The 72,089-nt window shown below is 44.6% G+C and overlaps 1 pseudogene; it reads left to right on the top strand.

The window, feature by feature from the left end:
* Positions 1 to 42,192: 42,192 nt before the first annotated feature.
* Positions 42,193 to 63,718, top strand: LOC138452907 (exostosin-1b-like; annotated as a pseudogene).
* The last annotated feature ends 8,371 nt before the right edge of the window (positions 63,719 to 72,089 follow it).

The following is a 72,089-nucleotide window of genomic DNA, read 5'->3' as shown; positions in this document are numbered from 1 at the left end:
CAAGAAGGATGGTGAAGGATGGTGTCAACAATACATGAGGAATAAGGACCTGGGTTGACACCAAGCACCTCCTAACACTTGCTTGACCACAGCCCCTCCAACCAAGATACCTGAGACCCAAACTGCTCTTGTGAGAGAGGTTGTGAGGAACCATGGAGGCCCCTCTAGATCTAAGGGATTCCTTTCTATGGACCCCTTGAAAAAGCCAATTGTAGGTTCAGAGATTGGTACAACTTCTGAGGGACTGTTAGATCAGATCCCCTATACCTTAAATAAAAAGATGTACCAAAAAAGGTTTGCAGGTCATTTAGCTTGCAAATGAAACACCTGATAAAAAGTGTCATAGCAAGGGTTACAAAAGGTTGCTGGTCTACTCAGCAGGCCATTTAACCGACTTGCAACAGGTGATCCATCCTGGTGGGGATTAGATCCTCCTGTCCCTTATTCTTGGGGGGGAGGGGGGAGTGTTTGGGAGAATTCTCACCCATGTGCTAAATTCCCTCTACCTTAGAGCCCTCCAGTACTTTTGCTATATTTTGGGACTTTGAACTTTTCATTTTCAATGTGTTTTACTTTTGTGTTCTTTGCATATGGAGTTTTAAACAACTCCATACGCATCATCTTTTTCTTATGTGTCACACAGCATCTTCTGTGCAGTGGCACAGGGGTGTCTTTCAGACTCCCCAAGGTTTAAATACCTTCTCTGGGACTGACTACCGTCTCCCAGAGCATGTAAAGTTAAATTGACTTTGTTGTCTTTTTAAATTAATAGACCAAGCACACAATATCATCCTATAGAGTGCTGGAGGGGTTGCCTAGCATCCCCTGTGTCTAAACACTCGTGTAACAGTCAAATGTTACCCTTTCCTCTTGAAATGGCTGGTGGCAGTGGTTTTAGAACAAACTACCATGATTTTTCCCGACCGCGAACACCAGTAGCTAAAAATCGTGTCAGCCATGTTTTTCAATATGGCGCCCAAGACCCCTCTGTAAAAACCGACTGTGTCATCTTTTTTTGCCGTTTCTTTTAGGAAAGGTCCTTCTTGTGTTTATCTCTGCGTGCCAAACCCGGTTTGGTCCCTTTGTTCGATGCCCTTGGGTGGGCTTCAGTGCTGAAGCCCTACTTTGGTGCCTCAGTGTTTGGGGTGGACAGGATGGAAGCAGGATGTGAGGGAGGTGCCCGAAAATCCCTGTGCTTAGTCTCCTAGGAGTCCTGAATGCATTCTGGTGTGATTGGCTGGCTGACTGTCCGGCAAGGACAGCCACCCTGCTAGGTGAGTTACAGCTAGGCTGGAATGAATGGGAGAAAACTGTTTAAAAGCAGGTCTCTGGGACTTGAAAGGCAGAGTCGACCACTGGAACGAAAGAACCAAAGACGAGCTGAAGGAAGACGACTGCTGCAACTCTTGGACCATTGGTTCACCGGTGAAGCCATGCTGCAGGTCCGAATTGCCTGAAACTCCATCGACAGAGAAGCTCCTTCAAGGACGACTTCTTCCCTTGAGCTGGTGGGAACAACCAACTCGTAAGCCATCTGGACACTGTCTCCATACTGGTCGAATTCTCATCAGAGGGCTGTTGAAAACTGCATAGCCAGCGAGAAGGATCCCAGTTTGTGGATTTTAAGGCACTCACACCTTAAACCAACGCTTAGCCAAGCTTGTGGCTTCTTCCCTGGGCAGTGCAGGAACCTCCCGACGTCCTCCTTCTTGTCCCCACCAATAAAGCTCAGGAACAGTGAGATCTGTAGGAACTGCCAGGAACAACTGCCTCAGCTACAGCTTTTCTTCATCAAGAAGGTACTGTGCAAACGCGGCGTGAAAATCCTTTCTGCCGCGGTGAAAGTTTGTGAAACTTTCCCCACTTTGGAGCCTTGTTCTCTCCTAACCCGACATATAACTCTTTTTCTGGCAAACTACTTCCTCGAACATTGGCAAAGACTTAACCGTTTACTACCAGAACTGTGCTATCCTATCCAAGATTCTGAACCATTGACTTTAGCCTAGGCCTATTGAATTGAATTGCCAGTTGTAGTGAACTGAAACTATTTGCCCTGCCTATGAAAGTAATTGTGCTTAATTCTTTTAACCTTTGTCTTTCTATCCCTTTAAAAGGTTACTGAAGTGCCATTTTGCTCTCACTTCTGTTACGCTCACCTTAAGTATTGCAGCTTACGGTGATCTGTGATAACTGTAACCGTGTGTCTTGCCCCTAGAAGGTAGTGTCTCCAAGTTTTGAGGCTTCCTTTAATTGCTAGTAGCTCCTTGTCAGTGATTGCATAATTCATTTCCGGTGCAGAAAACTTACGGGACCAAAATGCTATGTATCCGGGTCCTTTGTGATAATACTGCTCCCATGGCCACGCTGGAGGCGTCTGTTTCAACCACATAAGGCAGGTCAGGTCGGGGGTGCCGAAGAACAGGTGTTGAGGTGAAGGCCTGTTTCAACTCCTGAAAGGCGTTTTCAGCTTCGAGGGACCAAAATAATGTTTTATTCTTTTTCAGCAGAGAGGTGATCAGGTGGACGATCAGTGAAAACCTTGGGATAAACCGTCTGTAAATATTTGCCAATCCGAGCACACTTTGCACTCCCTTGGTGGTTGTTGGGGATGGCCACTGGAGGATAGCATCCACTTTGCGTGTGTCCATATGAACTCCTCGTGGGGTAAGCATGAAGCCCAAAAACTCCACTTCCATGACATGGAAAGAGCATTTTTCCATTTTGGTGAACAGCCGATGCTGACAAAGCTTTTCCAAAACTGCCCTTACATGACCCACATGGTCTTCCTTGGACGTTGAGTATATAAGAATGTCGTCGATATAAACAAGGACGCAGACATCCAACAATTCGTGAAGTACATCGTTCCTGAAGAATTGGAATGCCGCTGGTGCATTACCTGATACTTGAAAAGCCCATATTTGGTTCGGAATGCCGTCTTCCACTCGTCGCTCTTTTTAACTCTCACAAGGTGATAAGATGCTTGTAGGTCCAATTTTGTGTAGATTTTAGCATTCTTTGCCTGATCAAGCAACTCGGGGATGAGTGGAAGAGGATATCTGTTCTTAATTGTGATTTGGTTCAATGCCCTATAATCTATACAAGTTCTGAGGTCGCCCTCCTTCTGGGGTACGAAGAAGAGAGCCGAGGAGGCAGGAGACTTAGACGGGCGGATGAATCCGTTAGCTAGGTACTGATCTAGGTAAGTCCTCAGATGCTGAGTTTCTTGCTCAGTTAGAGCGTAAATTGGACTGAAAAGAATTTGTGCTCTGGGGACCAGATCAAAGGCCTATGTGGAGGCAGGGTGTTTGCTTGCTCCTTTTGGAACACATCCAGATAGTCCAGATATTCAGTGGGTAGGGAACCAGAGAGTCCCAGGATAGGTTTCGCCTTGAGTTTCGGGCTCTTCACGTTTTTGTGGTAGCAACTCTTGCCGCATTCTTGAGGAAAGGTCAGCACTCTTGTTCGCCAGTCAATCCTGGTGTTATGGGTTTCTAGCCACGGCATTCCTAGGATCATCTGGAACTGGGGGGCCCCAATAAGATCAAAAGAAATGTCTTCCCGATGACCATCCTGACACATCAGCATCACCTTGTCGGTATGTTGCGTCAATGGGTCGGATGACAACTGAGAGCCATCCAATGCGGTGACGTTTTCCGATTGTAGCTTCTGCTGGAGGGGAAGGCCTATCCGTGAGGCCAGATCCTGGTCGATATAATTTCCCACTGTTCCACTATCAATATATGCTTCTAAGGCATGTACCTTTGATGGTTGTTGGTGGTGGACCAAGAGTACCTGGATAACCAGGTGTGAGATCTGTAACTCTTTCTTCTTTTTGCTCAACAAGTGGACCCCTATGCTTGTAGGGCGTTGGAGTGTTCCGGGTTTTGTTCTTTCTCTTGGTTGCTGTTTTCCGTTTCACCTACTATTTTCTTGGGTGGTTATATCAGGCAATCCCAGAGAAAATGTCCTGCTTTTCCGCAGTATAAACAGAGTTGTTGTTGTTGTCTCCTTTTTTCTCTCTCAGCTTTGGAAATAGGGGCCCGTAATCCCCCAATCTGCATGGGCTCAGTTGGTTCATGAGCTTTGACTTGGTTGCCCCGGGGTTGCATAAAAACCGACCTCCCTTCAGTTCTTGTGCGGTCCATCTTTCGGTCCTGCAACCTATGGTCCAGTTGTACAGTCAGATTGATGTACTCCATACAAAACTCAGGAGGGTTGACCACTTGAGCAAGCACATCCTTTAGTTATCCACGCAATCCCCGATAGAACAGTGTTTTTTTTCTTTTTTTTTCGGGCCATTTGGTCTGGGCTACGAGATGATTAAAGGTGGCAATATAGGGCAGCTCTTGTCTGAGGGACAATACTTTGTTATCTAGGGCTTGTCCTTGGGTGTGCCTAGCAAACAGTTTTTCCAATTCCCGTTGGAAGTCTCCAAAATTTTGAAGTAATGGATCATCTTGAAGTAATGGATCATCCTGATTTACTAATGGTATGGACCAGTCTGCTGCGCTGCCTCCCAAGTATGAAAGTACAAAGGCAGCTCTTGCACTATCGTTAGGGAAGGCCCCATGGCGACACAAAAATTGAAGACGACATTGGTTCATGAATATGGCATATTTGTTAGGAACGCCAGTGAAACGTTCTGGCGGTGCCAGTGGACCTGCCCCCGGGAGCAAAACTTGAACTGGTGGTGATGTTGCGGCAAAGGAGTTGGTGCAATTCTGGGTAACGAAACCTGCCCTGCGTGTGTCTGAAGCATCTGTCTTGCCAGGCCATCCGTCTGCTCACGGGCTACAATAAGATCTCTCCTGAAGGCATTGGTCTCTTGTCTGTAGGCATGTACTTCAGCCTGCAGTTCCTCCAACAATTGGGCCAACTGGTCAGTTTCCAAGGTGTGCATAACGCCCAGGCAGAGATTCAGAGAGGCTTTGCGTTCTCTTACACTCACCTGATCTCTGTGGGGACGTTTGGGCACGGTTGGAGCCCTCCCTGGACTTGGCTCCCCTGGAATAGACTCCTTCCCCAGCTGCTGTAGTATGGGCTGCTCTGTTCACTGGCACTGCCCCTGTGAGAATACGAGAGGCAGTGAGAATGCTGTGGTTGGAGTGTGATTTCCCTCAAACCCTTCGTTCCAGAATGAAGTGAGCATGCGCTTAACCATATAGTCTCACCTGTTTCCTTGTGAGGATTAGTTCGCCGTCCTGCTTCTCTTAAGCAGGGGCGCCTCTGATGGACCTAGTTGCTTCACTGGTCCGTGCGTGTGGCGGTCCAGACCGGCTGTGACCGTACCACTTTGAAGGTAAGTGCTCTAAACAATTATTATTGTACGTATCCTTATGCGATGTTTGTTCGTAACCTTTTGCAATGTCTTTTTCCCGTGATTATTGTCGGTAACCCTTGTAATGTCTTTTCTCTCCCCAATAGGTGTGAAGATGGCCATGCGGAGTCGCGCTGTTGGAAGCGAGGTCAAATGGTGCCAGAGGGAATTGCGGAGCTCCCAAATAGGAGGTAAATTGGTTTTTGAAGGTCAAACGCAAGGCTTAGGTGTTGCGCGGCCAAGTGTAAGATATTTATACTGTTTCTAACCTTATGTGTCTTTCTCTCTTGCAGGACTGGCCTGGCGGCGTCAGACGGGAAGCAGCTATCCGAAGACCTACCAGCGACTACTGGATGGATTGATCCGTGAGGATGCTGGGCAAGAAGAAGAGCTCCCGTGTAGCTAAACGTCCGGAACAGGTGAGGATGCGCTCCGACTCTGATGACAATGGAAATCAGGTAAGATGTGATGCGCTGCCAGTGATGGGATTGCAGGAGACAGATAAGATGCGCGTCCGGCGATGGTGTTTCTGGAGTCAGGTAGGCTGCGCGAGCAGTGGTATTGCTGGAAGCACGTAAGGTGTGTGCCTTAGATGAAGTGTTGGAGTCAGGTCAGCTGCGCTTCAATCGGTGGTGTGGCTGGAGACAGGTAATGTGCGCGCTAAAAATGATGTACTGGAACCTGGTGAGATGCGCGTTGAGATGATGAGCTGGAAACAGATAAGAGCGCTTCAGGCGGCGGTAAGCGTTACGCTGCAGAAAGCAGACTAACGCAAAGCGCTTGCATGTGGGTGGGTCTGGCTTAAATAGCCTGGTCCTAGCCACTCCCCTTTGTCCCCGCCTAGCGGCTCCACCTTGCCACTCACTGGGACTGCTGCACATGCTCCCCAATGTTCTCTAATGGCCACGCCCGGCCTGGATGCACGTGCTCCAGCTACAAAGTGTACAAACCGCACTTTCTTATGAGCCTGGCGCCAAAGGCGCCAGGACTGGGAGCATTTGCACCCTTTAGATGAAAAAGGCCCTTGCCTTGTGGCCATGACAACTTCAGGGGAGCCTAACTTGTTCAGAAACGTATTGGTTGTGTACTGTGATGTATTAAGATTGTGATATTGAGCTGCTTTTGCTAGTGGAATGTTTTCCAACTGACTGTGTAAATAACTGTATATATTCTTTTACCAAGAAACCTTGAATAGTGTTTGTTTGAACTACTGTGATTGCAAGTCCTTTGTGTAACTTCTTGTACTGCTCACAGTACTCTTGAGATAAGTCTGGCTGCTGAGCCCCTGCTACCACATAACTATGTAGTACAGGCTTGTACCAAAGGTGAGATTGCGCCTAAACCTGTGAGCTTAATTGTGTGTAGTGTTCCCAAAGGGTACTGCATGTAATTCTGCCTAACAATGCTCCCAATCATTCTCATCCACGTCACTTTGATTATTCTTTTCCGAACACCCACTCTCCCTTGACTAAACACTATTGTTCCCACAATACCCTCTTCTGTTCCTTTTATGATGATAATCCTGGTCATTCATATTTGTCTAACAAAATGTACCAATCTCATCCTTCTGACTTTAACAAACACCCTGGTATGGGGGTTATAATTCCATATAACATCTTTTGCCCTTCCAACTCTGTAGGATACTTGAAAACTCTACCACCCTCCTTTTCCAACACATATACCTTCCCGCAGAGTGAAAAACTACAGACTAATACGAGAACTGTTTACCTGACATGTCCCAATCCAAGGGTCAGGAAAGTGTCAGGCAATTAACCAGAATCACACATACATGGCAGCCCTTTCTTTTCCCCACAGGGATAAAAGGTGGCGCACAAGAGCAGAAGACGAGCAAAGCAAACGGCTCAACCACACAGTTATCCAAGCATGGCAATTCAAGAGGAGGAGAAAAGCGGTGAGAACTGAAGGGGTGACAAGGAGACAAGGAGAGAAGTGGCCTTGCCCTTTCCAAGCAAGAACTGCGAAACCTCCCTGGAAGGAGTCCTAAGACCACGAAGAATAGACCTTGTGTGTTGCACAAAGAAGCAACTTAAGGGATGTTCAAAGAACTGTTAATAATAAGGGAAAACCAGCTGCAGAAGGATCCGGCACCACGTGGGTGTTCATTCAAGAGACTCTGATTGGTCCTGCGCTTTGTTGAAACCACTGATACTAGAAGGCTTTGGCAGAGCTGCAAACTCAAGGGTCAAAGTGGTCATAAATGGGTCTAGCAAAATCCTCTGTACAGTCAAAAGTCTTTGACCGACAAACCATTGAAGCTATGGGAGACGAATCCCATTCTATGAGGAAAGTTCAAAGAACCCGCAACAGGAGACAGTGTTCTCTGAAAAGCCGTAGTGAACCCGACAGAGGGGGGCAAACCACCGAGAAGGGTCTGAGCACGGCAGAGGGGAATCCAGGGTTGAAAAGCTAACACCCACCAACACGTGAAGGGAAAAACCAAGTTGTATGAACCAGTCATAGTAAATTCGATGGAGGGAGAGTGAAATACGAGAGCGGTCTGCGCCCGCAAGAGGGGGAACCAGGGGTGAAGTATCATCATCCTAAGTACGATCGGAAAGGAACTTTTGTTAATTATTTTTGCAACATATCAGGCCCTCGGAGGCAAGAGACTTTTTGATAGAAAAGAGACTTGGCCATCGTGGCTGCTCATAGCTGAGAATGGAACTGTTGTCTCGTGCTGGGAAAGCTTGACAGTGTGCTGTGCTCAAAGGTCCCACCTTGTGCCATGCTTACGTGGGGAAGGGAGGCTCCAGCTACTGCATTCTGACATATTATTTGTGAACACTTCTTTCTCTTATTTGAATTCGATCCCACATGTTTTTGGGTATTTAGTTGTGAGGTTTGGCAACATTTTTTTTTTAGTATTTTAGTATGGGCACTTTTTGATTTGACAAGACCCCACAAGGACTGCCTTATTTTTTTCATTTGATGGTCAAAGCTTGCTCCCATCTTAGATTAGGTGTTTTCCAACCCGCATATTCAGTTTAATAAACACCTTTGAACTGTGATCACTTGTGTCTGTCTTTACTGTTGCCACCATGAGTTCCTCACAGCGCATACACTAGATACTTCAAAAGAAATATGATTGCCAAATGAAGCATAACAAAAATCAAATCATTCATTCATTGTGATACTAAATGTGTTATTTACAGAATTATATCTATGTGCAATAAAATGTATATTGGGAGGACAATTTAAAAACTTAAAGGTCAAAGACAACCATTAAGTGTGCACTGGGAAAAAGAACACCAAAATATCAGTGTATAGACAATTAGAATAATTGGCCTTGAACCTATTACACCGTTAGATAGAAAAGGCAACAAAGAAATAATTCTCAGACAAGAGAGGTAAATTGGATTCATAATATGAGAAGCCTTAAAGAAGGTCTTAACCAAGACCTTCAACAGCATGTCTTTTTTTTATGAATAAATAGAATCAAAGTATCTAAATATTATCAGTACAATTAATCAAAATTTTCATGATCATTAAGTGCACACATCATTAATAAATAGATATCAGAGATAACCGTTTTAATAAGCAGATAGTGTGCAAATATAGAATTGTGAATTATTTGTATTTATGATTTGGAAGAAGCATTAACATTACAGTGATGTTTCATGTAATGGTTAGGTTGAAAATATATGTTTTAAGATATCTAACTATATTGAGTAGTGTGATGAATCTGGCAATGTCATCACTGCTTACATATGAGAAACTTTCCCTAATGCGGTCAGGGTGAGGCAGACGCTCTCTGATCCAAACCCTGGGGGTGGATCTTTGTGGGAGGATCACAGAGGGAGTATGGGAGGGATTGTTTTCATGGAAGTAAGGTTGACTTGCCAGACGAGATATTATACAATATTATTCCCCTTACCAATCCCAGGTTATTAACCAAGCCTCAACTCTCCAATAATCCATGGTCTATTGTAAGGTGGGAGAAAACCACCCGTGTATTTACTTTAGCAGAGATCTACAACCTTCCTCATCAAACCCTTACAATTCATCTTCCCCCATAAGGAATAATACAAACAACCCAGAACCAATATCCTTCCCCTCTAGATTATGTGGTAATATAAGGACATAGTATTTTTTTGAAAATCATAACACCCCAATAATTCCCCAGTACTATGTGACACATTGTCTTTGGAAGGCTGTCTAGGGCCGGGGACCACACTATCTACAACTGGCTCTCACTAAATACTCTCACTCCAGATCTTTACGTTTCTCAGGCACCAACTATCTGTGTGTGAAGCCCTTCACTAAACATCAAGTTGGTGGCCGATCTCTTTCCTCAGCAGGCTCCCTCGTATGGAATAGCTCCCCTTCCTCTTTGTCTTGCCGGATCTCCTCAAATTCCAGAAGCTCCTCAAGACCTTCGACTTTACCTCCTCCTTCCCTTCCTCCCTCCTCTGCTAAACCCCACAGTGGCTGAGATTGGTGGCCAGGGCCATTATGTGTCCTCCTGAGTCCTGGCATCTCACACCCAATCACCTTCAGCCTCTGCCCACACCCAGCCGTTGCTCTGGCACCCACTGGCTTATGCACCACATGCCTGCACTTATTTATTGGCAGCTGACCACTTTACCTAGTCACTTAACAGCTGCTCACTCCCTAGAACTTTCATCCAATGCTCATAAAGCCTAGTAAGTCTGCCTCTATATTTCATTGTTTATATTTGCTTTTCATTCTCATGTTCCCTTGTGGGTGCGTTGAAACACAATTTACTTGATGTATAATCGCCTTACAAATGCACAATAAATAAATACATTGTAAAGTTATACAGGAACATTCATATATAAACAGCAATGAAATCTCTTTTTGACTAAAAGTACTGGGATGAGGAGGAGGAGAATAATAGAGATTTCCAAACCAAAGAACCAAACTGTGCGCTCTAATGTTTGGACTAAAATCGCAGAGAGCCAGAGAGAACTGAGTCTTCCTCATGGTTTGAGCTGGGAACCCAGAGTTTGGCATACAGAGTGAGGCAGAGACAGCTGTGGTTGGTGGAGTCATGCGGCTCACCACCGGAGGAAGAATGAACTGCTGAACCGAGAGATTCTGCAGGAATGCCAGGAGCTGGTGAAGTACTCCTGAACATTCGCAGACATAAGAAAACTGCATTTCCCTTACCGCAGCAAAGCAGACAGCAGGCATGTCGAGTGAAATCCAGGGAGGACTGGCAATCGAAGGAAAGGAGGAGGCGAGAAGGAAGCAGATGGGAATCGTTCAACGGCAAACCATAAGAGAATATACCAACATCTACAGAACCCGGTGAGTCCTCCCAAAAGCAACAGGAACAATGGAGTGTATCGGCAAACATGCTGAGTGCGAACAATGGAAAGTTACTTACGTGAGAGAGAGAAGAGACCTGGACATATTGAAAAAAGGGAACTTAAGTTACAAACAAACACTTTTCTAATGTGTAAATGTACACAATGACAGTAAATGCTGCGAAAACGTAATTTCTATCAGGAAGATACATCATCCAATACTATATACAAACAACTTTAGGAGCGGGCAAAAAACCTGAATGAACAGAAGTCCTGGCAGGGAGTATACCAGGCAACCTCTAGTGTGTGAATCAGAAGTCCTGGCTGGAGAACACATCAAGCAATTTTAAGAATGTAAAGCAGAAGTCCTGGCAGGGGAGTATGCCAGGCAATTGAAAAGGGTTGTGTTAAACAAAATAGAAGTCAAACAACTGTTGTGTGCAGGTGTTGAACTTGACAAAGAGAGGCCCAAAGAATTGTTCTTGAAAGAAACCACAATTGTGAAACCAAACAATTGTTGTGCAAATGTTGTGTTTGGCCAAGAGAAACCCAAAGAATTGCTGTGTATGAAAACCTCAAGGCGTAAAGAAGAATCCAGGGGAACTACCCTCTGGAACAAAGAACTTTATCTTTGAAGAACATTTTGTTTACATCCTTTTTTCTTCCTTTATGAACACTTTTTCAAACCACTCAATGTTAAAGACACTTCCCTTATTCACCTTAGAGTTAAGTTTATAATGTGAGGATCAGAATAGAACTTTTGACACATGACAGTTTTTTTTTTACATCCTGATATGGGCAGAGCCTTAGTTATTGTTTAGGTATCGAAGTTCTTCTTAGAGCAGGGACAGAGAGGCCTTTTCCCAACCCCTTTTATTTTCAATAAAGGTCTTTAACCAAAAACAAGGCAACCTTGTGCCCCACCTTCATTCCTGACTCCTCACAGTAGATTGTGCGCCTATTAAGGACAACTACAAATCAGTATATTAATATGAAATACTGTGTATTTCTCTGTATTAACAGCAACTGTTAATTTGAATAAGAGGATAAACGCAAAGATATACAGATACAATGTTATTATGGACACTGTGAAACATAAAATTTAAGGAATTCAAATACAAGAATATGACATCTTTAGACTATAAGGTGTATGTAGCCATACAAGTGAATTGATTACAAATTAAATGATCACAACATTGTGAAACGTAACATTGTTATGAAAAATTGTTATTTACCTTACTATACTTAAAATGACAAACACGGATGATATCATTATGCACATACGTGGTGTGACATCATCACGCATTCTCGGGACACAATTTTTCTTACTGCGAGAGTGGGATCTCAATAAGATATGAATAAGGCTCGAACAGAGCCAATTTCTTCCCAAGAGTGGAGTCTGAAAGGCATGCGGATACTCTGCCCAAAGGCAAGAAGTAATGAAATGTTTTAGAAGGTGAAATTATGTCCAATTTTTTTAACCGATCTAAGTGATTCCACAAATATTATTTTCTTTTCTCTTTTTTCTTCACAGCTGAAAAGCTGGAAAACTATATAAAAAAGCATGAAAAACACATTTGAATAAAGTAAAAGGAACCAAGAAAATTGGGACTGGTAATATTATTGAGAACAGGCAACAAAATTGTGACAACTGAAAATACAAAAATAATACGGGATTATGGAAATTCATTATACTTACCACCTTAATGCTAAGAAAATTAAATATACCTATTTTTAAAGAAACATTTTTATGATTTAGGATGACAGAACATGACGATTGAAATGGTTGAAATATAGAATGTAATGAAGTGGCAAGCAGTGCATTGAACATACTATTTGGGACATGGTACTGAACCTCATATGTCTTAATAAAAGTTGAATTTTAACTTTGTTTCATTGTTTAATAAATGTAACCATTCACTCGCCTGGTTTACACTGACTAAGGCAAGAGACTAAGCTAGTCACTGATTTAACGTATTAATAATACATTTTATTATATTAGTTTAATGAATATTTCTAAAACTGTTTTAAAAATCACAGAAACTGTAAATCATTACTTTTTATTATTTTGATAGCCTTGAAGAAGATCTTAAAGATCGAAACACATGTTAGCAATGGCAAAGGCAAACTTACATCTCAAACATTGTTTTGGGGAGAAGTCAAACTGATGGTTTAGAATATATTGTGATTTAATGTACACCATATGAAGTACTCTGAATAATAATAATTGATTGTCCATCAAGTATACGGTTTACAATAAATTCATATTTATTTGAATGCAGTAATTATTGTATGTGGTGAAATAAGAAATATGTTTTTACATGCTTATTCATGTAGACAAATCTAAGGAAAAATATCTTAATAGTAATTGATATAAGATCTTAAAATAATGCAGGGGCACCCTTCTAATTGAGGTATTTATGAGCTATAAGAAAACGTGTCCAGGCTGATTCTGTCAATATATGGCAGTATCTGCATGTAAGGGTATACTATTGTTGGCTTTGCCATTAAAAATGCCATGCCACAATATGAAAACATGTCCAAACTGGTGGCAACAAAATGCAAGTATAACACTTATCATGCTTAATTTATCATAGATGCCCAGAAATAAATGCCATGCGACAGTAAACAATAGCTTTATTTGCTGCACCAAAATACCATTCTAGTCACGTGGTAAGAATTATCATGCTTACTTTATCATATAGGCCTAGAATAATGTGCCATGACACAATAGGAACCAGCTAGACTGGCACATCAAAATGCCATTCTAGCCATGTAATAACACATCATGCTTGCTTTATCATAGATGCCCAGTAGAAAATGGCATGTCGCAATTCAAAATGTCTAGACTGGCTGTCCCAAAATGACAGCCTAGCCAGGTAAAACACTTATCATGCTTGCTATTATAGATGCCTAGAATAATATGCCATGTCACAATCATAACAGCTAGACTGAGGCATTAAAATGCCATTATAGCCACATAATAACACATCATGCTTGCTTTATCATAGACGCCCAGTAGAAAATGGCATGTCGCAATACAAAATGTCTAGACTGGCTGTCCCAAAATGACAGCCTAGCCAGGTAAATCACTTATCATGCTTGCTTTATGATACATGCCCAGTCAGAAATGATATGCCACAATATGAATTGGATAGACTGGCTCCACCAAAATGCCAGTCTAGCCACATACTAAAACATAACATGCTTGCTTTACCATGGGATGCCCATTCAACAATGTCATAGTAGCATTCCCAGCCCCTCGTCTTCTGCCTGCCAAAATCAGCTCCACAATGCCTGTCCCAGTCCCAGTCTTTGTTGTTTATATGCCCTGAGGCCTACGGGCAAGTGGTGCGTAAGAAGAATTAAATAATAATAAGAACAAACACAAGTGCCTACCGATTCACATAACATTCACTCGCTCATTTTCTCACCCATTCACTCACTCGTTCAAACATTTATATCATGCATACATCCACTCATACATCATAAACTCACTCATTCACATTGATACATAATTAACATGCATCATGCACGCACATAAACACACACACGCATGCTTACAGCATTTTCTTTTACTTACTGTGGACCCGAAACTGTCTTCCCCGAAGAAGACATTTGTTCCACTCCGCTCCGGCAGGTGGTTCCCCAGCTCCTTTGCTCCAGCATCTACCATACAGATGAAAACCACGAAGCAGCAAGAGATTCCTTGTTCCTATCACACAGCGGGTCTGGAGCGCCACACCACAACTGTACATTTATTTCTAAAGTCTGAATGCATGCGCTCTGACTTCAGAAAGAAAATATTTCTTTCTGAAGCTTGTTGAGCCCCCCACGTCCTATGGACATGGTAGAGTGAGGTCCTCCGCACAGTGGGGGCCCCCACTATGCCAGCACTTTCAACTGCCTTTGACCCTGTGGATCATACTCAGCAAACTGGACTACTGCTAAAGCTTACTTCTTGGTTTACACCTATACTCCTTTGCTCCCTTCAAGAAAGTCCTGAGATGTGCGACACACATTCTTTTCAACCTACCTAGACCCTCCCCACCTCTACCTAACATCATCCCACAATGTAGCCATGCAGAATTACTCTCTTTAAACTCCTGCTTCTCGACTATATATCAATCAATGGTCTTGCCACCCAGTACCTCAGTAAATGTATCTCACTGTACTCACCCTCTCGAACTGTCTGCTCTTCATCTCTTCATGCCCTATCAATCCCCTTCCCACTTGTGCCTCCTCCCGCTTTCGTTCTTTTCCCTAGTTGCTCTACACTCCGCTGGAATGATCTCCCTCTGGCATCAAAGCCTACTCTTCATTGAAACTCTTAAAAACGTGGGTCAAACTCCACCTGCTAGCAATCGAAGGAGACCCCAACCCTGCCGCAGTCATATTCAAACTAACTGCCCAACCCTTCCCTCCTTCATTCTGCCCCTCTGACTACTCTATGTTATTTGTAAATATGTAAATACTGGCATCAGGCACTTAGTGTTTTAAATGTTGTAACATCCTCCAGCCCCTGACTCCAATTTATGTTATTATTCTTACCCCTTCACCACCCGGTATACGTCATTCAATACAGCAATGCACTTGTGCAAAGGCACCCGACCCTAGGACTACCTCTACTCTCTGCTATTGTCTAGTTTGTAAGTGATTTATGTTGAAAATTACACACTGCTCTTAAATGAATACAAAGTAAAAATATCCAACATAATTCTTTAAATAATGAAGCAAAATCAGTAATGGATCCATTTGTCTGAATGTTCTCAAGTGTTCTTCATCGTTAACTAGGCCCTAAGGAAGGATGACATCTTTCTAGTTGATGTATTAGATGATTTGCTGGAAACGGTAGGCCATGCATTGTCTTCTTTTTTTCAGTAAAAATATAAATATTTGAATAAACTTCATTTAAAAGTGATATTTAGAAATTGGAAACATTCCTGGAATGTGGGTATCTCTATGTTTCAATCTGGCATTACTAGAATATAAATATTTGTACCATTGGTTTGATATTTGCTTTATTGATCTCTATCTCGAGTTCCTAGTAAGTAGCACCTTAATGATGTTTGGAGTCACTGAATTCTTAAATGTATGTAACATGAATGTAACATATGTATGAAACAACCTGTCTCTGATGTTAATTATATGTGATTGATTAATTTTTAAAATAAAAACAATTACTTTTGCTTATTAACCTGATGATCAGATATGTATTACCAGAATTACCAGCTGAATAGTAATAGCAAAAGCTTACATGATTTCCAAGTGACAAGAAACTTTTTCTTGGTCACTAATGTTTTTCTGAGTCCTATTGGGTTTTTTCAATCTGTTATTTGGGGATTTTACCATATTTTGTATTTACATCTGGGTCTCTCAGTGTCTTGGTTTCCTCTTCTTCTTCCACCTTTTTATCCAGTCACATTGCACTGACTACACTAGGTCCTCATCACCAGGCTTTCTTCTACAATACCTAATGCTATCTTCTTCCTTGTGTTTTCCCATTCTTTTAGTGTCAATTCTATTTTATTTAATTTTCTTTTTGGTCCAATGCTGCCTCTACGAAGGTGCAAAAGTTCAACAGGTGGGAGGAGAAAAAGAAGCTACAAACCTTTTCAGGACAGGGGAGGAAAATTAGGATAGATAGGCAATGGCGCAGAAGGATGAGGGAAAAGAGGTATGTATGCAGGCCTTTTCAAAAAGTGGCATCGAAGGGTGTGGTTGTATGTGGAATGGCAGGATGCCCACTAGGTGATTGCTTGTTTTTTTTTGTGGATGTTGGTTAGCAGAGTGGAATGTGTAAGACATGTTGGCTGGCTTGTCTGGTGTTTGTAAGAGTAATGGGGTTCAGTTTGTTGTGAAGGTCTTATGTGGTTTTGAAGTGGATGTCGTTGTATATGATGAAGAGTCATTTGAAAGCAATTATCTGGGGTACGAGGAACCAGTGGGGCTGGGAGAGAGCTGGGGTGATGTATGAACGTTTATGTAGGTGCAAAACTAATCTTGTCACTGTGTTCGTTATGGCTTGTAGAGCGTGTGCGAGTCCGGTGAGGCAAGTGTTTCCATAGTCCAGCATGGATAGAATTAGTGCTTGGACTATTCTGAAGAAGTCATCAAATGAAAGGATATGGCTTATCTTGAATAGTAGGTATAAAATTAGTTATAGGTTGCATATTTTGATTATGGCAGCTTTGTGGTGTCTGAAGGAAAGATGGGAGTCGATGGTGAAGCCTACGGATTTGTGTGGGTTGTCTGTGCTGAGTACTTTGATCCATGTTGTGAGGTTGAGTTTGTCCTCCGGAATATGTGGAGGTATTCCATTTTTGGAAGAGAGGAGTTTGAGGAAGTGGGTGGCACAACCAGGTGACAATGGTGGAGAGAAAGCTTGTGATGCTGTGGTGTTTTGAGGGGGACAAGGTATGGAAGTATGTTTGTGTGCCATCTGTGTATTGGTGAACATTGACTTTGTGGTTGGTAAGGGTCTGTCCGAAGAATTAAACATATAGGGTGAAGAGGACAGGGGACAGGGAGCATACTTGTTGAACCCCCATACTCGACTGGGTTGGGGTTGGATCGAAAAAAGGGGCCTACAGACAAAGTGTGTTCTGTCACTGGGGAAGTAGGTGAACCAGTCGAGAACAGTGTCTGAGAGTTTCATCCAGTGGGATCGGATGTTTAGGAGCATGGTATGGACAATGTTCTCGAAGGCTGCGGAGAGGTCCGGGAGAAGCCGGAGGGCGGTGTGTCATTTGACAGTGATCTTGTGGTGGTTATCCATGATGTGAAGTGTAGCAGTCTCAGCTCTGTGACCAGGTTAAATGCCTGAATGGAAGGGGTGGAAGAGGTTGTTTGAGGTGATATGTTATTGGATTTAGCTCTTAATGAAGTGTTGCATGTTATGGCGAGGTACGGCATGATAGTTTTGGGACAGTAGTTTTCAGGGAGGATGGGGTGGAGGGGTGGTTTTTTGAGGAGGGGTGGTTTGTTCTGTTTTAAGTACAAGGGAGATTGTCGCTGGGGAGAGACAGGAGTTAATGATTTTCATTCAGGTAGATCCAGGGTGTTGATGCTGTTTGAAGTAGCTTGAGATGGGCCTGCATATTCCAGTAAGGGTGCTTAGTGGGTTTCTGCTCTCATCCTTGTTGGTGCTGAGTGGCTACATGTCTGACATTTGTCGACTCCTTATAGCCCACTAGATTGCCCAGATTTTCTATGGTTACGTTGCTCCCGTCTGCACCGCACCTCCTCTGAGACACCTGAGACACTCGCTAATGATGTATCCCTTGTTTCCCTGTGTGCAGAAAGTATTAGCAATGGAGGATCACTTGGTAGCATGTATAAGTTGCTTAAATGACTAGGACGCATTGTTTCATGAACAATTCTGAAAAAGTACCACATGGTCTACAGCATGTCTTGAAAAAGAATATAACCCATTTTTACTGTACCTTTCTCTAGGAGCCAGTACAGGGAAGAATTAGCCTATTTGTGTGATTACTGTTTTTTTTATATCAGGAAATTAAGTGCAGCTTTTCTTTTGTGGTTACTGTTCCTAAACAACTGATAGCTTATATTGGTGGAGTTAAAATTCATACAGCCTCTTTTTAAATGGGACGGAGTGGGAAATTGACCAAAAGTGAGCCTTCACTGGGAAGAAGGACCTGGAATCCTGTGAGATTCATGAGGAGCAGGCCATCAGTCACAGCAGCAGTGGGGTATTAACAGGGAAGAGGAAGAGGTGAAGAACAGCAGAGTTCGGACACCCAGGACACGCAGTCAAGTGCATCAAGTGGGTCACCAAGAGGCAGGGGCTGGGGCAGGCTTGTTGTAGCTTGTTCTACTGTGTTGTAGCTTGTTCTACTTGTAGCTTGTTCTACTGTGCTGACCTCCTCTACCTTGTCAATGAGCTTCGTTTTATGCCTGCGTGAGTTGTTAAGGCTGGCATATAATGAATGGATTCCAATGTAATCCGCCTCAAATTGGGACCTGCTGAAGACCAGGCAGATTCCATCAGAATCCATTAATAAGTGCCACCGGCAAGGCATAAATTGAAGGCAGTATGCATTTTTTAACCAGACGTAGATGAAAAGAAAAGAGTAAAAATGAGTTGGCCTGATTTTACTCTTTCTTTTTTCGCTACCTCCCAAATCTTTAAAATAGCATACAGGGGACTGCACATCACATAAATGCTAACGTTGGTGGTCCCTTGAATGAAATTAACATTTTTTACAAAATGATCCCATATTTTGCTTATGCCGTCAGTTGAACATGAAAACAAAATAGAGTATCAAGTCAGTTGTGTTTTGAAAAGTATAACAACTCTAATAACTGGTTGACTGAGCATGGTGTTTAACTTGCTTTGTGCATTTAGCCCTTTGAAAATTCAGGAGTTTTTTTTTCAAACTCTTTTTACTGGCATTTATAGAAGACAAAAGCTTCAGTATTCTCAATGACATATTACCATATTATCTCATTAATCAAACAAAAGAACTTAGCCTCCTCTGAGGCGAACAAGGGCAGGGGGGATTGAGGGGGAGGAGGATCAGGAGGGAGGGTTCTGCAGTCTCAGATTGTTATTACAGGGGCAGTGTTCAAGGGAGACGGAGGGTTGGGGTGCAAGTGATATCAGTTGAGGGGGGGTTACTCCGTCTTCAGCAACCAGCGGAGGGCGGGTGGCTGTCTTGCCACACCAGGGAATTTCTCCACATAATCTAGGAATGGGGACCTGATGTTGTAGAACTTATTACTGTTTCCAAAGCGGAGGGCCGTGATTTTTTCCGTGGCTGCAATGTCCCAACATTTCACCCACCACACAGGGATTGCCGGACCCTCTGGGAGTTTCCACAGCCTGGCGATGGAGATTTTGGCTGTGGTAAGTAAGTGCATGCAGAGGCCTGCCAGGTTCATTGACATCGGAAGTTGGCCCTCCCTTGTGTCGCCTAGCAGGACGATTCCCGGATCCCACGGGATCGTCAGGCCTGTGATGAGCCTGATCTGTTCCAGGACTTCTCTCCAGAACCTCTCAGCCTTCGGGCAGGTCCAAAGCAGATGGAACAGCGTGCCGGTGTCTCCGCAGCTCTCCAGCACTGTGGCGGGATGGTGGGGTCACACTTGTGCAGGATTTCTGGTGTGATGTACCACCTGTAGCAGACCTCAATGGCCCCCTCTTTATTCGTGATGCATTTTGAGGATTTATGGGTTCTCGCCAGATGCGGCTCCAACTAGCCCTGTCTAGTTCCTTGCCAATTTCTCTCTCCCACCTTTCCATGTAGGGCTCCTTCGAGTACGGGTTTACCCTGTCTAGTAGCCTGTATAGGGATGAGATCTTTCCTTTGGGTGCGTTGGTTGTTAGCGTTTGTTCCAGAGCCGTGAGTTCTCTGTGCCCCCGTGTTCTAATTGGGTTTTGCGAGAGCCAGTGGCGCAGTTGGGTTTATCGGAATCTCTCGACTTCCGTGACCTGGAATTTCCTTTTGCAGTCCTCAAAAGTGAGCAGAACGTCCCCGTTGAAAATTTCTGCGACCCGCATCAAGCCTCCTGCTTTCCAACTGGCGAAGGCACCATGCCCCACCCCCGGGGTGAAGTCCGGGTTGTCCCAGATCGGGAGAGAGGGCCCGCTGAGCCCCTGCAATTCCACCTCTTGGCCGCCTGCCTCCAGCTGTTAACTGTGTTGCAGGTTGAAGTGAGCGGGCCGGTGTTCGGCAGGTTTCTAGGCATTGTGATGTGTGGCAGGGAGTCCTGTGGACAGCAGCTCCAGTCCGCCTCCAACTTGAGCCAGCAGGGTTTGTTTGTTGTCACTTGCCACGTGAATGCTGCAGAGAGCTGGGCGGCCAGGCAGTATCTCTCAACCTCCGGTGCCCCCGAGCCACCTGAGCCGGGGCTCCGTAGCATGATTTTCCTGGCTACTCGCAGCTTTTTGCCCGCCCAAATGAATTTCATCATGCTGGCTTGGAGTTTCTGCTTGGCCTTTTTGGGGATCGGTATTGGGAGAGCTTGACAGTGGTAGAGCAGTCTGGGGATCAAGTTCATTTTTAGTGCTGTGATCCTCCCCATACATGATATCTCTTGTTTTTGCCAGTGGGACATGTCCTCTTGAAGGTCTTTGAATAGGGACAGGAAGTTCAGTTTGTATGTGTGTTCAGCCAGGTGTTGCGAGTGGACAAAGTACAAAGCCCCTTTAAGAGGGGAGCTCAAGACTATGGGAGGGAGCGGGAAGCGGGAGGAAAGGGAGGAGCAAGGGAAGAGGGAAGTCAGTAAGTAAATGGAGGAATAAAGGGAAGGTCCCGAGTAACCATGGCTCGTGTGTCTTCTATCCGGAATGTGTATGCATGGCCAACTCAGCAGTATAACAACTGGCGACGAAGAGAAACGAGCCCCAGCAGTGCCATGACAGAGGTGAGCCCAGCAGAATGAAGGTGCCCAGCAGAAAGGAGGGTGCGGCGGACCCGACTCGGCAGAAAAAACATGAGGACAGGCAGCAGCAGCACAGAGGACGAGGAAAGTGAAAGAGCAGAGCCCTGCAGCAAAGTGAAGTAGAGCCTGTGCGCCCAGCAGCAAAGAAGGAGGGCCTGTGCGCCCAGCAGCATCCTGGGGCCCGTGTGCCTGCAGTGAGGAGGGGCCTGTGTGCCCGCAGTGTGGAAGGGCCCGGGTGCCCGCAACTGGTGAGGACCTGGAGAAGAGCCCAGGAAGAGGGCCTGTGAGCCCTAAGAAAGAGGAGCCCAGGGGGAGGGGCCGTGTGCCCCGAAGAAGAGGAACGCAGGAGGAGGGCCCCCCAATCCCTGCAGTGAAAGGCACCCATCGATGGGAAAGGTGTGGCCCCTCGACCGCAGCAGTGATGGCCTAATCTAACAGCCGGCAAAGCAGGACGATGTAGCGGGGGGGTGACCCCGCCGCAGGAGCCAACACCGACAGCAAGGAGAAGGGCCGCCGGCCGCAGCCCAGCAGAAGGAGGAGCTACGGGAGCCCACCCCGACAGCAGAGAGGACCGCCGGATGCAGCCCAGCAGAAGGAGGAGCTGCGAGAGCCCACCCCGACAGCAGAGAGGACCGCTGGATGCAGCCGGCAGCAGAGAGGATCGCTGGCCGAAAACTAGCTGAAGGAGGAGCCGCCAGGCGTTGTCCAGCAGAGCCGTCAGAACGAATCCAATGGCAGGTGGAGGCCGACGCGGAAGCAGACCCCAGCAGGAAGCAGAGCCGCCACCAGGAGCAGTCCCAATGGCGAGAGCGAGATGCCACGAGAAGTGTGCAGCTGCCGCATGTACTAAACCGTGCGTCTCCCGCGCAGTGACAGTCAAAAAAATAAAATAAAATCACAGAGTTTGTGGCCGCAACAGGCACTAAACCCCGCGTCTCACACAGTGACAGTCACAAAAAAAAAAGAAAATAATAATAGAGAAGGGAGAAAGAACCACAAGGTTATGCGGCCAGCCCTATGACCAGACGCCCAAGCGCCCACAGCAATTACAAGGAGGGAAAACCATAAACGGTTACCATCGCCCTCCACCCACCAGCCACATAATAAGACATTTTACCTAAGCCATCCTCCAGCCACACATACAATGCGACCACCAGCCAAGGAAGAAGCCTCGCGTGGGCCATTGCAAAAGCCCCACCAGACACTCCTGCACACAAGCAACAGCAAGGCCAACACGGGGCAAAAACAATAAGTAATTTAGATAAGGGTGTCACAAGAGTAACACGCAAGAGCAATAAGCACCAAAGGAGGGCATAAAATAAAGGTGCCAACGGTCTGAAATGCACATGAGACACCGACAGCCTCGATAGCCCACGGAACGCACTTTGGGGGCACACACACGAAAGAACATACAAGGAGCTCGCCCAACAACAGTAGCCGGCACAGAGGCCACCCACACGCATAGCAGCAAGAGTGGCAACACCCCACTCACTACGCCATCGCACCATTGCAGGTGCCACTCGAGGTGACAAGGACTCGCTGCCTCGCACAGCATTGTGCCAAGCCACCAACAGCCCAGAGATACCACAGAGGACCTTGAAGGGCAGCATAGATACATGGCTCACACCCCACTACCTGAAAGGACACGTGGCCTCTACAAATAACAGACGCCTCCAGTGCCCGTACTACCTGGGCCTAATACAGCCACATACGGCCCCACAGTTGAACACCGCCAGCAACCCCAACAAGGGCCTATCACACCCGCAATCCACACAACATCCTAAGCCGCACGCCGCAAAGCCTCAACAAGATGGCAGACCTAACAAGACAGGGTGCCGACGCACGAGCACACACCCCGTTCCTACGAAAGCCCGACCCGTTCACTCTCCACCCACACCACGATCAAAGCCAAAGGTGGGAAGAATGGGTCGAAGAGTTTGAAGACTTTCTAGGTGCAATTAGGAGCCAAGACCCGCCAAACAAACTCAGCATATTTAGGAACCTGGTAGGACAAGAGGTAAAGGACATCATCAAGACAATTCCAGCAACAGACAAAACCACGCACCAACGCCTCCTCGATGCAGTCAACGACAAGCTCATATTAGGCTCCAACAAAGACTACGAACGCCTTGCATTCAACCACCTCTGCATGAATGCATTGGAGAGTTCGTCGTACATCTCCAGCAGAAGATAGTAGACTGCGACTTCGCCAACTTCAATGACGAAGAAGTTATAAGACTAAGGATCATAGAAGGGTGCACCTCGTCAACATTCAGAAAACATCTCAAAAAGCCCCTACCCCTAGCTAAAATACTCAATCTGGCAAAAACATAAGAGAGAGTTAACGCACAGGCAGCCGCCATTGAAAGGAAAGCTGAACACGACGCCATTGCGGCCCTCACGGAAGGGCAACTGCAATACACTAAGCCCACTCGACCCTGGAGAAGGCGGAAATGTAGAAGACACCGGCAACAAAGCCCGAGCAAAGAGCAATGCCAGGGGCGAAGGTGGAAACACACACACAGACAACCATACCCAGCCCTCGGCCGAACATGCTGGCGCTGTGGCCAGGAAGGTCACCTTCAGGCAATGTGCACAACAGGACCACTCACAAGCTCGGCATGCCAACCCACATCATCAGCCCAGGCAAGATACCCGAGTGCACCGGGGACACGGCTAGACATCAGGAAAGAAATTGAGGGCATGAACACCAGCCCGCCCAACCGTCACGAAGATGCATACCCCCGCTACACCGAGTTAACCCACACAAAAAGAGACATACTGGCACTTGGCACACGAACCTCAGCCATTCTGCGAGAGGACCACGAGCCTCGCAACCACCCAGTACTCTTCAAGATATCGTATGGGGGAACGTAGAAGCCACAGGAAGCATCGGTACGAGGCAAAGGGTGGAGGAATACCCCCCAGACAAACCCCAAGGCATCTTGGGCCCAATGGAGGACGGCACGGACAGTGCAGCCAAAAGGACAGTCACGACGCGACCCAACCCAAGGAGACCGCAGAGTGCCTCACACCATCCGCATGATACCAAGTCCCGCCACAGGGCACAGCCGTCTCAGCTGCCGGACAGCACTACAACACGCACTTGTCAGCATTCACTATAGGTCATTTGAAGCAACCCACAAGAAGGACCACCTGCCTGAGCAAGATGCAGGAGAGGCAAGCAAAGCTAAAGGACAGACGAACTGTGCAGATCCTATCCCAGCGACAAAGAACTATGGCAAAATGACGCCAAACGACTCTCTCCTCCACGAGTTATACTTTGAAGAGCATGAACCAATGAAAGGGGAAGCGATCGAGATAGAGGAAAATGAGATAGCGCAGAATCATGAAACACCGCAACGAGAGAGCGCAGAGGAGACCCACGAGCAACCAGGAAGTCTCACGTTAAGCAAGGGGGAGGTGTTGCGAGTGGACAAAGGACAGAGCCCCTTTTAGAGGGGAGCTCAAGTCTATGGGAGGGAGTGGGAAGCGGGAGGAAAGGGAGGAGCAAGGGAAGAGGGAAGTCATTAAGGAAATGGAGGAATAAAGGGAGGTCCTCAGTAACCATGGCTTGTGTGTCTTCTATCCGGAATGTGTATGCATGGCCAACTCAGCAGTATAACACCAGGTAGCTCAGATGTGCTTTGGCCCACGGGATTGGGAGGCCGGCTGGTAACGGGTCTGGCTTTGATTTGGGCATATTGATGCCCAAGGCCACCGACTTCTTGGGGTTAATTGAGAAACCGGAGGCAGCTTTGAAGTCCTCCAACTCCTCCTCTCGTGCCGCGAGCGATGAGCTTGGGTGGGTCAGCGTCAGTAAGACGTTGTCCGCGTACAGGGCAGCTTTATACGTCTCCTGCTTATGTTTTAGGCCTTGGATGGTGGGGCTTTGGTGGATCCTGCCAGCGAACGGTTGCATTGATAACGCGAATTTGAGGGGCGACAATGGGCATCCTTGACGGGTTCCACTGGTGATCGCTATTTTGGGGCACCGTGCCCCGTTGATTCTGAGGGTTGTGGTGGGCTGTTGATAATTTGCCAATATCCATTTCCGGAACTTCGGGCCCACCCCATAGTGTTGGAGTTTTGCTCTCATAAAGCCCCAGTCCAGCCTGTCAAAAGCCTTATGTGCGTCAAGCGACACCACCGCTAGTTCCTCTCCAGTTCTATTGGCTGTTTCAATGATGTTAATGGTCCGTCTAATGTTGTCCTGGGTGTTGCGACCCGGAATGAAACCTGTCTGATCAGGGTGTATGAGGTCAGGGAGGAGAGCAGCGAGTCTACGTGCCAAGAGCTTCGAGAAAATCTTAGCGTCTTCGTTTAGTAGGGCGATGGGGCGGTACGATGAGCAGAGTTCCAGGTTTGTTTCAGGTTTTGGGATTAGGACAGTGACAGATTCCTCCATGGATGGGGTGACCGAGCCCGTCTCCAGGAAGGAGTTGAACAGTGAGGCCAGTTGCAGGGCCAAGATATGGAAATATTTCTTATAGAATGGTGCGGGGAAATCATCTGGGCCTGGAGCTGTGTTTTTCATAGTTTTGATCACCTTAGCCACCTCCTCCGAGGAGATGGGATCCTCCAGGGCATCCATCTGTGGGTGGCGGGGCGACTTTGGGACTGATTGCAGGAACCCCGCGATTAGATCCGCCTCCACTGGATTCCCGGACATCACCTCCCTATGGTGTTCGGTCATAATGGCTAGCTTTTCGGCATCCAGGCAGCGGGGTATCCCCTCTCGGTCCCGAAGGACTGTGATGGTATTCCTGGTGTGCAGTTTCTTCAGCTTATCCACCAACAGATGGTTGGCCTTATTGCTATTCAGGTAGTTATATTGCTTCGTGAATGTTAAGGCTCGGGCCGTCTGGTCCGCCAGGTGCATTTCGAGGGCTACATTTGCTTTGCGAAGCTCACTCCATGATTTGGTCAACTGTCTCTTCTTATGAGTTGCTTCTTTCTCTGCCACTGACCTTTCTAATTTCTCTAGTCTCCGCTGGTGTCTGCGTTTGTGTGCTGCAGCGCAGTTCATGGCCAAACCCTGATGACCGGCTTCATGGCGTCCCATACAATTGCTTCCTTGCAAACTTTGCCCGCATTTTCTGTGAAATAGTTTGCCAGGGCTCCGAGAGCTCCTGACTGTCTGCTCTGTCCGTCAGGAGGTAGTCCTGCAGCTTCCATGCCCTTTGTAGGGGATCCGGCAAACCCTCTGTTTGTAGTTGTGCCCCCACTGGGGCATGATCCGAGATGATCCTCAGTCCTATATGGATGCCTGTGATGCAGGGGAACAGGACGCTCGAGAACAGGAGGAGGACTATCCTCGAAAGGCCTCTGTGGACGTGTGAAAAAAAAGTGTAGTCCCTTGCTTTGTCGTTTGCTAATCTCCATGCGTCGACCGTCCCTGTTTCCCTCAGGAATTCCGCCAGTCCCAGCGCTTTTGAAAAGTCTGATCCGGTATGCGGCAGGGACTTATCGATCGTGGGGTCTGGGGTAAGGTTAAAGTCCCCCCCAATTAATAATTTCCCTTCGGCAAAGGTGGTTATCACTGGGAGCACCTTGTGTACGAAGCGCTCCTGGGCTTCGTTCGGGCAGTAGATGGCTGCGATGGTAATGGGAAGTTCGACCAAGAGTCCCTTAATCAGCAGGAATCTGCATTCGGGGTCGCGTTTGACTGTGACCTTGGAGAGCGCCACTGCTTGGCTAAGCAGGATTGTGACCCCTCTCTTTTTCTTGCCGCAGGATGCAAAGTATCTCTTGGGGAATCTGTGGAGCCGAATTCGCTGCTCGTCTGCAGCCAGGAGATGAGTTTCTTGCAGGCATACTATGTCCGCCTCAAGTTGGGCCAGGCGGTGTTCCATGGACTTCATTTTCCTAGGGGAGTTCAGGCCCTGTACGTTCCATGTGATCATGGTTAGGTTAGTGGTAGGTGGCCCCTTTTCAGAGGATGTGGTTGCTGATCCTTGTTGCTATCTCCCTCCCTTCTCTGCTACTCCGTCTGGGTAGATGTCATTATGACTGACTTCTGTGTTGCTGGTGTTGGACCCCCTTCTGCTTTCTCCCCCTGCCCCCTCAAAAAACAACAAAACTTGGTTCTTTGGACCAGCCTTCAACCAAAAAGGGGGGGCTCCGGCTAGGCCAACGCTGTCTTCTGAGAAGTGGGCCAACTGGCCTTTGCTGTTAGCAGGTGAGAACTGAGTGTGTGTGACGTTCATAGGTTCGTAGGTTTATTTGCCTGAGATTCATTCTGTGGTGGGGTCCGCTGGTGGCATTCGGACCATTAGGTGACGCTTTCCGGCCTCTGGGCTTTGTGGGACGCCCTAGCCATCTTTGCTGGGCCGTTTGCTTTTTTGTGGGGGGCCTCTGATCCTCCGGCGCCTCCTCTCGACACGTGACCAGGCCTGGTGGGAGTCCTTTCGTTCCTCCTGTTCGGAGGTTGGGCCTTCATTGTTGTTTCCCTCCCCCCCATCTGGGAACAATACATTTTCCGCCTCATGACTGTTGCGTATGTGGCGGGAGCTCCCGTTCCAGGCGAAGATTAGTTCAGTGGGGAACCCCCAGTGGTATGAGACACCTTTCTCCCTTAGCCATTCTGTGACTGGCTTCAGCGCCTTCCTCTTTGCCAACGTTGACGCCGCAAGTTCCTGATATAGGGAAATAGAGGCGTCTCTGAACAGGATACGGGGGGAGTTTCTAGCTTCCTGCATGATTTCCTCCTTTACCTTGTAGTAGTGCAGTCTCGCTAGGACATCAGGTGGGACCGAGGAGTTGGGTCTGGCTCTGGTTCTGTGGACCCTATCGATCACCAGGGGGTCTTCGTCCGGCAGAGTTAGGATGAAATAGAAGAGGTCTTGCACATAGCTCTCCAGGTCGGCATACAAGACCGATGTGGGTATGCCCCTCAGGTGTATGTTATTGCGGCGGGAGCGGTTTTCTGCATCCTCTTGCCTCAGATTGACGGCCTCGCATCTGGCCTCCAATGCAGCCACTCTGTCTGACCCCTTTTCGATTTCGTAGCTGTGTTCGCATAGGGTGTTCTCTGCTTCCGCCGTCCTAGTTTCCAGTTCCCCCACACTTATGTCCAGCGCAGTGATTGTGCCTTTAACCTTCTCCGTACCTCTTTGGAACTCTTTGTTTAATGCCGAGAGCAGATCCTGGAGGTCCGACTTCGTAACAATTAAGATGAGGAAATGTAACAAAAATAAATGACATAATGAATTGCCCCATTTAGAAGCCTATTCTCAGTATCGAAATTGCATCATATCATAACTCTACAACAAACACATGATACCAAAAATGTCTCTAAGCCTACTGTTCTTGAAATAGAATTCTGTGATGGACTCAAAACTTCCCATGGTTTTTAAACTAATTTCATAATTCATGTGTTGCCAAATGATCAATGCTCTTCATTCCGCAATTGGTTCATTTTCAAGTTCAATCATAATTCCTCTTTTTTCAGTCTGCAACTATTGTCTTTACACAGACAGACTGGATTCTTGTATGTTTTACAATCTCCATGACATCAGGCCCAGTAGTATCAGCTAGTAACAATAGTTAAATTAGACATGTTTTATACAGCTTTAAATATCATAAAATGTATATGAATTTAAAGCTCTTCCAAACTGTCACCATATTCTGCCTAAATCAGCTGCATGCTGCATATTTTCAGTAAGTTCAAAATATGTAAATACTTCTAAGTTCCTTAACGTTTTGAAAATTGCCCTTTCACTGATGTTAAATAAGATCGCTCTCCCCAAAAAATCATGTATTCCTACAAAATAAATTATAAGCTGTTTTTTAAAACCACCTGAATTGGGGGCGTGGCTTGGAGCCATGGAGGTCAGAGCGGCTCTGTGAGAGCTCCCGGCTCGTTGCCAATCGCCATTCCATGATGCTCCGGTGAGAGTTCGTGTAAAGCAGGGAACTGCAGCGGATTAAGCAGCCGACAGCACAGGGCTGCCTCCGGTTAACTCTCAGCCCTCGGGGCTGCCGGGTTCGCGCCCTGGAGATCGAGCCGAGTGGCCAGCTGGAGAGGTGGTGATCGGCAAGATGGCAGCCCCCTCTGAGGTCGGGAGCAGGCGCCGCAGCAACGATTGACTGGGGGCGTCCGGTCGCCTTGTGGGGCTGCAACAAACCTCCGGCCCCCCCCGCAAAGTCATCAGGCCATAAGCGGGCCGGGAAGCGGGACCCCCCGCACCCCAAAAGCAGCGCCTTGGTGAGGCTGCCTAGCGATACGCCATCTGAACCCCGGAGGGTCCTGAACCACGGTGGAACGCCAGCTCCCGGGCTGTGGTGCAGCTGAACAGCGCACCCACATCGCAGGATGGCTGGGTGGGGAGACTGCTGCACTGGGTCTGCCCGGTGGCCCACGGCCCCTGTGAATGCCTCCACTCTCACGGCGGGGAAGCCAGTGGAGGCAAGTAAATCTGGGAACCAAGGCTTCCAATACCCAGGCTACCGCCGCAGTCGCGCTGGGCCGCCGGCCGCTGAGAACCCTCGTGGCCCATCTACACCCGGCATCTCCCCACCTCCATCTGGGCCACAGGAAGCAGACCAAGGTGACAACGGGCCAAGCCGAGCCTCCCCAGGAATCTTCAACCTAGCTGGCGACTGGGGCCTGTGCGGCGGAGGGGCCCGCCATGACTCACGGCCCGCCCCACTCCAATTGACAGACATAAGAGAGCGGAGAGCTGGGCGCCGGTGGGGCCTGGCCCTTGAGGGGACTGTAGCCTCCGGAGCCGAGACGCACACATCGGGGGAGTAATCCTCCCCCCCTCACCCAGACCAAGGCGGTAAGGAGCATGGCAGAGGGCGGACTCCGGTGGACCCGGATCGACGGTGGTTGCCAAACCACCGTCTCACCACAGAACCCAGCACAGAGAGTGGGCCCCCACTATAGAGGGTCTGGCGCAATATTCAAGCGAGGAAGCAGCCCAAAAAAATCAACGGGCGCGGCAGTCCCCAGACGTGGACGGCCAACGGCAAATCCCAGCCCATACTGCATTGCTTATTTGAGCTGGGATAACGGCACAGAGGCGCCCAATAGTCAGCTCACCCGAGGGGGGCCACCCAAGGCTGAGTGGGGGAACCTCCTCCCCTACAGTACTGGCAATGACCCTCACAGTGAAGCACCTGTTCAAGGAGACTGGCCCACAGGCGTCCTCCCGGGCGGGCTACACCGAGCCCCGCCATCAGCCCCTAGTTCAGCAGCAGATCTACTTGGTGACCGTCCAGAGGCCGGGGTTCCGCAGGTCTTCCTCCCATTCTGGTTTCCCAGCAATCGCAAGTCAGCAGCAAGCCAATTTCCAATTTGAGGTACTGTTGGCCCCCTGGTAACCACAATGGCTAAAAAACCCTCCAAACAAGCGCACATTGCAACCTTACTGTCCACCCCAGTGACAAACAGATCCAGGAGAGGGGACTGTCCTGAACTCACAGAAACAAGCACCGAGAGCACACACGGGGAGAACCCCTCGGGAGCCAGTCCCAAGCTGTTACGAAGTCGGACCTCCAGGATCTGCTCTCGGCATTAAACAAAGAGTTCCAAAGAGGTACGGAGAAGGTTAAAGGCACAATCACTGCGCTGGACATAAGAGTGGGGGAACTGGAAACTAGGACGGCGGAAGCAGAGAACACCCTATGCGAACACAGCTACGAAATCGAAAAGGGGTCAGACAGAGTGGCTGCATTGGAGGCCAGATGCGAGGCCCTCAAGCTGAGGCAAGAGGATGCAGAAAACCGCTCCCGCCGCAATAACATACACCTGAGGGGCATACCCACATCGGTCTTGGATGCCGACCTGGAGAGCTATGTGCAAGACCTCTTCCATTTCATCCTAACTCTGCCGGACGAAGACCCCCTGGTGATCGATAGGGTCCACAGAACCAGAGCCAGACCCAACTCCTCGGTCCCACCTGATGTCCTAGTGAGACTGCACTACTACAAGGTAAAGGAGGAAATCATGCAGGAAGCTAGAAACTCCCCCCGTATCCTGTTCAGAGACGCCTCTATTTCCCTATATCAGGAACTTGCGGCGTCAACGTTGGCAAAGAGGAAGGCGCTGAAGCCAGTCACAGAATGGCTAAGGGAGAAAGGTGTCTCATACCACTGGGGGTTCCCCACTGAACTAATCTTCGCCTGGAACGGGAGCTCCCGCCACATACGCAACAGTCATGAGGCGGAAAATGTATTGTTCCCAGATGGGGGGGAGGGAAACAACAATGAAGGCCCAACCTCCGAACAGGAGGAACGAACGGACTCCCACCAGGCCTGGTCACGTGTCGAGAGGAGGCGCCCGAGGATCAGAGGCCCCCCACAAAAAATCAAACGGCCCAGCAAAGACGGCTAGGGCGTCCCACAAAGCCCAGATGCCGGAAAGCGTCACCTAATGGTCCGAATGCCACCGGCGGACCCCACCACAGAATGAATCTCAGGCAAATAAACCTACGAACCTATGAGCGTCACACACACTCAGTTCTCACCTGCTAACAGCAAAGGCCAGTTGGCCCACTTCTCAGAAGACAGCGTTGGCCTAGCCAGAGCCCCCCCTTTTTGGTTGAAGGCTGGTCCAAAGAACCAAGTTTTGTTGTTTTTTGACGGGGGGAGGGGGAGAAAGCGGAAGGGGGTCCAACACCAGCAACACGGAAGTCAATCATAATGACATCTACCCAGACGGAGTAGCAGAGAAGGGAGGGAGATAGCAACAAGGATCAGCAACCACATCCTCTGAAAAGGGGCCACCTACCACTAACCTAACCATGATCACATGGAACGTACAGGGCCTGAACTCCCCTAGGAAAATGAAGTCCATGGAACACCGCCTGGCCCAACTTGAGGCGGACATAGTATGCCTGCAAGAAACTCATCTCCTGGCTGCAGACGAGCAGCGAATCCTGCTCCACAGATTCCCCAAGAGATACTTTGCATCCTGCGGCAAGAAAAAGAGAGGGGTCACAATCCTGCTTAGCCAAGCAGTGGTGCTCTCCAAGGTCACAGTCAAACGCGACCCCGAATGCAGATTCCTGCTGATTAAGGGACTCTTGGTCGAACTTCCCATTACCATCGCAGCCATCTACTGCCCGAACGAAGCCCAGGAGCGCTTCGTACACAAGGTGCTCCCAGTGATAACCACCTTTGCCGAAGGGAAATTATTAATTGGGGGGGACTTTAACCTTACCCCGGACCTCACGATCGATAAGTCCCTGCCGCATACCGGATCAGACTTTTCAAAAGCGCTGGGACTGGCGGAATTCCTGAGGGAAACAGGGACGGTCGACGCATGGAGATTAGCAAGCGACAAAGCAAGGGACTACACTTTTTTTTCACACGTCCACAGAGGCCTTTCAAGGATAGACCTCCTCCTGTTCTCGAGCGTCCTGTTCCCCTGCATCACAGACATCCATATAGGACTGAGGACCATCTCGGATCATGCCCCAGTGGGGGCACAACTACAAACAGAGGGTTTGCCGGATCCCCCACAAAGGGCATGGAAGCTGCAGGACTACCTCCTGACGGACATAGCAGACAGTCAGGAGCTCTCGGAGCCCTGGCAAACTATTTCACAGAAAATGCGGGCAAAGTTTGCAAGGAAGTAATTGTATGGGACGCCATGAAGCCGCTCATCAGGGTTTGGCCATGAACTGCGCTGCAGCACACAAACGCAGACACCAGCGGAGACTAGAGAAATTAGCAAGGTCAGTGGCAGAGAAAGAAGCAACTCATAAGAAGAGACAGTTGACCAAATCATGGAGTGAGCTTCGCAAAGCAAAAGTAGCCCTCGAAATGCACCTGGCGGACCAGACGGCCCGAGCCTTAACATTCACGAAGCAATATTACTACCTGAATAGCAATAAGGCCAACCATCTGTTGGTGGATAAGCTGAAGAAACTGCACACCAGGAATACCATCACAGTCTGAGCTCCTTCTTGCTACCTTTCTGCCTCTTTCTCCTTACCTGTCCCTTGCCATTTATTAGCTTTGCTCCTGTGCTTACCAGTGTGGTATCCCAGTTCAGTGCCTGGCACTGTCTCTGCACCATGTTAATTCTGGGGTACCCCTATCGTGGTGTAGGCAGAACCATGCTGCCTCTTTCCTCTCAGAGTTTGTATACTTGTTTTGTGAGTGCAGGGTGGTACTTCAGCCTCACATTTACACGCACCCAGTTCGGTGTTCATCGTGACGTTTCCTGCTCCCCGGAAAACTAAATCAGGTACGCCCCAATGCTAAGTCTTGCTTGATAACGGGACAAAAACATTGGAGATTATGTCACCTGCAGCCATCTCAGTACTTCTAAAAAAACAGCTGACTGCAACAACAATTTGGCTGTCATCCTTGTGTCTCCTGGACTATTTGCAAACAGGTTTTTAAAAACCACTTATTTTATTATAAATAGCATTAACTGGATGCATTATATCAAAGGCTGAATTGACAGCAATACAGAATTTGCAGTTTACTTTCTCATTTTTCCTTATCAGAAAGTATATCTAGGCAGCCCCATGTGGAAAACCAGGACCCGTGTTTTAGAACATTTAAGCGCCATTAAACACAAAGATGACAATTACCTTTCAGCATGCCATGTTGTGGAATACCACAATAAAGACAGTAACCCCCTTAAATGGGTCCAACTTGCCACCATTAAACCACCCCTCCCGAAAAGGAAACAGGAAATGATTGCTTAGAAGGTTGGAGAACAGACTTTTAAGATTTCATTGTAAAAATCCCTTTTGCCTTAATACTACTGAGAGTTATAATGCCTTTCTTTAAAAATAATCTCTCTTAACCATCTTGTTTCAGATTTTTGTTCCCCTTTGTCATTGTTTGTGCCTTGTTCCAATAGACAGGATGTTTTAGTGGCATCTGTTACTCATTTTGATGAATTCTAACTTAACTATGTTCATGATATGCTTCTTTTCTCTGGTTATCCTGATTGTTTTGGTCCAGAAGATGTTTCCAAATTGCATTTATGAACTAGACCTTAGAACTTTAAGTCTAATCAAACAATGTCTGTCGAATCTGAATTGTGGCTTCATATACACATTTAAGTACTCCGTTTTTATATCAGACAATATACCATTGTTAATTGTTACCACTAGAGCATGTCAAGTTTTATAGTGGATTGTCTATTAATAGTGCAAGTTCAATGTGAAATGCAGCACTTTAGCATGGAGTTGCTCAGTTAAGCAGCACGCTAATACAGCAAACCATTGGTTACTTTCACAGTTCAAAGTCAGGAGGGAATGTTATTTTTCCTCTTGTATTCATTCAAGCTTTATTTCGGTTTCCACCATAAAAGCATTTACAAAAATGTCACAGACTGCAAAACAAAAAAGGCTAAATTGTCAGAATTTAAAAATCAGAATATCCGTTCTGAAAGAAGATAACAACAATTGATGTCCAACGTTTCACAATGTGAAAAATAAGATCACCAACATAAAACAATGATCATTTAACCTCACTTTTCATTCTCTTAGGAAAGGCATTTGTTAAAAATATACATACTTCAAAGAACACCGGCATGGCAGTATAAGATTTCAATAACATAACGGCTTCTCTTCTGGTTCTGGTGCAATAAGAATTAAGAATAGCTTTAAGCCATGTGTGTCTAGCAGCTTCATATGAAGAGCACATAAACCGGAAATGCAATTCATGTTCATCCCATAGTTTGCAGGAAGGGCATTTTGTTGTGGTGCTAATACCCCAGTGAACTGTAAATATGGCATGGAGCAAAAAGCCTAAACAGAATTTTGCATATAATGTTTTTGCGCATCTAGGACAAGGACAATATTTTTACAAGCGAGAATAGCTTAAACGTAGTTTCTCTTTTAAGACCCACTCGTTATAGAGTTAATTCAAATAGTTTTAGAAAGTTTACTAAATTTGAAAGATTCATACCAAAGAATTAATAAACCTATCTCACAGAGCATGTGCTTAATACATTTGAACCATGGCACTGACTTTCCCCCACTGGACTACAGGATGTCATGGATGCCTTCTGTGTAGTTTGATGGCAACTCTCTGTCTCCCTTCTTATTGATTGAAATTATTGTTGCTCCTCTCCAGCATGTAGGGAAAATATGAGTTCTATATTTTGGTAAAGAATTTTAATGAACAAGGGACCCAGATGTCAGCGATACAGAGATCTGCTGGCAGATTGACAGGACCAGGAGCTTTGTTATTATGTTGGGAAAGCAAAGCCCTCTCAACTTCCATTGTGGAGATCACAATGGCGTTGAGTAGGCAAGGCATGGTAGTTTCCGATGGATAATTAAAGCTTTCTACAGACTGCGACTCAATTGAATTAATAGTATCAATTTTAGAACACAGTGTGATGAATCCTGTGGAGTTATCACTGATTCCCCAAAAAAGATCTCCTCCCTTGCGGCTAGGGGACAGCACCTGCTACCTGATCCTGGGGTTGGTACTATGAGCGAAGATCACATGGGAAGAGACAGCTGTCGGGGGAAGGTGGTGACCCCATCAGAAGGGACACAGTATTCTTTCCTACTCCGAGAAGAAGACCTCATAATTCCTACATTCTTGATGGCTTGTTGTCACTATACAAATTCCCCCTGTTGTAAAATCCAAAAAGCCCTTCCTGCAAATCACTCTAGGCAGAGTGATATGTATACCTCATAAACACATAACACACATTTAACATCACCTATCTCTAATGTTTATCTGAATACAAATCCAAAACAATATCACTTTAGAAGTAAGTGGAGTAAGTGTTAGCCCCATCAAATGAACACTATTGAAGAAGTTAAAAAACAGAAGTTGAACAAGTCCCGTGTATGAGATGTTAAGGTGGGGAAAGTTGGAACAAGTAGTACCTTAAGCCAATGAAGTAGGAGCGCAGTGACATATTACAACTATGCCTTATGGAAGAACAGTGAACCAGAGAAGATGTCCTGGTGAAAGGGACACATCAGGCAGTGAAACTTTGGGGGGAAAGATACCTGGCAGAGAAATATTCGAGGGGATCTACAAGAATCCAGAAAGGGATTCCTGGCAGGGGAGTATACCAGGCAATCCATTCAAAGCATATAGAAGAATAAGAGATTGTGAAAAGATACCTGGCAGGGGAGAATAATGGGAATCTACGAAATTGATTAAAGAAAGCTCTGGCAAACAAAATACCAGGCAAGTTTAAGTTAAATGATAACTTTTCAATTGTGGCAAGATACCTGGCAGGAGAGTATACCAAGGGATCCGAGGAACCTACTAAAACCAGGGGCTCTGCAAGACCACAGAAAGGGAATCCTGGCAGGGGAGTGTACCAGGCAATCCATTCAAAGCACATGGATGTATAAGAGATTGTGACAAAACATCTGGGAGGGGAGTATACTAGGGAATTTACAAAATTGATGAAATGAAGCCCTGGCAATCAACACACCAGGCAAGTTTAGGTTAAATAAGAACTTTACAATTGTGGGAAGATACCTGGCATGAAAGTACACCAAAGGATCGGAAGAACCTACTAAAGGATTTGTGGCAGGGTAGTATACCAGGAGGTCCACGAAAGTGACAGAAAGAAACCTAGTTACTTTTCAAAACACATGGTAAAAGAAGCACACTTGAGACTCGAAGAAAGCAAGCATTTGAATTTGTGAAATTGAGCAAAGACCCTTTTCCTGTTGAAATCCAAATACCTGGCAGAAGGGTATACACATCCTATGTGAAACATGTTATTTTGAATAGTACCCATTTGTATTTTTGGACTTAATGCAAAGAGGTCTAGGAAGTTCTAAATTATATGAGGCCTATTGTTTGCACAGGCACCTCCTGAACCAGGTATTAGGAACCTAGGCAACTGTTGTTTGAAAGATACACTTTTGCCATCCTACCTAAATAATCCCAGGGAAGGGAATAAACCTTTGGATCCAAGGATTTCTCCTTGGAAAAGATTATTTCTTTGTTGGGTTTACCTACTTGCTTAATTCTGAACACTTTTTACCAAATTTAAGTCAGAAATATTTCCTTGCACCCTTTAGTGTGAGGCTCAGAATAGTATGTTTTGGACACAAGGACAGTTTATGTGTTTTGACAACGAGACACAGACTGATATTTAGTTTTTGGTTTTGTAGGTAGGGAAACTCTCTTTAGGATAGGGACAGAAAGGCCTTCATCCAACCCCTTTTATTTGAATAAGGATGTCTGCTAATGAAAATGTTACAACTTTGTGTCTGCCTCTCATTTCTAACCCCTCACAACAGGGACTGAAAATCATCATGCCAAGTCTGGCCTGAGATGATATTTGATAAGTGGACGGTTTCAGGAGATAGGCCGCTCATGACTATCAACCAAAACTCTCTGGCTTTATGTAGCCTAGTTGCATCAATGAGAGATTCCCAAAGGGCCGTAGTATAATCAGTTTTCTTTCTTTCAATTAGATTTTTATAGTCATTGCTTTTTCAGATGACTACTTATGAGTATCTTCCTTTGATATATTTTAGGGCAGATTTAGCTTTCCTGCAGTCATTGTCAAACCAGCCTTTTTGCAGAATTGCATGTAGCATTTTCTTCCAAGAAATGTGATGTCATCTTTGATGTCCTATGTGTTAGTCTTAGCAGTGCACAATGGTGGCACAAGATATGCTTTCTTATCTTACCATATCTGGTGACCTTCTGAGGTTTTTCGGTTTTACTTGTAACCATAACGTCCCTTTAACAAGGTGTTTTCAGTGAATTACATGGGTTTTTACAAGTGCATGCTAATTTCCTACAACTTACTAATATCATACATACCCCCAATATAGCAACATTTTAGTCCAATTTACAAAGCTTCACCTTAAAACTCTGCCATTTCCCACCTTCTAGCATCATTTATAACACTTCTATACACTTTTTGCAACTTTTTCCACTGTTTTTGTGTCTGTCAACATTTGCGAACGTCTGCCGTCATCACATATCTTCCGAACAGTGTAACGTGACCACACGCATGCATGGGGCATGACCTCTGCAATGACGGATGAAGCCCATTCACACCCCTGGTTGTCAAAGCGGTAACGCGGGGTGCTAAAAAAATGATTTTTCTTCCTCCACCGGGTGGGACACACGCGGCATCCTAGTGTAGGAAGGAAAGTCCTATTTCAAGAGGGCCACATGGCCACCATGGAAAGGGAAGGCGGTGCTCCATACAGAACCCCTCTTCCCTTTCCATAGCGGCCTGCAGAAGGCGAAAAGAGAACCCTATGACCATATTAGCTAGAGCACATTTTTTCCTCCCTTTCAAACCTATCCCAATTTCCAAAAACATTACCACATAGCTGGTCCCTGGTGGAGATGGCCACCTTACCCCCATTGGTCGTCCCTCGTTGTCATGGCCAGTAGCCAGATTGTCCAGGTCATGACCTTATGCCATGACCGAAGGCCTCATTACGAGTCCGGTGGTAACCATGCCGGTGCTGCCGGCGGGTTGCCGTCGGACTTGCAACATTTACTGGCGCATGGCTTGTCACAATCACCGGGGGATTACGAACCCAGCGATCCGGGAAGTCAGGTGCAGGGAAATTGTTAATCTCCATTCCCATTTGAGTCCACGGGAATGGGGATGACGGAAGCACCGGCACCGTTTATAATGGTGCCGGTGCTTCTGTGAAAGTCCACAGGCAGGTCTGACCTGTCGGGTGGGGCAGCACCTGCCCACAGACTCGTAGTGTGCTTGTCTGGTAACAACTGTGCCGGTAGGTTTGTTACCGGACAGGCACACTTGTAATGAGACCCCAGACAATGTGGCCACTGCCCATGGACACAGGCTATCCCTCAGTCACCAAAGGTATATCACTTTTTTTTTAACCTACATTATGAAAATAAAATACGGACACATTTGCAAAAGCAGGCTTTCAGGTCCTTTCCAATGCTCCTTACACGAGTTTGCTCGAAATCCGCCCATGTTTTATTTTTTCAAAATTGTCAAAATGTACCTACATACAATAGTCATATAACTTAGCCCCCAGTTGACAAAAACCATTCAGACTTTACACAAACATTCAAGGTTGGGTCTCTAGTCTTTCTGAAACCTTTTGTTCACATTCGTCAAACGGCAAGAAAATTATAAGCCATCTAAAAATGTTGAAACCCCCCTCTAATTTAGCACCCTCTTGACAAAATCCCACCAAACTTTGCAAAAACATTTATATCTAGATCTAATATCATTTTGAAAACATTTGTGTAACATTTGCGTAGAAACTTTGTAAATACATTTATATCTAGATGTAAAATCTTTTTGCAAACTTTTGTGCAGATTCGTCAAATGGCACCACATTTATAAGCCTTTACAATATTTTGTGACCCCCCCCTCTAATTGTGTTCCCTCTTGACAAAACAGCACCACACTTTTTAAAACCATCCAGAATCAGGTCTAGAATGAAATTCCAAAATGTCATACAGTTTCATTGAATGGCGCAAAAGTTATAAGCCATCCAAAAACTGCTTTTCACCAACCCTGTAATGCACAAATAAGTATAGATGCCCCCAAACATCTAATGTGTTTGTGAACATCACAGGACTGCCGCGCACTGTTCGGAGACATCGGAGAAGCAAAACAAATTTTTTGGGCTTTTTTATGCCATATCTCATCCCATCTTCACCACTCATAACCTCCCCAGAGATTGGTTCATTAGTTTGACAAGTGCAATGCTGTGTTTTTTAATATGTTTTTACCGCAATGTTTTCCCGAACAACTGGTGCTGTCTGCAAATCCAACATGGCAGCGTTTCCAAAAATCTGACGCACCTCATGTTTTGAAATGACCAATCAGCGATCGCCTCTGATGTCTGCGTACCTCACGTCGCCCTCTAGACAAATTGGCTGCCTGTCCGCGGGCCAAACAGGGAAGTGTGTCCGTGGACTGAACCCAGATATCACTAGTTTTGTTTGACTTACTTTTTGATTTGACGGATTTACACCAAATTCACAAAATAAATATTTCGGGACCAAGCCGCAAATTTGGTGAAAATCCGTCCAGCAGTTTGGGCTGTGACGTAAGCACATTTTCATTTCCATTGCGTCTATGAGAAAAACCACACATTTTGGGACCGCCCCTATAACTTTGCCCCCCCTTGATGAATCCTCACCAAACTTTGCAGGATCAATCTGATGGAGCCATATACTTTTTTACAAAGTTTTGTGAGGATTCGTTCAGGGGGGGTGAAGTTATAAGCTGCCCAAAAAGTGCTCTTCCTATGGGTTGAGCAACTTAACCATAACTACAGGGCCGCTACCTCAGGCCATGTAATATATATATATATATCCTGTAATATATATATATATATATATTATATATATATATATTCAAGGAAAAAAACATTAACTGCAGGGACTTAAGGTGAGAACTTAACGCAACAAAGCCCTTGAAATTCAACTAAAGCCACCTTAACTTTTCATCCGTTGTTGCGCAGCCTATGACCACAATGATGACTTCACAGTTTACCTTATTGTGTTCAAATATACAGTGGGCATGACCAAATGTCGTTGCCACTGCCTATGGCTGGTTGGTGTTTTAATGTAATCAGTGATCCCATCAGTGATGTCATAGATTATGTAATTAGTGATGTCGTCAGTGATGTCATCAGGAATGTCAACTGTGATGTCATCATTGAGGTCATATTTTGGTTACATCTCTAATACCATCATGTATGACTTCTCTGATGACATCACAGATGGTATCACTGGCATCACTGGTGACATCACTGGTGACATCACTAATAACATAATATATGCCAACAATGATTATTTAACTGATGACATCAGACATAGAATCACTCTAGGTACTTGTACAAATTTAGACCACTGTTACATTTCTACATATGTGATTTTAGCATTTTAGAATAGTTCATTGTGAAAACTAGTCAAAAGCTACACATACATCATATCACTATTTGTGAATCTTTCATTTGTAGTAGATTGGTAAAAGATGATATCTGAATTATAAGTATGGAGAAGTGAAAGATAGAGGAGACCCACTGCCCTCACTAATTGTATCCCACCACCCAAGGTAAGATTAAAGGGAGTAGGAGAGTTACAGGGCAATATAGGACAAACTGAGTCCCTCAGTAGGAGCAGAAGCAGGAGTGTCATAGTGAGAAGCATAGAGTCCAGCATAGAGACAGCACCGGCTGTCCAAGGTTATGGTCTGCGTTTGAAGGACGATCTATAAACCGGAATACCACTGTGTCTATGTGCAGGAGTTCTACTCTGGCCGCTTGTGAGTGGAGAGCAGATGTCACCCATGATAGGCTGTGCAACAGGGGGCGTGAAGTTGTGGTGGCTTTAGCTGAATTTCAGTGGTTTTGTTGCATTAAGTTCTCACCTTAACGTCCCTGCAACTAACGTTTTCTTCCTTGAATTTCAAAGGTTCTGTTACAATCTATTACACACCTTAACGTCCCTTCAATTAAAGTTTTTTTCTTTGAATATCCAAGGTTTAGTTATACCATCATTTTTTTCCACGACACTGGCTGTGGCATTTGGCCATTGCCAGTGGCCACTCCCTTTGACAGTGCCCACTGTATATTCTAGAACATTACCAGACCACTAGCCATAGACTTCAGCCGTGGCCATTGGATATTTTAGAACACTATCAGACCACTAGCCTTGGCCTTCGGCGGGGCCCACTGTCCATTTTAGACTACTACCAGACCACTAGTCATTGGCATTCGGCCATGGTCAGTGGGCACTGTCTTTTTTAGATAACTACCAGACCACTAGCCATGGCCTTTGGTCTTGCCCACTGTCCATTTTAGAACCCTAGCAGACCACTAGACTTGGCCTTAAACCGTGCCCATTGTATTTTTAAGTCACTACCTGGTCACTAGCGATGGCCTTCAGACAATAAGACCTAATAATTCCTAAATTCTTGATGGCTTGTTGTCACTATCCACATTTCCCCCATTGTAAAATCCCAAAACCACTTCCTGCAAATCACACTGGATAGAGTGACATTTATACCTCATTCACAGATAACACACATTTAACATCTCCTGTCTCTAATGTTTTTTCTGAATAGAAATCCAAAACTATTTAATTTGAGAAGTCACAGAAATTCTATGGACTCCAACTCCCATAAAGCCTCAAGTACTGAGACGATGAAGGGGGAGAAGGGGTTAATGTAGATTGAAACAAACCCCAAGTTAAATATGCAGACAAATTGTTTTGGTGAAAACTGAATGTGCAAGACATTTAAAAATGGTGTCTGCATTCAGGGAAGCGGAACCGGACAAGGAGGAAGCACAACCAGAGCAGAAAACGGCAGAGCCGGAGAAGGCAGCAGTACAGGAAGCAAGCGTGCTAGAAAGGGAAAACACTTCCAGAGAGCCACTCGCAAGCATTACATACCGACTTGGTGCGAGACCAAGAGAGACGAAGCAGGCATCATGGGAGAACCGCCAGAGAGCCAGCAGCAGTAGCAGAACCACAGGGGACGCAGTCATGCTGAGAAGCTGCAGTATTGCTGGTAAGTGAACACAGAGCTGCCATGAGAGCTGGAAGGAGGTCTGCACTGTGAGAAAGACCGTCCCAGACAGGAAGCTTCACCGAAGCAATGTGCCACAGGTCAGGAATGCCACAAGACACCAGTGAGTCAACTCAGAGCCATTGGGTACCCCGTGGCGTATAGACAGGCATGTAAGCAGGCATGAATATTTGAATACCGACAAAGTAAAGTGCAAAGGCAGACCTTGAACAAGTGCCCATGTATGAGATATCAAGTTTGAGCAAGTGTTACCCTGAGCAAATGAACACTAATGAAGTTAAAAGACAGAACTTGAACAAGTACCCACGTATGAGGAACCAAGGTGGGGAAAGTTGGAACAAGTAGAATCTTAAGCCAATGAAGTAGAAGCACAGTGAAATAATATGACTGTGCCATACTGAAGAACAAATGAACCTGAGAAGAAGTCCTGGTGAAAGGAACACATTAGGCGGTGAACATCTGGGGGGAAATATACCTGGCAGAGAAATATACCAGTGGATCTGCAAGACCCCAGAAAGGGTTTCTTGGCATGGGTGTATAAAAGGCGATCCATTCAAAGCATATGGAGGTATAGGATATTGTGACAATATACCTGGCAATGCAGTATACTGTGGAATCTATGAAATTGATAAAAGGAATCCATGGCAATCAAAACACCCAGCAAGTTTAAGTTAAATAAGAACTTTTAAAAAACATTATTCCCATGCGCAGTCGATTTTAGAACACTACCAGACAACTAGCCATGGCCAGTGGGCAGGGGCTCCGACCATGCACACTGTATTTTTTAAATCACTACCAGACCACTGTCCATTCTAGAACAATAGCACACCGCTAGCCATGGCCTTCAGCTGTGCCGGCTGTATTTTTTAATTCACTACCTGGTCACTAGCCATGGCCTTCTGCGTTGCCACTGTCCATTTTAGAACATTACCAGACCAGTAGCCATGGCCTTTAGGCATGGCCAGTGGGCCCCGCCTTCAGCCATGCCACTGTCCATTTTAGAACACTACCAGACCAATAGCCATGGCCTCTGGCCATGTTCCATTCGGGCAGCGAAGTGGCCAAATGGTTGCGGGAAAAGGCTGTTGAAAGGAAAAAACTCAAGTAGGCTAAGGCTAGTGGTGTTTGCCAACGAGCTGAAAGCACTGTGAAGCCCAGACGATTTGCCTCTCCAACTCCAATTACCATTTGAAAAGATTTGGGCAATGGGAACACAAGGCATGCTGAACGTAGGGGCCCCATTGTCAAATGGATAAAGAGTAATGCTGAGGCTGTGAACGGGTACCAAGAGGACCAGATGCAAGGAATTGGGCAGTCTGGCAATAAAGCCGAAACCGCCACTATGAATAACACTCAAAGAGCTACCAGATACACCTCTAAAATTCTGCCTGGCCCATTATCAACGGAACACATGGAAATGGACTCCTATAAAGAACGCCCAAGCGACTGCCTACATCCCTTGCAAGATTTGAGATCATTAATACCCCTCAGTCAATTGGTGAAACTGGAGGAAAGATAGCCCGTGGCACTCATCATTTAAAAGTAGGGATTTACTATGTGTGGAATTACCAAAGTGGGACAGCCCCACAAACTGGGCAGTTATCAAACTGGCTTCATCTGCCATTGCATCTCTATTCTGTGCTTGTTCACTTGCACTGTCTGAGCTGTGATTTAAAGTGACGATATTCCACGATGACAATGAGAGGGGGAGCAAGTTTGGAGCGGCGGAAGATGGCTGAGGCTATGCTGCTATCAACATGGAATAGGCTGCCTGACAGAGCCAGCAAGGTGATGCTGAAACAACTTGGACACTGGATGAAGATAATCTCCTGGAATAAAGTAGGGCTTAATAGAGTTATATCTGACCCCGATTGGTGCAAACATTACCAGAAAATATAAGTTGCTGCTGTTTCAGGAGACTTGGTCACTAAGCCCTGTGAATTTCCAAAGTTACGCAAATCATACTATTCCACTGACTGCGGGACAGGTCATTGGCTGGGGGTGTGCAGATTTGGATTGACACCAACCTGGAGTGGAAGGTGACCAACGTGGAGACCCACCCAATGGATCTCCAGGTCCTCTCGGTGGCAACAAAGAGGCAGATCGATTCCTGCTAGTTAATTTCTATAACTGACCCAAATTAGATTTTGACATGGGAGTTATGTTGAAACTCCAGGAGCTGACCGAATCAAGCATCCCCTTGATCCTTCTGGGAGAATTCAGTATAGTTGATGGAGATATGAATTTCCAGACTGAACCTCTGAAAGAAACACTTTGGATGATCAAGACGCAGCTTGGACTATTCCAATTCTCAAGACCGCTCCGCCGAAAAGGGCCCATAGATGGGCTATGAAAACAGCTTGCACTGTTGGGAACCTGAACCTAAGAGCGTGCAATGGCAGAACACCAGGCGACCAGCCAGCAAAAGCAACATTCAATGGTTATAATGGCTTGTCGCATATACAGTACATTTTCATCACAGGCACTAGCTGGTCTAAGGTTGGGGTTTTGAAATAGTAGAAAGAAGGGAGAGTGACTACTACCCTCTCGTGCTACAATTCCGTATAAGGGCACCAAATTCATCACCGAAGCCAGACCGGCAAAGGAGCCAAGCTGCGACTAGCTTTGTCACTGTTAGGAAAACTATGAGCTGGGCTACATGGATAAAAAGAGACGTAAAGCCAGGTGATAACTTGGGAAATATCCACAGTAGCGGTTTGTCTAATCAAATGATCATTGCAGAATTTGACCTAATAAGTAGGCAACTGACCCCCTTCCTAACATATGTACCAGGACGCCCGAAAAAGAAGACCACAGTGCAAAATGCTTGGTATGAAGAGGATTGTATAAGGGCAAAGAAAGTCATTGTCTCATGCAAACGAGACAGTGCAGTGCTGGATAAGCACTACCTCTGGGGGCTCAGGGCAAAATATAAGGCCCTAATACTAACAACCAAAAAAATGAGCTAGCCAAAACAAGGTGGGCAGTCCTGCATATGGCATTGGCGCAGGGAGATAGCGCTGGCTTTTGGTGACTAGTAACATCAAGGGAGTCGAACTCGAGCAGGCTCTTCAATGGCGCATCTCTGCAGATGAGTGGTGGCCCCATTTCTCTAGACTATATGCAAACCCAGACCGATCAGCAGGGAATGTGCTTGGGCAAAAAGAGAATGATTCAATCCAACCAGTGTCCTGGCCCATCACGATTGATGAAGTCAAAAATGCCCTGAATTCACAAAAACGGGAAAATCGGCTGGACCGGATCTGATCCCTGTGGGTGAAATTTTAAGGTGGGCTCCAATTCTGCTTACGGTTTTTACCGCTGTTACCTGTGCGGGAGAAATCCCCAATACTTGGAGGGAGGCAACCATAGTCCCTATATATAAGAAAGGGGGAGCGGACTTCCAGAGAACTACCGCCGATCTCTCTACTAGACTGTATCTGCAAAATATTCAGAAGAGTAATCCTGACCACACTTCAAACTTGGGTGAGTGAACCAGGGATTATTACAGGAGCGCAAGCAGGCTACTGTGCCAGCAGAGGCTCCGTGCACCATTGCTTCCTTTTATTCTTACTGATCTAAAAATATGTAATTCTGTCCAAAAGTAGGCTCTATGATATTTTCCTCGATGTAAAATCATCCTTTGATACAGTCTCAAGAATTACACTTTGACAGGTACTAAGGGAACTTAATTTACCAAAGCCAAAGGTGGATTTTATTAAACTATTATATTCAAAATCTGAGGCATCATTCGGCTGTGGAGCTTGGGGGGAGCAATCAAGGCTGTTTGCAGTAAATAGAGGGGATGCACCAGGGAGGGTGTCCTGGCAACCCTCCTCTTCTTACTTTATATACAAGGCCTAATAGATGCACTAGAAAAGGATGCCCTAGATGCCCCGAGAATTGCAAACAAGAAATGGTCTACCTTCTTCTATGCTGATGATGCGGTCATTCTGTCCATTTCCCCTAGGGGACTTGAGACATCACTGCTATTTTTAAGAGTACGTGCAGTGAGTTTGGCCTGGAACTAAGTGCTACCAAAACTAAAGTTCTGGTCTTTAAGCCTCCGTCTATGAAGAATATCCCTCTGAGAATAATGGCAGATGGTAAAAAGCTGGAACAAGTCACATTTTTTAACTACCTGGGAATTAAGTCCCATGAGTCCGGAGGCTGGTCCGACTAACTCACTAAGGATAAGGCTTGCCTGGGGAAGTATAGCAGTGGAATACACTCTGTTTTTCCAGCCATGGTAGTGGGGTAATTTCCCCGGCACTGGAATTATATGAGAATAAGGCCTTACCAGTAGCACTTTATGAGGCAGAGCTGTGGGGTCATTCTAAATCGGTCCCCTTGTCAAGTATTGAGAATAAGCTTTTGAAAAAGTTACTCTTATCACCGGTGCTCTACTGGGTCAGACTATGGCCTGCCCCAGGACTGTCAACATATCGGGAGGCTCTGAAGAATGTTTTACTTTTGGAGAAGGCAAAGAGTTGTGGTTGGTTGGCCCGTGTAAAGCATCTATTATATATGTGGGATGAGAGAGCTCTCAGTGATAACCCATAGAAGGAGGAAAGTCATTCAAAGGCTGGAAGTACAAGGGACCTCCTTGAAGAATGCCCCGGAGTTTCCACGGAGTAAAACGATTGGAAAATCGCTAAGCCTTGTGGATGAAATCTACCTCCCTTATGAGCTTTCTTTGTATGTATGAATAAGGCTGGGGATATTGCATACAGAATTGTACACCCGCTCATAGTCAGCCTCGGGATCTGGGCTATGCCCATTGTGTGCTTCTACTAATGAAACATTAACATATTATATGACAAGCGAGGGAGGATCACTTAGGTAGGGGAGCCCAGGGTTATGCTTGGAGAATTATCCATGGTGAGATGCGTTATTATGCTGAAGAAAAGGACGAGGAAGACAAGCTTCCTGAAGCTTTTATAGGTTGCATCAGCTCAACATCCCTTTCACCCGAAAGAGCTCCGTTATTCCAATCCCACGAACCCTCTGTATGTCATAGATACCCTAAGAGCCCAAACCCTGTTGCACTCAAAACCCACAACTCCCAGAATCCCTATTTTCCACTCAAATACTCCCTATCCTTTATCTCCATGTCCTTCTGGTTATTCTTTTCTGAATACCCAGTCTACTAGGACAAAACCCTACCGTTCCCACAATCCCCGATGTTTATTTCAAGATAGTAAACCCAGTCATTCCCATCTGTCTCACAAATCCTATCAGTTTCACCCTTCTAGGTTTATTAACCCCCTCGGTACAAACCCTATAATTCCCTATGAAACATCTTCCCCTTCCTGTCACACAGAATACTTGGAAACTCTACACCTCCCCTTTTCTGACACAAAACTCTTCTACACCGTAAAAGGCAACAGACTAACCACCAAGCTGTGTACCTGACATGTCCCAATACAAGGGTCAGGAAAAGTTAGGCTATTAACCATAATCACACACACCTGACAGCCCTTTCTTTTCCCCACCGGGATAAAAGGTGGAGCACGAAAGCACACGAAGAGCAAGGCAGACCGCACGAGGAGACAGCTATCCAGACCTAGCAGTTTAAGATACGGAGAAAGGCGGTGGGAACCGAGAAGGTGGCATGGAGTGAAGTGACCTTGCCCTTTCCGTCCCAGATGTGCAAAGCCTTCATAAGAGGAAACATAAGACCGCAAACAATAGCCCAAGTGTCTTCCACAGATGTCAGCGGTCCTCGGAACGTGCCTTCGTCGATAAGCCGGAGCGAGAGCGACTCCTGCTACCATGGTACCGGCCTTGACTCCAGAGAAAAGGAAAGCCAAGCGGTTCATAATAGCCAGTGAGTCGAAGGGGATACCGATAAGAAACTGAACTGTGTTGAATGAAACCGCAAAGTGGCAGATTGAGAAGAGTTCAAAGAACTGTGAATATTAAAGGGAAAACCAGCTGCAGAGGGGACCGCCACCAAGTGGATGCTGACTCGAGAAACTCTGGTTGCTCCCATGTTGAAAAACTAGTGATAACAGAAGGCTGTAGGAGAGCCGCCAAGAGAGGTCAAAGTGGTCATAGAGGAGGTCTAGCAAAATCCCTGTACAGTCGAAAGTCTTGGACCGGCAAAGTGTGTGAATCCTGCTAAGGTGAAAAGTGGCAAGAATGACCCCGGTTGAGGGACGCTGATAAAGAGGGGCAAAGTCTAAAGTCCCAATAAACAATATGTTGACAAAAGGTAAGCCGGCATAGGGATGTCCACGATAAACTGTTTGAAAAGACATTAAGATTGCTGAAAGTCAAAAGGTGAACTGTCTTTATGCAAAGTTATAGTATCCGGAAGAGCGAGGCTGAGAATGGCGACAAATATTCGAGAGGGGTCTTTGCCCGGAAAAGGGGGACCCAGGGATAAAGAACCATCACCCTGGAATGTGTGAATAAGCCATTGTGAACCCAGCGGAGTGAGGCTGAGATTCGGAAAGGGTCTACCCCTGGAAGAGGTAACCCCGGGGTGATGAATTCTCACCTCAAGTGCAATCCAAAAAGAACTTTTGTTTATGTTTTTTTTTAACTATCAGACCCTCGGAAGCAAGAGACATAGCCACCGATGGTTCTGATATCGATAAGAACTGTTTGAGGGGTATATGCCCATAAGAGGGGGGCCTAGGGGTAAAACCATCACCCAACGTACATGTGAAACAGAACTTTTGTTTGTTATTTTACCAACCCTCGAAGGCAGGAGACTTTATATTGAAAAGAGACTTGGCAGTCCAGGCCCCTGATAAGTTAAAACTGAAACTGTCGTCTCGTGCTGGGGAAAGTTTGATAAGTGTGCTGTGCTGAGGAGCTCCACCTCGTCCTGTGCACAAATCATGGTGAAGGGAGACCCCTGGCAATCACATCCTGACATATTATTTTGTGAACACTTCTTTCTTTTGAAAACCCTATCCCGCACTCTTTCTATATTTAGTTGTAAGGATTTGGCAATCGTTTTCTTAGTATATGATATGATATGATATGATATGATAGTTTATTTATATAGCGCCTATACATAATGTGTTTCAAAGCGAGGGAGGGAACAAGGGAAAATACAACGACATTCTTACAGGCCATGAACAGTAAGGATGTGAAATTAACTATCGTACTTAGCCTGATGACATTTCAGATAGTGCAAGTGCTAACACATAGATAAGGAAGGGAGCGGGAAAGTGGGAAGGAACTGGAAACAGACAGGTGACTACCGTACTAGGCCTGACGACATTTCTGATAGAGGCGGAGGAAAACAAAAGGTGAGGGAGAGGGGTGCAGAAAGGGAGGAGAGGAACAAAACAAGCGACTATCGTACTAGGCCTGACAACGTTTGAGATAGTGCTGGAGGGAGGGGGGAACAGTAAGGGGATGGGGGAGCGACAGACGAGGTTGCTATCATACTAGGTCCAGGGAAAAATCTGATAGAGTAAGTGCATAGAAGAAAGTAAGGGGAGGAGGAGAGGAGATAGGAAAAGGGGGAGGGGAGGCGATTTATTTTGACAAGACGCCACAAGGACTGCCTTATTTTCATTTGATGGTAGACACTTGCTCCCATTTTAGATTTAGGTTTAGATTAGACATTTTTCCAACCTGCATAGAGTTTAATAAGCACCCTTCAACTGTGATCACTTGTGTCTGTCGTTACTGTTGCCACCATGAGTTCCTTACAGTGCACATTCCAACATACATTCAAACAAGAAAGCACATCATTCCAGGTACAATATTATGCCAGCATCAGCATAACCACACACATCTTTTGCAAGGAAATATATAATTTAGCCAACGAGACACTTAAAAATGTATTTCTTTTCTTCTTTTTTTTATTGATTTAGCTGAACTAAGTCAACTTTTCAATTAATCATAACAATTCATTCCACGTATAAAAGACAAAATAGGAAGAAAAAGCAAAAGGAAAAGAAGAATGTGTAAAAGGAATAAAGGACATCATAAAGCATTAAACTAAATTAAAGACATTGTAAAACATTAATTGCATTGGTGCATTGTATAACTTAAAATAAATAATGTATAACTATTTCATTGCATCAAATTTGAAAATGTCAATAACCACTCTTTTAGAGCATTCAACAGAGCCAGGTTAGTGAATCATTTTTATATAAATTCAGCTTTAACTACTAAATACAACTATTGTTTAAATATGAACATTGTCAATAATAAAACCTACACTTGTAATTACTCATTTCATAATACAATATGACAATAAGGCAGTAGCAACATCTATTTCTATAAATAGCACTACATAAAAAATATTAGTACAAATGTAAGCAGTAGCATCTAATGTCATCAATACGAATGTAGCCACTTGCGTTATATAAATAGTACTACATAAGAAATGTTAATACAAATATAAGCAGGAGCATCCAATGTCATCATTATGAATGTAGCCACTTGTGTACTTATGATGGCTCGATATACAAAATGTCAATACACTTGCAGGTACTAGCATAGTATAAATAGCACTATGTACAAAAAGAGAATACGATTGTAGGTACTACCATAATGTACCATAATATAAACATTACTAGATAGAAACTATGAATATAAATGTAAGCAGTATCATCTAATATGCATAATATTGTACAGGTGTGTACAGTAAACATCTAATGCCATTGATACGAATGTAGCCACTTGCATACTGTTTATAGCTCAATATCCAACATATCAATACAAATGTAGGCACTAGTGTACTATTAATACCATTATGTACAAAATGACAATACTAATGTATGCACTACCATACTATAAATATTACTAGATAGAAAATAATAATACAAATGTAGCCAATAGCATCTAATGTCCTCTATAATGTACACGTGTGTACAGTAAATATCTAATGTCATGAATACGAATGTAGCCACTTGCGTACTGTTTATAGAACAATATGTTATGTTATGTTATGTTAAAGGTTCTTATACTGTGCACTGTTACCACCTGGGTGGTCCCTTGGTGCTCTGGTAGATCTGTAAAACAAGAGGGTGAGGGAGGGTGGAGGTTTGTGGACTGAGCGGGATAAGAGAGCAAAAGAGCTTTGATGTGCTGTTGGCAGCCTCAGTTCGGTTTACACCGTTCGCTAAGCTTAGGTGCACTTTTCAGTTGGTAGCCTTCATGTGCTGATGTTCGAGGCTATGTGTGGTTTCTTTTGTTTTTGAGGTGTAGTGGAGTGCATTCAAGTAGGTGTGCTGTAGAAATATGGTTGTGTTTGGTTAAGAGTTTGATAGGTGTATGCAGAGGGGTGAGTCTTGTAGTAGGGGTGGCAAGTGGCATCACTAACTAGATGTGACGCATGCTAATCTCCACAATTTATTCTAGATGTGATGCATGCTAATCTCCACAATTCTGTCTAGATGTGACACATGCTTAACTAACCAATTCTGTCTAGATATGACATATGTTAATCTCTACAATTCTATGTAGATATGACACATATTAATCTACACAATTCTATCTAAATGTGACACATGCAAATGTCTTCAATTCTATCAAGATGTGACGCATGCTAATATACACAATTCTATATAGGTGTGATGCATGCTAATCTACACAATTCTATCTAGATATGACACATGCATATCTGCACAATTCTATCTAGATGTGATGCATGCTAATCTACACAATTCTACCTAGATGGGATGCATGCTAATTATTACGATAATGGATCAGCCAGACACAGTTGAACTATCAGGGTACTTTGTTTCTCTTAACGTTACAGCAGCCGCTGACCTCTGCAGCCAAGTCTTAACTGACTTCAATTCCAATCATAGCAATCCCAACAGAACTAAGCGGCATGGCTTGTGCTCCATTATGGATGTAACCAACGTTCACAATGGTAAATCATGTGAACAAATATACAATAACTATATACACTTCACAAAACTATATACATTTCCTACTCATCTACAAATGGTATTTGTCCATCCTGATGACAGCTCAACTGAATATATATATAACACGTTCTTCACACTATAACACTAATCTCTACAATTCTGTCTAGATGTGAGGCATGCTAATCTCCACAATTCTATCTAGATGTGATGCATGCTAACCTACAGAATTCTATCTAGATGTGATGCATGCAAAAGTCTACAATTCTATCAAGAAGTGACGCATGCTAATCTCCACAATTCCGTCCTGATGTGACAAATACTAATCTCCACAATTCTATCTAGATGTGATGCATGCTATTCTACATAATTCTATCTAGATGTGACACATGCTAATCTACACAATTATACCCCTTTAAACTGCCCAAAATGCAAATGTTGGTTGACTATCTCAATTGGCTTAGTGCAATGTATGGTCTCCCTACACATCGAGGCTAGATTCAAAAGGCTGCCTTATACAAGTAGTTTAAATGCCAGCTATGGCTGATAGACATAAATAGGCTGAATGCTGGGGAAGTACGATACTAGGTAATGAGGTAAAGGGAGAGGTGGGGTAGTTAATGGAATGCAGTAATGGTTGTACCCTATACCTACACCACACTTTCCTTATCAGTTCCTGCTGGTTGATGGCTGCAGGCTTCCCAGGTGAACACGAACACACAAGGACTGGAGCTGTTTCTTCAGGAGCTGCTCTTTGCCACACGGCCGTTAGCCGAGGGCTGCCCAGGCAGGGGTCTGCCCTGGATACTCAATATAAATGGCTCACCTAGCCAATCAGGTGGGGTTAGGGACAAGCCTCTGAACAAGGAACCAGGCATGGAGGGTCACGTTAAGCGCTTGAAGTGCAGGATTTCAGAGAGGCAATACACAAAGTTAAAAAGGCCTCCAAAAAAGGGGTTGGGCAGCACAAAGGGCTTGAACAATGGTCACTTGCAACACACAAGCAAAAATGGTGTGCAGGGGCAGGCGTTCCTGGATTTTCCTTGATGTAGCAGGTGCGGAGCAGCCTCAAGTTGAAAGGGCCTCAAAAAAGGGGTTGGGGCAGCACAAAAGGCCTTGAACAATGCTCACCTGCAACACACAAGCAAAAATAGCCCATATGTCAATTCAAATGTAGGCACTAGAATAGTATTAATACCACTATGTACAAAATGTCAGTACTAATGTAGGCACTACTATGTAGGAACTACCATACTATAAATATTACTAGATTGAAAATTATAACACAAATTTAAGCAGTAGCATCTAATGTCCTTACAATTATAACATACAGGCGTGAACAATAAACAGTTGGACAAGTCAGTATGCTTGATATGCTGCATAGCTTTTACAAAATGGTTATCTTTCAACTGCTAAATAAATAATATGCAGGTAGCTACTAGCAAATCATTAATAACACTATACCTAATATGTAAACACCACACTATGCACTAGCATACTATACATGCCAGTATATACAAATTGTTAATATGAATGTAAGCAGTAGCATTAAATGTCCTCGCAATTAAAACGTACAGGTGTATACAGTACACAGTCCAACACTGTATATTGTAACATGTCTTCTTTTCTACAGGTTAATAGAAGATGACAAAGGTAAATACAATGGGCCTGATTCATGGAACGTTTTCCTATGGGATTGCACCAATATAAAACACTTCCATGAATCAGGCCCAATGTATTTAATGCTAGAAAAAAATGTTTACTAATGTAGCTACTAGCATACTTTTAATAGCACAATATACAAAATGTCAATGGAAATGTACACACTTTAGTACTATTAAGAGCAATATATACAAATGCTCTATTTGATGGTACTCACTAAGGTACTGTTAATAGTACTAAATAGAAAATGGTAATACAAATGTAAGTAGTAGCATGTAATATCCTTACGATTGCAACATACAGCTGTACTCACTTGTATTTGTCATACTAAATAAAAAATACTGGTGTACCCCCAGTGTACTACAAAATGTTAACATGAATGTAAGCAGTAGCATTAAATCTCCTCACAATTAAAACATGCAGGTGTATACAGTTAACAGTATAACATTTGTTATTGTAACATGTCTTCTATAGGTGAAACATCAACATTAACAGAAGATGAGAAAGCTAAATAGGAATCTTTCAATGCTAGATAACAATTCAAACGAATGTAGTCACTAGTGTACGGTTAATAGCACAATAAATTTCAATACAAATGTACACACTATTGCACTATTCAGAGAAATATATACAAAATCTCAATACAAAGGTACGCACTAGCGTACTATGCATAGTTTAAAAGTACCATAAATAAAACAAAATAAAAGTCAAACAAATAAATGTTTTATATTAATAGCATGTAAGGCTACGTTTATATACTTCCTCAATTTCTGATGATTTTCATAATGATACCTAGAAAAAATAGAAGTATTCTTATAATAAGTAGAATAACATTTAACATTGTCTAAGCGCTATTATACATAAATAAACTGTAACTGGATTTTTTAAAATTTCCAATTCAGTGTTTTAAATTGGACTGTTTACAAAGGTTTGAATTAAAATTGAAGGTAAGGGAAGGCTTTAAGGGGTGATGTGGAAGCTGTCACAAAAAGTATATTTCCATGTGCACAAATATAAATAATTTCAGTTTTACACAACTACATCCAAAAAACACAATTTAAACAAATATGCAAATAATTACACAACCTGAACAAAACACAGGAAATTATTTTAAATGTTTTATTTACAAAAGGGTAAGATTAAACCAACAGAAACGTAAAGTCTATACATCAGAAATAATAAGGTAACAAGATAATAAACATTATTAATATATTAAAAATTATTATATTAAAATCAAATATCATGGTAACCTTAACACATGCACTTAAAAGCATACAATATTAACATAACAGTATAACAATTTCACACATAAAAACAAGTAATTGTTTAAAATGTAAAATCATTCAAAGGTGCATTAAATGTTGACCTATAAAAGAAACCATAAAATATGTTTGTGATACAAAATGACTATAAAATAAAAAAGAATTGCAACAGAAAACTACATAGAATAGTTATTTTAAAAACCTACAATATCACAATATAAATAAGCATTCAAGTGGCATGCTTTACATATGCAACAATATCAATGAAGAAGTTACATATCATTTAACAAACACTAAACATAACATTATAAAAAGAAAAGATAGCTAAACAACTAAAAAAGTATTAAAGTATCATATACAATAAAAGCTTAGTGACATTTGCTTCTACAAATAAAAATATATGCACATTTATTGTCATTAAACTGTACATAAAAAATGCAAACGTAATATGTGTGCTAAATCAAAATCAGTAAATAATACAAACTGTAAATATTAAAAAAAGCAGCACAAATATAACGTACATTAAGAAACAGGGTGAGTTTAGGTTACTAGGATTTTTTGATTTTAACATAATGTTTCTTTAATGTATTAATAAAGTTTATTATGCTGTTACCTTAACGTTATTATTTTGTTTGTAGACTTTAGGTTTTTGTTGGTTTAACTTTCACTCGTTTGTGCAAATTCTAATTATATATACATATTTGAATATGGCGTGGCTGACTTCTTTCCTCGCTGACCGACCCTCCCACGTCCAACTTGGGTCCTTCCTCACTGATATCTTTTTCTCTACCTGTGGTGTCCCCCAGGGGTCTAACCTCTCTCCCTAGCTGTTCAACCAATACCTGGCACTCCTTGCCCACCGCATCACCGCTCTCTGCCCCAATTTTCAGTGCTATGCGGATGATACCTAGCTCATTTTCAGGCTACCCTCGGCCTCCTCCTCTCCCTCCCTCATCTCTGTCTGTCTGCTATCCAGGAGTGGTGTGCCGCCAATGACCGCTGCCTTAATGCCAGTAAGATAATACCAAACAGATTAATGCCAAACAGCCTCTGTCTAAATCTGCCTGGCTCTACTCTCCGCCCTCTGCAACTTATCCAGAACAGGACTGCGAGACTTGTCCTTGGCCTCAAGCCCAGGGTTTGTATCATTCCAGGACTGGAATTTCTGCACTGGCTCCCAGTGGCTGCGAGGATTAAGTTCAAAAACCTCTGCATTGTCTACAAGGCCTTCTGGGGCCTGGGGCTGCAATACCTTCAACTCTCTCTTCCTAAATATCTTCATTCTTGAGCTCTTCACTCATCCACCTCCAACTCCCTCAGGGTCAGTCGCTTCTCCAAGCAACGAGTTGGTGGTAGATCTCCCTCTTCGGCAGGGGCCTCCCTCTGAAACAGCCTTCCTGCCTCCCTGAAACATTTGGAGAGCCATCTCTGGTTCCGGAAACAGCTCAAAACCTTCCTGTTTGCTTCTGCCTTCTCTCCCCTTCTCCCCTCCTGGATGATACTGCACTGGTTACCTGGCCACCCTTTTGATCTCGGGCCTAGGCCCCGCAAGTTGCACACCTGCACTGCCTCCCTGGCAACCCCTGCACCTGGGGACTGTTTTCAGTATCCCTTACAGTCCCCCTACCAGCACTTATGTCTGCACTTACCTTTCACTTGCCACCTTCTGGCCGTTTTACTATCCTATTTATTATATTATCCCATGTACTGCACTTTCCCCTCTCCCTTCCCCCTTGCACTTTTCCCTTCCGCCTTCCCATGCACTTGCGCGATCTGAATGACACCTGGCCTAGTAAGATCGTTGTCTGTCTTCCCTTGTTCCCCCTCCCTTGCCTCGTTGTGCCTTGAAACACTTGTTTATAGGCGCATTATAAATGCCATATCATATCATATCATATATATTTGTGAGCGTTCCGTATTTATTGTCTTGTGTATTTTATAGGCTGCTTGGTCACGTTACCATTTATATTGTTGTGGATTCACTTGGTGGACACCCTATTCACACACTACTGGATTGGTCTTCTGAACCCCTCACAAGAGGGACTGTGAAAAATCTCTTTAACAGTCGTCTACAATGTGCTGATATGTTAATCACGAGCTATTAGTCACACTAATCAGAAGGTTTATTGTCAGGCCTGGAAGGGTGCAGGAATTTCTTTTATTAGTGGTTTTTGAAAATGATGGATTCATGAAGAATTTAGGAGTTTCTAAAGTTTAAATAAGAACTCCATAACTATGAGTTCAAATGAAAGTGACTTTTGGGTACTGCTCTTGGTACAGTGAACGTATGGCTGACATGGTTTTGCAAAGGACCAAAACATTGTAAAGATTGATAAAAGCCACTCTTCCACCTGCAGGGTCTCTTATGAGCTGCTGTGTCCTGGTTGCATCGCCTACGTAGAGGTCGATGGAAATTAGGAAAGATTTAATTTGGATACTTTCATTAACAATACTAGTTGGAAATAAATATGCAAGAGAGTTATATGGGATAGAGTGGCCATCTTTATGTATTTCTCATGCAATGGGTGATCTTTTCGAACTTGTTGGTCTCCTAGAAATTTGAGATTTCTGTCATCACATCACTGCTGGCTGCTTGTTGTGCGCGTTCCACATTAGATCACCTGCTGTACTGTAGTTCAACATTCACCTTTAAGGCAGAAGGATTTTGAGGGAATTGATTATATTAGAAGTCTGATCCTCCCTATGTAGTTGCCTCTGACTATTCTGCAACGTATCCATAATGTAAAAGCATCAATCTTTTATTCATGTTTCTGATATACAGGGCAATTGTGTTTACCGAAGAAAGCAAATTTTAAGAATCTGAAAATCAAATTGAAAGAAACCCCAGCAAAGGACTGGATGTGTGCCTTATCTGCCCAATCAGCTAGTGAGCAAATTCTATACTCTAGCAGGGGTCATTAAGAGGAATTTGAACGCATGTGGTCTATGTTTTTAGATTACTATCACTATGCAAAATTTAGTAATGCCTCCTGCAAGCTCTTCACTTCCTATGCATGTTTGCTTTTCATTTTTGTCTCGCTATCCCTTCAGTTCTTACCCTATGATGTTAGTTCTTACCATGCCTCCATATTGTGCCTGTTGTTTCAAAGATGAACTATAGAAGATAGCAATCACTGTTTTAAAGTTGACATGGTACATTGTATCACACATCGTGGCTGACAATGTATATGCTGTACCTGTAAACTGTTTGTATCTATGAATTAATAAAGAAAAGATCAATAAAACTATTATTAACAAAACTAGAATTCTGCACAAAAAGAAATGCAAGAGGCAACTTAGGTTGACAGCTATGGGCAGTACTTTACACAAACTATGCCAATTTAAAGATTAAGTGTCAGAGGAAGAGTTTGCTGTGAATAGAAAATATGATACAGCTCACTGATGAGGTAGGTACACTATATCAATGATCTATCAGCCCACTGATGAGGTAGGCACACTATATCAATGATCTATTCATCATTTTGAATAGTTCAGTTGAGGATTCGTGCTGTTTGGTTGCACTATCGATCTGGAATTAAATTAATTAAAAAACCTAAAGGGATTTCTTTGGAGTTAAAAATAGTTTAGTGACCGCTCTTTGCAAACTATGATGAACAGAAAAAGTATCACCACAGCAAAAGCCTCCTAATACCAGAGCACCATAGCCGAAGCCAAGATGCATTTCAGGGCAGACACATCTCATTCTCGAACCTTACTCACCACACTTCATCGACAAAGTCACCACATCAATACCTTCTTCACTGACATGATAGCAAGATTTGCTAAAACATTGATGTTAACGTCAATGCAGATGTCCCACTCATCCCACCACACATAATGATGACATGAATTACATTCAAAATACTCTTTCTGGAAGACGTGACAAATCACATCAACATCCTACTCAAGTGACACCTTTCCAGCCCGGCCATACTCAAGGCACATCTTACAGTCTGTTCACAATATTATACTTATCATCAATAAATCCATTACTCTGTTCATTTTCTCCACTACCCTCAAAACTGAACAAATTCTCCCCTGGCTGAAGAAACCAACACTAGATGCAATTGCTGTCTCATCACACACTTTCATTTCCTAGAGAGGCTGCTGACTGAGCTGTAGCTGACCCAACTAGCAACACACACAAGTGACAAACAAGTCCTAGAGACCTATCAATCGGACTTCAGACACAAAAGCACTCCAGAGACAGCCACCATCCAAATATAAATACTCAAATAATTTGCATGCCAGAAATTCCTAACACAATTTCAGTCTTATTCCTGCTTTAGTTAAAATTCATTTGCAAGCAGTCCTCCTGCCACGCCAACCATCTGGAACTCAATGGCGGCAGAGGCTTAACATGCCCCCACCATCTTCCAAATCCGCAAAACCGTAAAAACATGGCTCATCCAACAATACCTGTCGGACAAATAAAATTCCTCCCTCTCTACACCCACAATACTGAGCTACAGTATAAAATGCCTCGTCTAATGCTCAGGACATTATACATTGTAATGCGCTCTGCTGCTATCGTGCTAGGTCTGCACCATAAGCAAAAAAATAAAAATACAGATTTTCTCCCTTCATTACTATTTATTTATTTAATTGTTTTCTATATTGCGCCTAATATTGTACCTGAGTTTGGTTTCTAAGCGTGGGTCAGGGATTCAAACCTCTGTGGCTCTGTGTGGTCTTGCTTCCAAGACCAGCTGGTTGCCCCTGTGCTATCCTCCTTCACATTTTAAAACATGTGGTTAATGCTGCATATATCGTCCATGCATGAAATACATGTTCCTCAAACGACAATTGTGTGTGGTCTGTGTTTGGTAACAGAATATGAAAACTTAATGAGCTACCTTGTAAATGAATGATGTGAGGGGGTTAGCCTTGCTGGGAACCGGCTTCACCTATCTGCCATTGTTCAGTTTCTGTGGGTTGTTGGTCTCTTCAGGGAGATTGGTGCTGTGGGGGTTGCCATGTACACTTGATTCTCAACATGCACAGTGTGGGATGGGTAGGCAAACAGAACTTCTTGTTCAGCAGGTGGCCACACAGCCCCCACTTACTGTTCAAACGATGGGTGTATATTATTCTCATGTTATGACTGGCTGTGTCTAGTGAGCATTGGCATCACCAGAGGCGTTGCTAGGGGGGGTGCTGAGGGGGCTATAGCCCCGGGTCTTTTTGGTTGTGGCCCCCGATAGAAGATCAGGGGCTACAACCAAACGGCTATAGCTAGACCCGAATCCGGCCAGTACCGACATTAGCTTAGCCCCTGATCTTTTCCAGACCTAGCAACACCCCTGGGCATCACCCTACCCTTCTGTAAATTAGATGTTGCTGGAAGAATGGCAGAGTGGAGGGCACCTTTGCTGATGATTCCTGATCCCTGGTTAGTGGCCCCAATAAAGTTGTCTACTACCATCTTTGTTGTTTTGCGTTCTTTGGGGATGGGCACGCAGGACGACTCCTGGCGTCTGGTGCTGAGACTCAAATGCCCCCAAAGTTTTGAGAATTGACAGTTCTTGACACAGATGCTCCCGTTCATGAGTCCAAGTCCTCAGATTTTCCAAAGCGAGAGTTAACCTTTCACTGTGCCTTATGTAGTTTGTATCTTCATTAGCATGCTTTAAGGCTCCAGGGAGAATGCATGTTTAGTGCCTGGGGTGCTGCGTGGTAGGCGTGGAAAGATGAAGGACCTTCAAAGTGTGCTCCACACCCTTCAGTAAAAGTAGGAAAAGTGCCCTGAAGACAGAAACCCCACAAAGAATCCCAAACATGTGAAACTATAGAGTGCGCCTCAGGAGAGTATTGCGCCAATTACAGACATTGTTAACATTTTAACTGCCATGGGTTTTCCCCCCCAGTGCCAAGGCCTTTTTTGGTGATTTCAGTATTTCGCCATTCAATGCCTTCTAACGTTTTCTCCTTCATTAACCCCTTATGTGCCAAGGACGAGGTATCTCGTCCTTGGCAGCAGGGAGGTAATCCCAAGGACGAGATCCCTCGCCCTTGGCACTTAATTATTTACGAGATGAGTACTTTTCAAAGCAGAAGAACAGCTCTCGTTCTTCGCCATGATGTGGCCCATATGACAGAAGGATGCGTGGTTGTGATTAGCGATGGATTTTAGAAAGAGGAAATAATTGATCCCCACAATTCAATTAAGTGCTTGCAGGAAATGCCCAGCATGAGTTACTGTGATCAATGTAAATAGCGGTTTCCAGTCATGGCCCCTACAGAAAGACAGTCAAAATGTACTGCCTTTGGGTGGACGCATTGCCAAGGGGTAAGAGACAGCCCCAGGATATAGCACAGTGTGATGAAAAGAATGCAGAAGACTGAATTAAATTCATGGTGACGCTACTCATTTCCACGACACACAAATCCTTGCAGTCTACATTGGGTAATTTAAGTTTCTCCTGATTTTTAGCCCGGTACATTTTTGTAACTGGCAAAGACGTTGCACAATTGCCTGAGGGAGAACGAATTTTAATGCGCGAAGGAGTACTCACAAGTGCTTGAGCAATAGAAACAGTCCTTGTATACAGCACCAAGCATAGTGACACCTTCAACATGCATGCAGCTGCTGGGGTAAATCAGGACGCAAAAGCAAGGCGTAATGTCACACCTAGGAACACTTGTGTACAGGCGTGTTATAAATGACTTATCATATTATATCATATCAATGCTGCACACCTTGATTTACCACGCCAACCCATTTTTCTGCAGTGACAAGACAGAGGAGTGGCACTGATCGGAGATAGGATCTACGCAGTGAATTCCTCCTCTGACTCTCAGTGGCTTTCATTTCACGCTGCAATACATTTTTATGCATGTGTGAAATTAATGGATTCTTGTGGAATCCACCTTGGTTTTGCACCTGGTCAAAACATGGTGGGTTCGCTAGAAATTAATTAGTAAACGCCGTCTGCAAAGCCGATTTGTACTTACCGTTTGCTTTTTCATGACATGGAAGGGAGAAATGAAAGAGTAGAAGCAAGTTAGTATCATATTTACTCTTTCCGTCCCCCCTCCGAATCATGAATGTTGAAAATTGCATGCAGGAAACCCAACAGCATGTAAGCACTGTATTTGGTGGTTCCCTGCGTACCCTTTGCTTTTTTGTTTAATGAGTCTGATGGTATAACAATTGGTAACAAAGCTTATTGTTGATACAATTGTGTGGCACTAAGCACACGTTGCTAGCATGTAGTTCCCAAATGCTGAACACTACAGAGTTGCAAGACGGTGTACCAAGCACTTGGTAAAAGAGCATATGTAATCAGTGGTCAGAAAGTGATCATTCAGACAAGGTGCATACATAAAAAGTTTAGTTTTCTCAGAAAATGCAAATAGCGAATGCGTCCACTCCGAGTATAAGGAAGTGACTAGCAAATCTGTCATTATTGGATTTGAGGGTGAAGGTTTATAGCGAGGCTAAAGATGGTATAATGGGAAAAGAGGGTTCGGAAGAGCAGCACGTATGTGACATTACATGCAAAGTAATACTGCATTCAGTAGTTGGAGCTATTTCAGAAGACAAAGTAGCAGATATGGCTGCTATACATTTTTGCAGTGGCATCTACCACATGGCTGGAGGAAGAGACAACGCTGGGGTGAGAATGTTAATGAAAGCATAGAACCCTTCAGAGTATTGGTCAATTTTTGGTTTTGGTGCTTAAATATTCCAAGAAGCAGTCTTTGTGGTTGGCATGACAATTGCCAATGCACTAAGTGTTCATTCCTGTTCTACTGCGTGGATGTAATCCAATAGTGGCTTGTTTAAAGTATTTTCTCCCAATCAGGAGTACTGACATGTCACGTGTCTGTGTCACTTTCAATGCTGCCATGGAGTGATCTCTTTCAGAGATGGAGACTGAGGCAGGCCTCCCTTCTCCTGACTGGGCGAGGGCAGCCATCTTGAATCTTGGTGTTGGAGAACTAACACCAAGTGCTGGCTACAATCGAGGGCTCGCACTACTACACATCGGACCCAAGCCAGGCTCACATCTTCGTGCTGAGCCTGGAGACTCTGGAGCGCACCCAGCTCTCACTGTAGTACATGCAGAGCCTCCAAGCCAAGGTACCGGCACTGCCACTATGAGACAACGGTCGCAACCACATGGCCTTCAACCTCTGCTCGGGCACCTGGATCGACTACACCGAGGTCCTGGGCTTCGACCCATGCCAGGCCTTGTTGGCCAAGGAGAGTCTTAGCAGTGAGGGCTTTCGGCCTGGTTTCGATGTCTCCATCCCGCTTTTCTCCCAGGAGCATCTGCGCACAGGCAGGGATAGGGACGCCCTACGCTTCGATAACGTGCCCCCACCCTACAAGTACCTGCTGGTCTTCAAGGGCAAGCGCTACCTGACTTCCATCGGTTCGGACACCTGCAATGCACACTACCGCATGAAGTGAGGATGTGGTGCTGCTCACAACCTGCAAGCAGGGTAAGGACTGGCAGTGACTGATACAATGCAGAGTATGAAAAGTAAGTGGACGCGAAGTCTGTCTGGGTGCAGCCGCCTTCTGATGGGAGGGTGCTAGGTCAGATGAGTTGAACTGTGTGCTCAAATCCCTTCCACTGTTTGGGCTCAGCGCCACTTTTACTTGTGAGACAAGTCTTAGTTGCTCAGTATGTGCATATAACTCATCACGCATCTTGTGGTGTAGCTGTGTCTTGAAAGTGCCCCACGACTGGGGTTCTGCACCAGGCCTCACTGCAGTGTGTTGGTGAATAAGCCCTCCTTCTTTTTATGAATTATCAGTATTCACGGTACATATTGACAGGCAGTGAAGGTACAGACTTAGATAACAGATGTATATTTCTAAACAAAACTTTGTTAATGATCAGGATGGTGTAAATCCTAACTAACCCTATGCTATGGTGGGATTTAACCTGCCTAGCAAAATCTAAGAAATGTCTGTGTCTACAAGTCCAAATCAAAAGTCTGTCTGTGTCAAAACCTATGCTTGTCCTCACAACTACAACATCTAGTATGAAAATGTTCTCAACCAAATATAAGTGTTCAAGTTCAATACAGTTCCAATGTAACTTTGTTTCAAGGAGGTTTAATCACGTTCTGAAGTCTCCTTCTGTAGATTCACCGGTATCACAGTGCGCATCTAAATAGGGTCTTGGGTTTCCCTTCCACAAGTTCAAATGTAACCAAGTTCATAGAACACTGTGATCTTGGAACACCCTTCCCCAAGATAAACACTCTCCAGTTCTTTGGCTCTCATGGTTCCCTTGCCCAAGACTTATATTGATCAGTTGACTTGTTTTCTCTGTTCAAAAGTTTACAGGAGAACACACGATACACTTGACCCGTCCTTTGGTTAGCTTCACCAAGGACACACGCCTATTTGCTGCGTTTCCAATATTTAGTGATTTCTGGTGTAGGCGGAGTTGTCAGACCACACGGTGAACCCACTACAGGTCACACAACTAGCAACCACAGGCCTTGTCTGTAATTTGACTCTTGGTATTGGCAATGTCAGTTTTTAGGAAATGTTCTGGTCTAGGCGGTGTTGTCAGACCACACGGTCCACCCATCACAGTTCACGCAACCATAATTTTACACAAAGAACGTTGTTCTGTAATATCCAAGACAACTCTTTAATGTTCTTATATGTTTTGCACATTATTCTTAAGGTGTTTTCCTAGCACTGGGTTACTTGATAAACTCGATTGTCCCAGAATGATTATGCAGTCTTTAGCATTTCATAGTCTGATCAAGTAACTACTTTCTTCATTGTATTGGTCAGGATAACACCTTTTATTCGATTCAGTTTTCATTAAATATTGTTTTAAATGTGCAGACTTGAATAGCACCTTTCACTTAGTTTGGTATTTAATAAATGCAATTTTAAGTTGTGTAGACTTCAATAGCACCTTTCATTTAGTACAATATTCAATAAATGCAGTTTTAAGTTGTGCAGGCTTGATTAGCACTTTTAATACAGTTCAGTACTTATTAAATGCAGTTTTAAGTTGTTGTATGTGTTGTAAATAATACCTTTCATTTAGTTTGATATTCAATACATGCTATTTTGCATTTCTTCCATGGACCATTACCATTTACATGGTCCCTTGGAGGGCTCCAGCGTTCCTAGTGTCTCACGACACTTGCCGGGTTTCTGCAGCTCCATTCAGCAGCTTCTCCCCAAACGGGTAAACCAGCTCGCCAGTTCTCCGAGTGCTCCACTCCACACACACCAGCCTTCGTGCTTGGCTCCGCCTCTGCTTCCTGGCAGCGCCTGCTGTACGCCTTCCCTCACAAGGATGCACAGTCCTGCACAGTCATCTCAGCAAGACTCTCGGGATCTTCATCGGTGTCTCACCGTTTCAGCTTCTGGATCTCAGCACAGCAACTCCTCGGTTCTCTGTTCCTTCTGCGACTGCAACTCCCTCTCTCCTGTGCTTCTGATTTTCACCTTTTATACTGTTCTCTACTGCTAACAGGCTACAGGTGAACTGAAGTATACTCAATTGTCTGACCCTGCTTAAGCCTATCAGTGTGACATGCCTGATCTGTATTACTACATTATTCCAGACCACTCTTTTTCGTCCAAGTACCAGAGTAGAGTGGTGTTTATAATAGGAATTCTGCACTACTCCTAGTTGTGCCTTCCTCTTCTCAGTACTTAAAGGAAAACTACAGGGGAGAATGGGATGAGATTGGCAATAGCCCATAAAGGCTAAGGGAAGTGAGAGTAGGTCAATATCAGGAAAGGAGGGACACCATGTCTCACCTTTGTGCACCCTCTCTCCAATCCCCAAGGACCCTCCACTGAAGTGATCCCCCCTCATTTGTCCACCCCCAGGGTTGGAATCCAAAAGTGATGGCCCTTCCCTGGTCACCTGAACAGAATACAGTTAGAGCACCCAGGACAATCATCACCCCTGGAGGGATAATAACCAAGATGACCCACCCATTGAACGGCACATCTTGCAATAGAAATGGGATAATGTCACCACAGGCAGGGGGATCATTCTACCTTCATAGGGTCCCCAAGCTTGCCACAAAAATGCACAAACCTATAGACACCCTCTTAAATAAGTGCCTTTATTGAATCAGGTGGTGAGGGGCTGTTCATTTGTTAGGCGGGAGAAAATGATCTGTTGCACTAGGCTCCGTCGACAGGGAACCTCCACATGTGACTCTATTAAAATTGAGCTCGGAGATTATGCCTTAGTTGGCGGCATATTGAATCTTAACAAGACATGTGGCCCTCCACTTAATTCTTCAATAGTATCCAGTTCTCGACATAGTAAAAGAACTTTAAACCTATCAGTGCTTTCTGGAGAAAATCCCACACCAGTGGGGGATCAGGTGCCCAAGCATGACTTCTCTGTTACGGTTTAACAGTATCCATTTGGTTCCTCTGTGCTCTAACATAGCTGCGGGGGCGCACACAACTACTACGTAGCATCCAAGCGACACACTGACTGCCTCCAATTTGCAGCTGCTTTAATCTGTCCGTTTGTTTTCAGGACATGTGATGTTTTATATACACATATTTTTGGATGCTTCGTCTGTATACTTTGATGGCTCCTAGCCAAATAATGTTATGATGAATAAACCTGAAGATCCCTGGGGTATAGATGTGAGAGTACCTTCGGGTTTCTAACATTATGTATATATTTATTTGTTGGGTATTTATATGACCCCATATTGACACGAACTGAGCCGAACATATGAATGTATATATTGTTGCACATGAACTGTTGACCTTTCTGAAGGCATGCCATCATCCTCATTTGTGCGTTTTCACTACCACATTCATGTTTGGATCTGCGTAAACAGTGCATATTTGTTTCTGTATTGGACTACCGCACCTCTTACCTTTTTTTTAATAGAGTGGATGTTGTGTTTCGTTTTAACAATTTTACAGTGATGTAGATAGTTTCTCAGTCTACTTGTATTCATGTAGAACACATTTCCTCGGTGGGATGGGGGAGAACTCTGCCTTGGTTGGTGATACATGTGATACGTCAGCTTTGCTGTTCATACCTCCCCCCATTTTATTGTGTGGGCAGTATTCGCCCCATTTCCCGGTAAAGTTATGCATGTGGATATCCTTGCTCTGGTTAAGCTACACGTCTTTCTCTTGTGTTGTTCCTTTACATCAATAGTAACGCACAGTATACCCTATTTATTGCCACTCAGCTCTGGATACATCTTTTTTAATGGTTTTGTGCTATATAGCAAACCCCCTCTCCGCGCTCCTTGAGGAGTGCTGCAGCAGATGATTCTAATGGTCACTAACCTGTATGGGAATGGACCAGAGTCCATGGGCCTCATTCCGAGTATGGCGGTAAGGGATAGCGGCCACCGCTAACGAGAGCGGTGGCGGTAATCCCTTACCGCCATACTCCGAGTTCCCTTAGCGCCATGGTGCTTTTAACACCTGCTTTTAGCAGGCGTTAAATACCATGGCGCTAAGGGACCTTGATGTTAATTACGCCACCGTAATTTACGGTGGCGTAATTGACGCCTTCCCCACTCCCATTATGCCCTATGGGGCAAGAATGGGAATGGGGAAGGGTAAATGGGGATTGGGGAATTACCGCCCCGCCAACCTTGGAATGGGGCGGTAATTCCGCCAACCACCAAGGCGCTGCCGGTCCGGGTACGGCGTCAACCAAGGCGTTAATAGCGCCATTGGTTAGCGCCGTACTCGGAATGAGGCCCCATGTGTTTTGGCAATTACATCTCAGCTATGTTGTATTTGCTTCCCTTGTCGGAACACCACTTTGCTGGTGATGCCCTGTATAATAAAGTCAGACCTTGGAAGGGCAAGTAACTATGTTTATTCAGATAACAGCTTAAAGGGCTGCAGTCATCTCTTTCTTGGCCAACCTCTAACTGCACTTCCCTATTCATAGCCTCACATTCTCTTAAACCATGAAGTTCTAAGATGCCACAGGTTACAGTTAATATTCTATTCATGAAGCTGTGATAACCTATGTACTATTTACCCTGTACAACACACCTCCTTCCCTTAAAATCAAACAATGCTAGAAGGGTGGATACAAAATTAATCATAAGGAAAGTTTGATCAAGCACTATTCCACACATCACCTTCCTCCAACCACACAGCATTCCCACAATCCTTCCACACTGTCCTTGAACTAGAATATTTGTTATCAACCTTCCTGCTCCATCTGGGAAGCTTGACCTTGTCATCATCACCTCTTCTCATCTTTATCAACTTACAATCATGCTTATCATCATATCACCTCTTTGATGCCTCTCCACTCGCCCTCATCCTGTCGTGAACAGTTTGACGTCAATATCCACCATTTTAGAATGTCCTATCCAACCTGGAGCCAATAATGTGTTGGGTTTGCGCCCTCTCATTAGCTCAAATGGGGTGATTACACTAACTGGATGGGGGTGTTCTCCTATATTGAAACAATCTCCATAGCAAATCTCTCTGCCAATCCCCATCATTCTGTACTGACGTGTGGATACCACCCATGAGCATTGTTTTGAAACGCTCTAAACATCCATTACTCTGTGGTTGATAAAGCGCTGCCCTCTTGTGTTTTATTCCATCCTCACCCAACATTGAAATTCCCTAGATACACACTGAGGACCATTATCACTGACCAACACTGACGGCAAGCCATCCTTCAAAACTATCCCTACCAGAAATGTAATCACATTCTTAGACGTGATATCTCTGTTAACACGTACTTCCAGCCATTTTGTGAGCAGATCCATGACTACAACAACATAGCTTTCCCTAGCCCCTCAAAAATGCAATGGCCCTACTAAATCTATGGCAATCGTCTCCCATGGAACCTTGGGAGCTCTTGGTACCACCATGGGCGGAACTCTCATCTCCAAAACCTTGTCACTGTTCTTACATTCCTCACACTCTTTAACCCTCATCTCAATGAATTCATCCATTCGTGGCCACCATATGTCCATTCTGATTAGAGATGTGGTCCTGCATACTCAAATTTGCGCTTTATGACCCAGCTAAACCATGGCCTCTCACATTCCTATTGGCATCTACGTACCAAACCATCACCTATGCTTAATACTGCACTGATTTTCCTGTACTCCTTAAGTCGTTCACGCAAAGCCTGGTAATTATGCCCACTCCATCTCCCTTGTACCAGCTCTTCACCTGATAATATTCATCATCATCCTGACAGGCTGCCACCGAATCACTTTCTTGAAGACACTCCTCAGCCACAAAAATTTCCTGGACTCCATCATCCATCAATAAATCAGGGTCATCAACCTCCACAATTGGGCACCTAGAGAGAGCATCTGCTATGACATTGTCCCTATCCTGTACATGTTCTACTACAAATTCCAAACCCTGTAGCCCAGTAATCCATTTAGAAATTCTACTTGACACTCCAGCCAAACTTTTTTTTTTAAATAGCCACCAATGGTTTGTAGTCGGTACGAACTTCAAACGCCCTTCCTTATAAATACACCTTAACTTTTGTCATGTCCCACAATACGGCCAAAACTTCCTGCACAATACCGAATAACAAGTTTCCACATCTTTGAGGGCCCTTAATGCATATACTACTGTGCGCAATCCTGACCCATCCTGCTCCATGAGTACTGGTCCCAGACCATAGTCTGATGCCTCAGTTTATACAATTTTGCAAACTCCTTCTCTAAAGCCTTGCAATACAGGAGCCTGCGTGATGTCCTTTTTTACTTTCACAAACTCCCCCTCACACATCTTATTCCAATCAAACCTCACCCCCTTCCAGGTGAGCTTCCACATATTTTTACAGTTTTACTGGCCAACCTTTTAAAGAAATTAGCATAGTATTCTATCATACCCAAAAATGAAGAAACCTCAACCTTGTTCTCAGACAATGGCATATCTATAATGGCCTTAACTGTGCTCAATGTGTGCTGAAACCCTTCCTCAAATAAGCTATAGCCTAAATAGTCTACCTGTGTCTTACCAAATTATCATTTTTCTAAAGTCAAAGTCAATCCAGCATCTTCCAACTTCTTTGACACCTCTTTTAGTCTCCCATCATGTTCTCCTCTGTTCCTGCCCCATACCAATATATCATTTTGATAGAACTTCACACCACTTACACCACCCAAGATACCATGCATAACTCTCTGAATGACACTGACCAACATAATCAGTCCAAATGGCATCCTAACACACTTAAACAGACCTACATATGTGATGACCGTGAGTATATCGTGTGACGGAGGCTGCATGCAGATTTGATGATACGCAGACTTAAGATCCAATAATGCATACACCTTTGATCCATTCACCTCAGTAATCATCTCGTCAATCTTGGGTAGAGGAAACCTCTCAGTGAGTATGTTTTTGTTTACTTCTCTGAGATCTATGCATAACCTTATCAACCCATTGGGTTTGTTAACCACCAAAATTGGACTCACTCATTCTGAATCCTCAGATCGCTCAATTATGCGTTCCTTCAGAATCCCATCAATTTCAACTTCAACAGCCTTCTTGCATGCTAAAGGAACTGGCTTAAGTTTGGTCACATACGACTTGGCATCCTTCCTAAGTTTGATTTTGTGTATGAAACTCTTGAGGCATCCAACTTCACTCCTGTATAGTTTGCGAGCCCACTTAGCCACTTCACACTCCTCCAATGCACTACACTCAGTCACCACCAGACTAAAACCATTATGTACTTGTTCTCTGCCATTGGGATCTAATTTCATACCAAGGGCAGCTTGACAGCTACACGACAGCAAATTTCCATCTACGTTTGTGACATAAACTTTGCTGATGGTACTTTTTCCTTTAAAACACAATTTTGCATTTTATTCACCTATTATTATTTTGGGATTCCCACCATAAGCATTCGCCTTCACATCGCTTCTTTCAGCACACACCTGGCAAGATCTTTTTCCCATTCAGTTTTACTGATCAAGGTATAGTCTTCACCACTGTCAACCAGAATCTCAATCGCCACCCCATTCCTGTCAGGCTCAGGGTCTAACTCCCCCTTCTCCTCACCTGAATCCTCGGAAGTGTGATCCTTAAGAACCGCTTCAGTCTTTTTCCGATCCTTCTTCTTCTTCTTGGGTTTTTGATCCTTGAGTTTCTGTCCCTTTCGCTCGTGTAAATAAGGTCTGCCCCCCCCGGAGGCCACCTTGACAGAAATGAGAATCTGCCCTTGGGGAACACCGGGGGGCCAGCCTCGCTCCCAGGGAAAAAGCCAGAAGGCAGAAAAAACCCTGGAGATGGTTCTCAGAGATGGTGCAAATATCCAAAGACTAAAGTCTGCACGAAATAATGTCTGACTGGATAACAAAACTACTAATCAAGAAATGAGGAACCCGGGAAAGGAAGAAACTCTGAGGAAAGAAAGAAGGAAAATATCAGGAGGAAGGAATCTAGAACAGTTAAGAGAAAACTTAAAGGAACAGACAGTTGTTAAAAAAAAATACACAGGCACAGTCTAGTAGACAGAAAATAGAAAAGAAAGCAGGTGTACTCCAGACGTGAGCGGCTCTACGCAAAAGGTTAGCCAGAGTAAGCAGATGGAACGAAATTGCCGTTCCCGTCTAAGGTTGCAGGTGCAGTCGAGCAAGAACGGACAGGCGTCGTGTACAGTAAAGTAAGAAAAGAAAAGATAAGCAAACGCTGCTTACGTGTAAGGCAAGCGAAAGCAGCAGAGTCAAACAGCTAGGCGCCATGAAAGGAAAAGTATAGTAAACAAAGAAAGGAAAGGCAAACGCTGCCTACGTCCACTGCGGGCGCGGGCAGCGGAGTACACATTGACAGAACGCTGTGATAGAAAGATCACCAAGAAGAAACGTTAATAGACAGAAGACAGAAAGTAACGGACA

Source organism: Ambystoma mexicanum, chromosome 4p, assembly GCF_040938575.1.
Source record: "Ambystoma mexicanum isolate Mex_15411 chromosome 4p, UKY_AmexF1_1, whole genome shotgun sequence".
NCBI classification, from domain to species: Eukaryota; Metazoa; Chordata; class Amphibia; order Caudata; family Ambystomatidae; genus Ambystoma; species Ambystoma mexicanum.
This window is presented reverse-complemented; position numbering and strand designations above follow the sequence as displayed.